We start from the raw sequence: 62,173 nt of genomic DNA on the forward strand, positions 1-62,173 counted from the left end.
ATCACTAAAATTTTGTTTGTACCTAAGATAGTGGTCAATTTTGTTTTAGATCTTGCAGTAACAACTACAAGATTTCCTATTCATTGTATGCATCAAAACACATAAGTATCTGGACATCTTTGTATTTCTCTCTTTGGTTTCCTTAATATATGTTTCAATCTTTACCAAAAAAAAATCACATGTTAGCTATATATAAATATTTACTCACATGTATATATGTATATTATTTGCAAAGCAAAAAAAAAAAAACCTTTTAAAAAAAAATTCAAAATGCTAGATATTCTATTTCTTGACAAAAATATAATGTTTGAAATAAATTAAAATGAAGTATTATTTTCGAATAGGCGTTATGGGGTGCCTAACACCTTCCCCACACGTAACCAAACTTCCGAGTTCAAGATCTTTGGTTCAAGACTTTTTGGTTTGTTTAGTTAATGAACCCTTAAAACTTGATTTATTTAATTAGGCAACCTAAAATGAATTATACCTTTTGGTGCCCAATCACATCTAATACAAAACTAATGGTTGGTGACGATTCCTAAAATAAAAATAAGAAAATGGACTCACATATACACAACCCACTCTAGAGACACAAGCACACAAGAGTCACATTGCCAAAGACTCAATGTGAGACTAAACCTAATGAGGAGAGAAAAAAAAAAAAAAGCCATCCACAGGTCGCACCGCACCATGTATAGGCCTAAGTATACCTCTAAAGCTTTTTTGTCTTTTCTATCCTCCAATGGCATTAATCACCAACTATCATGCCAGGGGCAGCTGCGCATTGAGTTTAGGGTGTTCAAATGAACACCTTAGCTTTCAAAAGAAATATATATATATAACCACCCTAATAGTTATACACATAATTATTTATAAACTAATCTATCTTATTTATAACCACCCTAATAGAAAATATTGAACACCTTAATTTGAGAATCCTAAAGATTTGGGCTCAAAAAATATAATCTTGGCCCCACAAATATCCTTAACCCATTAAACAAAAAATTAAAAGTCCAAATAACAATAACAACAACCAAAATAGCCATAACAACAAGAAGAAAAGAATACCAACAAATGAACAAAAATATAAAACGGCTTTTGAGTGGAATTTTGTATTGCGCTTTTGTATTAGAACCTCATTTTCTCTCTCTTGTATGTGTTTTTTTTCTTCAGAAAAAAAAAAAAAAAAAAAAAAATATTGTCCCACATTACATAATAGGGTGTGTTAAGTATAGTATAATGTCACCATAGCTTTTGAGTAAAGTTTGTAGTGTACATTTGTATTAGAATCTCATTCCCACTCTATTGTGTGTGTTTTTTTGTCTCTAAAAAAGGGTTAAAAAGGAAGGCAAATGTCTTACATTGCTTAAGAGACTAAGTTGTGTATAATATAACTTGTCTCTTTCTCCCTTAAAAGTTGCCATAGTTTTTGAGTGGAATTCATGGTGTGCCTTTGTATTAAAACATTATTCCCTCTCCCTTGTGTGTATTTGTTTCTAAATTAAAAATTAAAAAATTGTGAATTTACTAAATTAATCATTAATCTTAACCATTTACATTTTATAACTTTTACAGAAATATATATATATATATATATATATATATGATTCTATGTAACCTAAAAGATTACTAGTAGGATGGATAAATACATTTTTTTTAATATTAATTAGTTTAAGTGGTGCATTAATTTTTTTAAGTATAATTAAATTTCATTGACGATATATATATATATATATATATATATGATTCTATTTAACCTAAAAGATTACTAGTAGGATGGATAAATACATTTTTTTTAATATTAATTAGTTTAAGTGGTGCATTAATTTTTTTAAGTATAATTAAATTTCATTGATGTTATTTTTATAAGATTTATATGAGAAATAATTTATTTGAAATATGTTATTCTTCCTCAAATTTAGTTGTTTTTGCAAAAGTTGAAATAAAGTCTAATAAAATATACATTTAATGATACACAATAAAAAATTATAAAAAAAAATAATATTTGAAAAATATTTCATTTTTAATGTATCAAAATAATATTTGCATGCTTGAGTGGGCCTGAAACATGCATCTCAATATCAATCACTATATTATGCAGTTTTTAAATTTGTAAACACATTCAGTTTGATCAAAATCATTGCAACACTATTATAGTCTTTTTATTTTTTCTATAATGTAGAACACCCATTTGTTTTGTTGTAAAATGTTTTATGAAAAATATTTTCAGTATTTTCCCATGTTTATTCTTTGTAAAATTGTCGAACTTGAAACTGTTTTCCGTTGACTATAAAATTCATTGTAAAATGTTTTACCTTTAAAAAATTCGTAAAATGTTTTACAAAAACACAATGGCTCTCCATCCATCCGGTGGGGTTGTCAGTTCAATGGCCAGTGTTGGCGGTCTAGTTACCAGAGCCTCCCATATGGTCATCAGAGCCACTCATCCGACATTGCTTTTTACAATGAAACAAATAGAACATAACGATTTCAAATTTTTGCCATAAAAATTATTAAAATATTGGAGGAAACTAAATATAAATCTATTAGCCTTAGATTAGTCACCCTCACCTACACTCCTATGGCCCATTAATCTTATGAGAGAGATCAAAAACCCAAGAAAAGAAAAAAGAAACCACATTCATTCCTCTTTCCTTCAACCCTACCCCTACCCATGGTTTTTAGACCCAAACTGGACCGCCCAGTCACCCTACCTTGCACTCCTGCAACCCATTTAATCTTATGAGAGAGAGCAAAAACCCAAGAAAAGAAAAAAGAAACCACATTCTTTCCTCTTTCCTTCACCCTGCCCCCTACCCATGGTTTTTAGACCCAGACTGGACTGCTTGGTCCTACCGGGTTAACTAGGAATCGGCTTAAAGACAGATTTTTTAGCACCAAGAACTAGACATTTCACTAAAGTTCGTGAACAACTCGAACCATGGGTGAACCGTCTGGTTTCTAGGACCGGACATAGTTCAAACACGGTTCCAAACATACTCAATATTTGAAAAAATAAGTTAAAGTTTCAACGGGTAAGAATAGAAATTGAGAACTAGGTTTCTTATCCAATAAAATGAAAGCATATTACTTTTAACTTAAGTTTAAAAAATTTAGATATATTAAAAAAAATCTAATAGTTTGATTATAAAATATATATAATTTTATATATATATTTAAAATCATAAATATTTTATATGACTAATATACTTAACATTATTATATGTTAAACATCAAAATTATTTTATTATTTAAGTAATATTTTATGAATTTAAAAAAATAATAATTTTATATTTGAAGGATTAAGTGCAATTATACTTTTATTTTTTGTGTTGTATTTTTTTATATATAACTTGTGAAAATGTACTTGAAAATTATTTAATTTCTCTATAATCTTGTTCTTTTTAATGAAAATTACTCATTTTTACAAATTTTTATATTATTTTGTATTTTTTAAATTAATTATGATATTATTACAGTTCAACCTCGATTGGATCTCGGTCTAACCATAAAAACCATAAACCTATTTCTTTTAGGATTCTATAAACGGTTCGGGTCTAAAAACCATACCCCTAAGCCTACTATCCTTACCCAAACTTATACAATGCCTCTGTGGTGGAGACCCACCCACCCAAGACATTCAAGATATGACAAACTCTGGACGATCTCAGAAAATTCATGGTAGTTGACCAAGCTCGCCATCGTTAATACATGGGCATATCTAGACCAAGCTCGCTTGAATGCTACCAACTTGGTAGTGAGGAACATAATGATCTTTTCGAAAGCAGTCGAAACCAGAGCACTTGGGAAACTCTGCAATGACTACAACTTCACCAGGAACATTATGGTTTGGAAGGGTCTATCAAGGGGAAAAAAAACACGTAATATCAGAGACGCTGCTGACGATCAAGGCCTCACAGTTCTTAAAGCATGCCATAAGGTGTTTCAAGATTGTAGTTGGCCATTTTATTTGACTATTTTAGTTTTTTTAATTTGACATTGAAACAACTATGGAACAAAGAACAGAAATATATTCAATTACAATAATTTAGTGTCAATATGCATTGTTAGTTTTTTAGTAGAGTTGTAGTGTGCCTCTATATTAAAACTCATTTCTCTCTCCCTTGTGTGTGTATATTTGTTTCTAATAAAAAAAGATAACCGTCCCACATTGCTTAAGAGAATGTGTTGTGTGTAGTATAATTTGTCCCACCCTCTCTTAAAACTTATCATAACTTTTGAGTGGAGTTACATGCATGGGATTAAACTTGGTTAAGTTTGATTGGTACTTGAATGATTAATTAACAATCAACATAAAGCTTAATTCTCATTATTTTAAATGGTAAATAATTGTGGACAAGTGAACATGGGATAATCCTAAGAGATAATGTAAAATTGTTTTTTATTTAGTAAAATATTTGCTTGTCCCCATAGTTTTAAAAATTAATTCTAATTAGGGTGAACGTAATCAATAAAAATTAAGATTGTACAAAGGTTATTATGACTGGAATTACACTCCAACACGTTAGACTTGGTGCAGTGTAACATTGTGAACCGCTAAGATTAAGGTGGCGTTTGAGACGGGAAATCTACGTTATTCCCAACATTTAGATTTCTGAAAATGTGATACCTAGCAATCTAAATGCTTAAAAATGTAACTAATTCTTTGTTTGGTTTGATTTGGAATCTAATAAAAATTTTGAGAATATTTTATGCTTATATTTGGATTATTTTCTAAAATCTTATCATAATTATTTATTTTTCCTAAAGTATCATTTGATTCATAAATGCAACCTATTATATATATATATATATATATATATATATATATATATATATATATATATATATCTTCCTTCAAATAAATTATGAGAAACCAAAAAAAACTATAAGTCAAGGAAAATTCAATAGAACTTTAGTAAAACATTTTTAAAATGACATATATAATAAAAAAAATATTTATTTAAATTGTCAATTTTTAATAATATGTTTTATTTTATTTTATTTCTATTGGTTAAAAGGTAGGGAGAATGGGTAAAATTGTCAATTTATAAAAATGTAACTTTATATAAGCATACGAATGTGGATATCCACCTTTTTAAAAGTTAATCCACATTCCGAATAAGGGCATTGAATGAGAATCTAGATACTTTGATATCTGATTTTCATATGTGATTTGCAACCAAATATAAGAATTTTTTTTATAAGAAAAAATTCATTGCTATTGTGAAATTGTTTTACATTGATCAAGACATCTCTTGAAGACATAATTTGAGCATTAATATTTAAGAGATATAATTTTAAAGTAAAAATGCTTTGAAGCTACAATTTTTAGGAAGGCATTTACCAAATACTTTAACAATTTACCAACTCTATTTTAAATAAAAATATTGTGCAGAACTTCCCAACCTATGACAATCTATTTTTGTGAGCACAAAATAAATTTGATTCGGTGCTACAATTTTTCCAACTCTTCATTTGGAACAACGAAACCAAGTGCAAAGTAAATCTGAATAAGTAATTTTTAAAAAAAAATTATATCGTAATTCTTCTACAAATTTAACTAAGTAGGCGAAAGGTTGGCATGGCAGACAAGTTCTTGGCTCTTTGCATTGATAGCCCAAACTTCTCACTCATGTCCAAGTCATTAGGCAACATGCCACTAGGGAGTGCCCAATGAAAGCATTGCAATAATTGAGCTAGCACAGATTTAACGGTTGTAAGGCCTAAATGCATTCGAGGTCACCCTCTGTGACGAGACCCAAATGGGATAAGCTGGAAGTCACATCCTTTGAGGTCTATATTACTATTTATGAACCTTTTTGGGTTAAATTCTTCCACATTATTAGACCACACATAAGGATTTTGTCCAATAGTCCAAAATTTTATTATTATTCGTGATTTCTTGGAGACATAATATCCATGTGGGACAAGTAATGGTCCAAGAGGATGCAGTCTTAAGCTTTCCTTCACCACCATATTCAATTATGGTAATTTTAACAAATCTGTCTCCTTCACCATTCTATTCATTCCAACTACACGTTCTAGCTCTTCTGTACATGTTTCATCACTCATGGATACCTCAAGAGTTGAGAAAAGGTCCATGCAACCGCAGCAGCTATAGTATCATACGCACCTGAAATCATGTCTATTATGATAGCCTTGATATTTCACCAAACACATAAAAATCACGTTTTAGATAAAATAAACATGTTTTTTGGACCCAAAACGCTAAACCAAATGGTTATTATATATGTGATTCGAAAAGATTTGTTCACGTACGTGACGCATTCTATTATGCTTTGCTTTTTTAACTTTTGTGTGTGTGTGTGTGTATATATATATATATATATATATTGCAACCTGTGGATGATTATATCCTGTCGAGCATTAATATTTTGTAGTACTAAAAAATCATATTGCTATTTTTAACACCACAAAATGCCAAAATGTGGCTACATTGGTGGAGGCAAAGCCATATTTTTTGGCTTCACAATTATAATGCATGGCCAAAAGTAGCTGTGTACTATAGCTCATATGTAAAAAAATAATAATAATAATAATAAATAAAATTATTATATTATTGTGTTCACACTACTTTTTTATGAATTTTTTACAAATAGCTAAAAATATAAATCTATTGATGTTGGGTGTATTGTAAAATGAGTGTAAAATAGATAAAGTAGTTTTTTGTAAAGTCACATTACTAAATTTATGATTCCACCAATGTGGATGCAGCCATTACATAGGCCAGGTTGATAGCTTAGTGTTCTAGAAAGGATGCAGCCACATCTTTTAAAACAATAATAAAAGATGTAGAAATATAAAGAACAATGCTAGAACATAACAATTTACAAAAATTTTGCACAATTCATCACTTGGTGAGTTGCAAGTGATGGAAGTGTAGACTCACTTAAACGGTTAAACCTACTAGTTTTCCTCCGTCGCTCACTACTTATCATGTTAAATTGTAGCAAAAGTTTTGCAAATAATTGTGATCCTAGCATTTTTTAAATATAAAATACACAAAAAAACATCATGTTTATCTTATGCTATGAAAGCCTCAGAAATCAGAATATACATTTTTCTTTTTCTTTGTTTCTCTCAAGAATTATCACTTGCTCTACAATAATATTAATACTATACACTCTGTCACAAAGTGTAGATGATGAAGAAAAAATTGTGAGTTTACGTAATAGTAACAGACAACTAAGCACAACTTGCAACATAAAACACTTATGACAAAGTATGTGGAAAGCATATGGTACTAGTAGTATTGTTTACTCCATTAATATGTCTGCCATTCAAGTTAAAACTTCTGGATGGACCCAAATTTATGGAACCAGTTATTGGCATATATATATATATATATATATATATATATATATATATATATATGCGCTGTCAATTTCAAATAATGTAGTCTTGTGGAAGTGGGATAGGGTGGTAGAAGATAAGATTAGTTGATTACCTATCATAGTGTAAGGTTTTAATATAAGAAAAAAAAAGTAAAAGAATTGTTGAGAAAGGGACCAAAACAATAAAATACTAGAAAGAAGAAAACGGGAACTGTATTTATTTATTTATTTTGGAGGTGAAACAGAAGCTGTATTGGCCATGTGTTTTTCAAGGCGGCCATGTCCCTATGCAAGATTTTATGGAGAATTAAAATCTTAGATTTCATTAAGGATTCATTTGGATGGAGGAGAAGTAGAGTAGAGTTGGCTAAAAATAGATTAATTTTAGGTCAAATCTATTCTACTCTACTCTAATCTCTATCTTTTTCCTTCAATCCAAATGGACCATAAACATGTCTTGTTTTTCATATACCACAATCATAAATCTTAAATAGAAAATAATAATAATATATATATATATATATATATCACCAAAGGTAAGTAGAGTGGGTTCAAGTTGTGGGGGCTAACCTATCTAATATTTCTAAATAAGTTAAAAAAGAAAAATAATAATAATAGACAGGTTTTATCCCAAAAGAAAAAAAGACCAATTGGTCACTCCAACTAATCATAAAGATGTAAGACTCTGATAAAACCCCCGACAAGGTCAGGGCCTCCTCAATAAGCACCTTCAAGTCGAATCTAGTATCTTTACTTTGCCCAAATATCATTCTACATGTGGTTTCCTCAATAAGTTCGCAAACTTTCCCACTATGGTCCACAACCTCTTGCGCTGCCGCGGCTTTGTTAAGTGACTGGACCAATGATCATAACTCCTCTTTCTTCATAGGTGCAAATGACTATTTTTAAAGCACTAAGAAGTTGCAACGTACATAGTTTCCTAATGTTGCGCCAATATGGACCATACTCAGTGAAAGTCATGCCCTTGGTACCATAAGACATGTACTCAGAGGCTTGGAGTTTAGTTCGGCTAGCAAAAATGGTGTCATGGGTCTTTAAAATAGCTCAGTAGCTTGAGGAGATGAGACCACAATAGTTGGTACATGACCAAGCCGCAATGACATGATAGGCCCTTTTTTTTTTTTGCTAAGTTTTGGAGGGCACGGTGTGGGAGACACCTAGCATGTGAAGGTTACCTATAATTGGTAAGGCACGAGGACCAGGTGGCAGTTCAGGCGCATTTTTGGATCATGTTAAAAAGTGTTCTTAGGGCAATTATTAATAAACCATGTTAAGAAAGTTTTAACACAATTTTTATGGGAAATATAAAAATATGACAGAAAAATTAATTTATTTATTATTTTCCCATAAAATATTTCTAAAAAAAGTTCCTAAATCAATTCTCTTGGGCATTCATTAACAATTCTCTTAATTTATAAACTCTTGTGAGAGTGGAAAATGACTAATTTGTCTTTTCATTAAAAATAAATAAATACTCCATTCATCTTAATTTATTTGTCCTGTTTCAAAAATCCAACTTTTTAAAGGAATATCATTTATTGTTTTGTCTATTATATAAAAAGATATAAATTTCCAAAACTACCTTTAAATAATTTTATCAAAAAATTCAAATACTAAAACTCTGAAATGATTTTGGAAATAAAGTAGGGCACAATAAGAACATTAGTAAATTAATGAGTTTTAATTTTAGAAACAAGACAATATTTTGGGACATCCCAAAATGGAATAAAGGACAAACAAATTGGGACAGAGGGAGTAGTAGAATCAGAACTCTAGGGTAGCAATATAAACTCGCGTATAATTGTAGGGCAAAAAATTCAACAAAAATGCCAGCAAATTGTCATCTCACTCGAGCTCGCTAGTCGGCAATCACCTGATTTGAAATCATAGCTTACACAAAAACCAAATCACTTCTCTCACTCCTAAGATAAAATTTAAAAAGCAAATGATCACATTACATATACCTAAAATTTTTATTGAAAATAAAAATAGTAATTGATTTTTCACAAATTTTTATATTTTCCATAAAAGTGATATCAAATTTTTAAAAAAAATAGTCCATTAAAAAGTGTCCTAAAGGTACCCTTCAACCAAACTCTATTCTAAAATATGAAAGTCAGGTTTGTACTTCTAGGCAGGCCCAACCATTAGTCGAGTTAGGCAATTGCCTAAGGTCCAAGCTCCCAATCCCCAAATTTTAAACAATAAATATATATTAATTAAAATCAAAATTTTAACTATTAAAAATTATATTTTTAATAAAATAAAAATATATAAATAAACGCTATTGCTAGAAATACTATAAATTTTGACATGTCACAAATCACAAAAAAAAATTAATATTGACACTCATCTATATATACAATAAAACCGAAGTATTTGACTTTTTATTAACTTTATGAAAGCTTGCCACATAAGTTTTGAGGCTTTCACAATTTTTTACGTCATTATTTTATTTGTTTATTTATTTTATTTTTTAACTAAATTTGATTTAAAAACCCAAAGATCATACATGCATAGTTGTCAATATTGTATGATACGTAATACGTATCGTATCGTGTACAACAAATTTTGTATCGTAAGGGTGTATCATCTCATGAATCGTCCAATGCATAAGTGCATATTGTATAAATTATATCATATCGTTGAATAGTACAATATATAGACATGTGAGTTTAAAATTTGTTTCTCTATTAAAATTTGTCATTTTATTTGATTTAAACAAGTTCTTAGACTTTTTCTAACACAAAATAATTGGGATATATACTTAATTGAGTCCAATAAAATAACATGCCCAAGAGTATTTATTCCCCCTCTTCTCTTTCTCTTACAAAATTTGGACTATACTCTGACACTTCACTTTCATATTTGCAAATTTATTTTCTATGCTATGAATAATGTAATAAATGAAAATATAATTATTTTTATTTTGTTATTATTGCTAGAAGTCTAAGAAGCTAGAATGCTAAGAAAAAATATTAGAATTAAAAAATTAAAAAAAAACAAAAAAAAAACAAAGAAAGCGATAGTCAATGTTGAGGACTATGAAGAAAATGTCAATGAAAAAACAACTTTGCAAGATGATGAACATGATGATAACAATGACTTAAATGGAGTTAATTAGGCAAGATAATGAAAAAAAATTCTTATTTTGACTTGTATATCATGTATTATCACTTCTAAGTTTAGTCAATTTAAATGTGTATGTTATAAACATATGATTATGTGATTTATTTAGATAGCTTTGTTAAATATTATTACATAAAAGGAATGTCCAGTAATTACTATATTGGACATTAGTTGAACATATTTTGAATTTATAATGAATATACCTTTTTCATATGTATATTTATAATTTTTTATAATTTTATTAGGTGTTTGTGTATCTCACGGTACATGATACAATACGATACACAATACATAAAATTAAAAAATCAAGTTACGTTATGACAACTATGCTTGTGAGTTCTAATTAGCTCAACTGATAAAATTTCTTATGGTTGAATAAATTAAGATTTAAGATTCAATTCTTGCTTACACCAAAAACCGAATGATGTTTTAGTCTGATAATAAAAAGTTATTATCAGGAATAGACGTCATAAGTTGAAACTCTCTAAAAATATAAAATTATATAATTAAAAAAAAATATTATGCTTGCATGAACCACACTACCAGCGGCTCCACTCGTAAGATGAAAGTCATTGAATTATCGTGAATTTTCCTATGAAGAAGCACTATCGCTCAAAGATTTGTCTCTTAATACTAATAGCTCTCTTCACCCTTTTGGAGCAATGATATTGTGACAAGAATCAAGAAGGTTATGACACATAAAAGGCAAAGTTTTCCAGAATTTCAGATGGCTTAGCTAGGTTTTACAGTTTTCCATCTATTAAACCTACCACTCGACCTGTTTTAATGAGGTGTCCTTCACACAAACCCACTACAGACCCATATCTTAAAAGATCGGATCTATTATTGATTGAGCTAGTTTAGACCAGTCTAATTTTGTCAGGTTCAAGTAGGCTTGGACAATCCTAGTTGCAACTTTTGAGATATGTGGTGGAGAGAGGGATAATGTAAGTTATGAAACCCAGGGAGTAGAAAAGAGTAGGACACCTAGACGCAAGGATCATTAGTACGTATTTTGTTATTAAAAAAAAAATGGCATTATTGGAATTGGATACCACGAAACAGCTTTTTTTTTTTTTTTTTAATGAGCACCACGAAACAGCTTGATAAAGTTACTCTTATTTAAGTTACATATTATATTAATATATTACCCTTGTTAGAGCAAGCAATTTTAACATCAAAATACTAAAAAGCAAACTAATATTGTGGTGGTATATCTAAACTTTTTTGCAAATAGTGAGCAGTGAATAGCTATCTTTAGAGCAATCACATCAGTTCGGCTAAATTTTTTCGTCTATTTTACACTAACAACCTACTTTTTCTATTTTACAATACCACATTTACAAAACACCCACATCAGAATATCTATTATACATTTTAACTTATTTAAATAATATTTTTTTATTATCTTATTAATAAATATCTCTTCATTAATATATATTTTTTCCATCCCACAAGTCCCAACCGTGGCTCTCTCTCCCAATTGTCCTCTACTTCTACTTCTCTTGTTCTCCCTAAACTCTCTTCCTCACTCAAATCTCAAACCTAGATCAGTGGCAGTCAGCAACAACCTCGCGGTGGCAGATCAGCAGCAACCTGGTGGCGGCAGATCGGTAGCAACCTGGAGGAGCAAATCGGCGGCAGATCAGTGGCAGATCAGGGCAGATCAAATGGGTTTTTTGGTGGGTTTTTCATGTGGGTTTTTGTTCGATTTTTCATATAGGTTTTTCGTTGGGTTGGATTTAGTTTTAATTGATTTCAGTTTGGGTTTGGGATGAGTTTTTCTTCAGGTTTGGGTTGATTATGGTTGGCGGTGATGGGTTGCGGTGGTGCTGTTTAGCAATGTTGAGTTGTGGTGATGTGGGTGGTGGGTCTGTGTAGGTTGCACTGGTCCTGAGTTGTGGTGATTGAGTTGAAGAGAGAGAGAGTCAGGGGAAGAGAGAAATAGTATTAAAATAATATATAGAAGATTTACGGTAATTGTGCATATATGCACAGTTACTGTAGCTCTTGTGTATATATGCACAATTTTACACCAACTGATGTGGGTGTTTTTTTGATCAAATTGTGTAAAATCACTTACTTTTTGTATTTTACAAGATTATACAACCATTGATATCATTGCTCAAGCTCATTGTAGCTCCGAGGAAAAAAAACTATTGTTTATTTGGTGGTTGTGGCTAGTAAAGAAAAAAAAATGAAAAAAGATAAAGAAAGCTAACTCCAATGAATGCCACCAACAAGAAAGCTAAGTTTGCCGCCCTAGCCTTTCTAACCATTGGTTCCAGGATGACAACCAAAGACTAAAGCCCGATCCAAGCAAGATCATTGAGACGTCTACGCGTGGGGCCATTGCTGACGCCCCTTGCATTCCAAACAATTGCAATTGTGGAAATTTTGGAAATAGAGTGGAGTGGGGCTTAGCCCCAAGTTTGGATTGTGCCCTAGTAGTCGCGCTCTTACCCAGGTGCTGCCATTTGTTTGCCTTGTTCGGAGGCTCCGGTTTCAAATCTTTCTCAAAGATAGATAATTGTGGGTCCTGAGAGGAGCTATTGGATTCTTCATCATGATCATTGGAATGAAGAGGCTTTGAGGACCTTCCTTCTAAGGAGAAAGCGCGAACTTGTCTTTGTATGGCAACCACTAAAAAAAGATAGTGAACCTTCGGTTTATTGGATTCCGGGCCGGATGGATCCAGTGCATAATCCGTAGGGGGTCTTGATTATCAACAAAATTTCTGCCAACTAGTTTCTCTTCCTGCTGTCCCCGTGAGGCAAAGCTACCGCCGGTATTAGGGGCTTCGTTAACCGAAGGCTATTTCCAATAGCGAAATACTCTGGTTGTTGAAGAACAGGAGCTTGGGGATTGTTATCTAGTTCAAGCTCTTCGCCCCGAGGACCATCTTCAATGGTTTGCATGTAAGCAGCAGCAACATCTGAATCACAAGGGCTAACTTCAGTGGTAGAAGCCCTGACTTACTTAAAAGCTTCTGGATTGGTTGGGTCATTAGCATGAAAAAAAACCGGAGCATTATTTGCAGCTTCAGCCACACCAGCATTCACCTCAGTAGGTGCATTTTGAACAGTAGCCGCATTATCAGCAGCAGGCATTGTTTCAGTGGTAGGCGCTACCCGTATTGGTAGCATTGGTTCTTGGAACATAGGCCATTCTCGTTGTGCTGACTACTCAAAGAGACTCTTTAGGAGTCAAATTATCCGCTTCGGCTTGCCTCTGGAAGCTCTATTTTGATACCTTAGCGGACTACTTGTTTGAAGCTTTCAATATCTTGTTCTCAATGACCGGATCTCGCACTTCCTTCCCCACCCACCTACCCTCTTTACCAAGTAAATTTCCCTCAAATTCAATGAGACAAGTCCCTTCTTCGCTATGCGAGACTGGCAACAAACAAGGGTTGTTGCCTTTTAGTAGTCAGGAAATGAGACCTCGTCAACTACTTAGTTTTCTGGACAAAGAGAAAGCACAACAACCTTGATCTGCGGCTTTGAACCGATTGGAGGGAGTTCTAACGATCGTAGCGTAGGCCGAGCATTCTTCTCGATCCAATACAATTTTTGGATGCACTCTCGCCTTAAGTGGCTGAAACCTCTATGTGGAAAAGTTTCTTATTTCAAAATGAATGGCATTCTAGAAGCTCTCACTAAAACAAGGACTTCCTATACTATACTAACAGTAGAGTCAGTGGACATAGGGCATGTCCCCCTCCTGACGTTCCCCTAGCGGGTGAACTACCAATAGTGATTGAAGCTCCTTATACCAGTAAGAATAAAGAGAATATTTAATTGAAGTGGTAAAAAAATAGAACCATTGATGTTAAGTATATTGTAAAGTGTGATGTTAAAATAGATAAATAGTCTTTTGAGTTGCTAAAAACTAATGCAAATGCTCTTATATTCTTAATAAAAATTTTGTTAATTTATTATTATTATTATTATCATTTAACAGTCCGGATTTGAAAACCATATACAATAACAATAAGGCAAAAACTCATTTTGGCCTCTACATTTTGAAGTCACGGTCAATTTAGTCCCTACATTTTAGTAGCAATAAATTTGGTCCCTGTTATTTTTAAGTTGCAATCAATTTGGTCCCTACCATTTACTTACTAACGAAAAATGCCTACGTGGTAAATGGTTTGTATTGTTGGCGTACACATGGCTAAAATAATAATAATATAAAATGAATATTTAAATATTTAAAAAATCAACTAAGCAATTTTTTTTTTTTAAATCCATGTTAGATAAAAAAAAAAAAAAAAAATCCTTACCAGAATGGGAAATGGTAAGTTCTCTACTTATGGTTCCAATCATGGCATTCAAGTCTTGAGAAGTGATGGTTATGGGGACTTGGATCTAATTGAGAAGATTCACCAAGTTAATTCTAGCGGTGTTTGTATGAAGCTATGAGTTGTTAAGACATATGTGAATCATGTTAAGAACATATGTCATTTAGAATTAGCTAATCCTATGACAAAACACACTTTACTTATAATTGGGTAAATTTAGGATGTGTTTAATACTTCAATAAACAAGAGTTCAAGCCTAAGTATTGAAACCATGCAAATCTGTCTAAGAATCAAGTGAAGAAGTGTTGTATTTTAAAGCTCGACAGATAGCATCTATCAAGGTTTAAAAGGGATCTTCAGCCCGATGCTCGACAGCTGCTTAATAGATAACCTGTCTATCGAGAATTATGAAAATCAATTTTTCAAATCTGATTTCACCCATATCCATGTGTATGTGTTTAGGTTTTCTTTTCTCACAACTCTAGACATATATAAGGATTATTTTAAGGGCCGTCTCAGGGGCTACAACTAGATGAAACTTGATGCAAAGGTTTTGTTCAAGAAAATTGTGATCGAAGACAGAATTTGCCCTAGTTCATCTTTCTTTTGAAGAAACTGTTGCGTTTGTATGCCGTAGGGTTTGGTAACCAAGGAACTTCGTGATCTTCATCGTCTTAATGAACTGAAGAACTTTGTAGCTAACATCCTTCTCAAGTTAGTGTGTTAGTCACGTACTTGGATTCATGTAGAGGAGTAAGCCACATACTGGGATCCGCCCATCGATTGGTTAGTCACGTATGGAGAGCCTTGCATTGAAAATAAGAGATTGTCACTACAGAACAAGTCCAATTATATATTGGGGTAAGACTTCAACTGTAGGTTGGTATAAGGTACTGAGATTCCTTTACTTGTAACCGCTTGTTGTGATATTAGTGGATTTTTGGGAGTGGTGACCTTAAAATCACCCGGTGGGGTTTTTGCCTTGGAGGTTTTTCCCATTCGTAAACAAATCACCGTATCAACTTTATTTTCTACTGCATTTAACTTAGTTGGTGATTTGTTTGTGCCACCATGCTTATTGCATGTTAATTGAATTAATTAATTAACTTGGCTAATTAATTGGTTAATTTATCACAAGGGGTCAATACATTCCTGGCCTATCATGAGTAAATCCCATAAAGATATGTTTGCTTGTGTCTTCTGCAATTGTTTAAGAACCTCATCCTCTTCATTGGATGTTTGTTGGGCTACTTTTTTAAGGGCTTCTACCAAGTTATCTATTTCTAAATGTGGAGGTCTGAAGTGTCTCCCCCCCTCCCCCCTTATGATGTGGGTAATTTTTATGAGTCTCTTGGTTCAGCATCTTAGGGTTTGAAGTGTATCCCCTCATATGTGGGTGTTAGGTCATCTAAGTAGGATTTGAAGTGTATTCCCTTGATATGTGGGTGTTAAGTCATCTGAGTGTGGTTTGAAGTATCTCTCCCCATAAGTGGGTGTTAGATGATTTGGGATTTCAAAATGATGTAGGGTAGGTTTTTTTTTTTTTTTTTTGGATTGGAACATGTGATATCTATACTACTATTTAAGGGGCTACCTCTATTTGGACTAGATTTTTTTTTTTTGTTCCAAAATACTCATACACCCCTAGGTTTAAGTAGAGAAAAAACTAAAGGATAGTCCGGTAAAAATACATGTTTAACTTGCACTAAAACATTGCCTACAAAATAGGAACACTCTTCCACTAACTCACTTCTTCAAAGTAATTAGACGTTTATTGTTTTTTTTTTAAATAGAAAAATAAGTTAAACAACCCACATTTGCTACTATTTTTTTCCTTTGAAAAAAAACCCATGTTTATCCAAAAAAAATAAAAAACAAAATATCAACAAAAAAAAAACTACTAGTAGTTATTAAAATAAAATAAAATAAAGTCTTAACAATTAAAAAAAAATTATTATGATAAATGAAAATTATTAACTTAACCAAAAAAAAAAAATCCTCAATATAAAATCCACTCGGTCAGATTTATTCCTTAAAACTTTGTTTTAAGTCATTTGATTTTGAGTGTTGTGTAGTTACTTCAGTTTTCTCCGAAAGAATCCCGTATTTTTTTTCTCTACGACCAAAAATAGAAAGAATAAAAAAATTTGAAAAGCAAAGACACCCAATAGCCATAGAGCCATAGCCATGGAAGACCTAGTCAAGGAACAGACCCAGACTCCACTTCCTGGTATTCAACAACAACACCCTCTCTCTTTCTCTGTATTTTTTTTTTTTTTTTTGGGTATTGAAGTTGTGGTGTTGTATGTTTGTTTGAGGAGACATTGCAGGATCGGGGAAACCGAAGCTTCAACATTACCCATTGCGTTCAGGGACTAAACTCAAGGAAGAAAAGCCACTAGCCCCTGAATTATCAAACCCTTCTTCTACTTCTGTATCTAAGCCACTGTACAATTTACATACTGTTACTCTCATTCTTCATTTTTTGATGTTGTTTGGTATTGGATTTTTTTTTTATATGACTTAGAATATATATAGTATTCATTTTCTATACTTCACTGGGGGAAAAAAAGAAGAAGGATAGATTAGATATGCCTACAAACATTGGAATGAATTCAATACTAATAATAAAAATGAATAGATATGGAATTATAACAATTTTAACGGAGTAATATTATATTATTTAAGCATATTTATATTTTAGGTATTCATGTTAAGGTTATATATAGTGGATTATTTAATTAAAAAAAAAGTTATAGTGGACTAGCCTCTAAGCGCTTGTTTAGAGGCTCTTCTATTTTTGAGTAAAAGTTAATAATTTGTATTCATTATAATTTGGAATTGCTACATTTTCTAATCATAAAATACCTAAGGGTGTGATGAAAAAAAATACCTAGGGGTGTGATTAGTGTTATGCATTTGTGGATGAAATATTTTTTTCATTGCACTCCTATGTTTTTTATGATTAGAAAATGTAGCAATTCCAAATTATAATGAATACAAATTATTAATCTTACCCAAAAATAGAAGAGCCTCTAAGCACGCGCGTAAACACGTGCTTAGAGGTCGTTTTTTATTATTGTTATTGAAAAAGAGGTTAGTTTTGGTTATTTAGAAGGGATGAGTGACTGAAGAAGAATGGAAAGTCCAAACAAATCTTGTTTGTGTGCGTGACATGGGAGGTTTTTTTTTTTTTTTTTTAGAAATAAGTTTGTATTTTTCTTAACTCTTAAGACTCTATCTGGTAGTTTTTTAAAAAAACAATTTATTAAATTATGTTTTTAATCTCATTTTTTTAAATTTTTTAGGAATAAAGACTATCTAATTAGATTAGATATTTTTAATCATTTCTAAAATAATAAATAATTTTCTAAATCCTCTTAATTTATATAATTTTTGTCACAACTCATCATATGGTGAATTGTGAGTATTAGAAGTGGGAATTCACAAACCCAAAACTTTTTTCACATTTTACAACTCACATGTAGCTAGTTGTGAAAGGCAAAAATTATGAAAATTTTTGTGATCATTTCATTGCTCTAACTAGATTGAGATCCGATGCAATAGTTAGGGCTATTACACCATAAAATACTTCTTACATCATTTTTACTTATCCAAAATTTTTAACTTTTTTTAAACTCTCAACTTTTTTACCTTTTTAACTTTCTTAATCCAATGATTAGTATCAAAAGTTAACTTTTTAACTTTTAATTTAAACCATTGAAAATGTATTATATAGTTTACCTATTGCACCATATCTCAATCAGCTATAACTGACAGTTGTACTTTCTCGAAAAGAAACTCATAGTTGAAAGCTTTTACACGGCGGCAAATCTCTCTCTCTCTCTCTCTCTCTCTCTCTCTCTCTCTCTCTCTCTCTCTCTCTCTCAATAAATTCTCACATGTATTGCCACTTTCTGTAACATGTGGAAAACGAGTGTATTCTTTAGAATTATTAAGGGGATGTTTGCTAAGGGATTTTAAACAACGTTTTTCAGTGTTTAAACAACAATACACGAATTTTCACATACTTTTTTACCCACATGTATTTCTAAAAAATACAAACAACGTTACTAGAATAACATTACCAAACGCCCTCTAATTCATTCAGTACATATTCCTTAAGGCAACATGTCATCCTATGCACAAAGTATAGGACACAAGTCTTTTCATAGGCCGATTTTTTTTTTTTTTATAACTTTTATTTATCACTATTTTTGTGAAGAGTTCGTATAGCTTAGTTGTTCTTTGCAACTGCACTACTCATAAATTGTGGGCTTCTATCTTTAATATCAGATTTTTGTTTCACGTGAGGGTAGTTGGTGGTTGGCATTATTAATTACTAGCTTGATACTCTTTTATTTTTTTAAAATAAAATTTAATAATTTATATTTAATATAATTTGAGATTATTATATTTTTTAATCACAAAAAAAATTAAGGATTTGATGAAAAAATTATTTCACCTGCAAATGCATAATACTCATCACAACTTTAAATTTTTTTATGATTGAAAAGTGTAATAATTTCAAATTATAATGGATGTAAATTATTAAATTTTAACCAAAATAAAATAGTCCCTCACGTACATGCTTAGAGGCCACTCTCTTTTAATTTAGAGAGCAGTTCTAATTTTTTTAAAATTCTTTAACAAAATTAATGAAATCAAAACTTATGACATAGTTAGTTCTAACTTCTTCTTTTTTAATTCTTTAACAAAATTAATAAAATCAAAACTTAGGATATAAATAAGCACCATTCTATGCCAATGGTGAATTTTTGTTTAATATTATAAGAGTATTTAGAAAGAAGGAAAAAAAAAATACAAAACAAAACAAACAGACTTTCACCAATTCGGCATTTCACTTTTACTATCCACATCTCATGTTTCCTTATTTTTAAAAAGTTCAATTGAATTACATTTGGATATTCTTTAAAAAAAGAAAAACAATAACATTAGGATATAGTTATATTTGAATCTGTAAAGTTGTGATTTACAACTGTTTTATGTTGGCTTTAATTTCGTGCCAAATTTGATTGTAATTTTGTTCATTCTTTTATACCCTGTACTTTATGTAGGATTTTATTGTAAGGGTTGTGTGATAGAGAGAGAGGGTGTGAAGACTCAAGCATGTGAAGACAGAAGTTTTCTCTCGGGTAGCTCGCGACTGAGCATCCTGCAAAATGATACATGTGCCCTACACATGACTGGAATGAGAAGAGTCATGACAGATGGTGACAGCTGGTTTTTGCGAGTGTCTCGCGAGTAAGGCCTTCCCGCGAGATACTCGCAAAACAGTCTATTCTGCTATTTTGTCCTATCTGCTCCACTACATTCTCAATCACACTATATATACCATCATTACCCACATATTGAGTAAAGAGCTTTTCAAAAGTGAAAACCCTAACCTCAAACCTTGAGAGTGTGAGATTGTCATACCCACAACTCTACACACTATCCATTGTGGTTTTCCTTTACTCTTACCTCTCCATTTCTAAATTTGATAGGCCAAAAACGAATTGAACCCTTGTGATGGATTAATTGATTAATTAGCCAAGTTTATTAATTAATCAAATTATCATGCAAACGCGTGGTAGCACAAACAAATCACCAATTAAACTAAGTATGCAGCGGAAATTAAATGACACGGTAATTTGTTTACGAATGGAGAAAACCTACACAGCAAAAACCCCACCAAGTGAATTTAAGGTCACCACTCCCGAAACTCCATTATTATCACAACAAGCAGTTACAAGTAAAGGAATCCGAAGTACCTTACCAACCTACAGTTGAACCCTTACCCCAATACCCAATTAGACTTGTTTTGTAGTGACAATTTTTCCATTCGATGCACGGCTCCCAAGTACGTGACTAACCAATTGCGCGGATCCCAGTACGCGACTTCAATCACCAACTAGAGAAGATTTGTTGGCTGCAAAGTTCTTCAATTCATCCACACGATGAAGATCAAGAAGATGCTTGGTTACAAAACCCTACAGTGCAAAGACACAACAACTTCTTCACAAAAGAGATGAACTAGGGTAAGAACTTCGTCTCAAGTTACAATTTGCATGAACAAGGATTTCTCAATGCTTGTACAACTTGCCACACTTCGACGGCCCTTAAAATAATCCTTTTATATGTCTAGGGTTAGGAGAAAAGAAGGCCCAAAGACACATCCACGAATTAGAATTAAAACAGAACTTAGAATCTGTTTTTCTTAAATCTCGACAGCTACAGGTGTTGAGGTGCTGTCGAGCAGCTATCGAGCCTCGGGACTAGAACAGCTTCTTAAAGCTCGATAGATGCAGTTGTCGAGCCAGTTGTCGAGCTTTAATGAAGAGCACTTCTCAACTTGTTTCTTGGACAGACTTGCATAGCTTTAACACTTGATCTTGAAACCTTGTTTCTTGAAGCATTAACTTCATCCTAAATCTACCCAATTACAAGTAAAGTACGTTTTGACAAAGGATTAGCCAATTACATAAATAATGAATGACATATGTTCTAAACAGGTGAAACACATATGTCCTAACAATCTCCCCCTTTGGCAATCCGTGACAAAACCACAACCACCAAATGAACATATGAGAGAAGTCATAAATCACTCAACTCATACTCACTTGTTGAATACAATAAAATCTATCCTAACACAAACTCTTGAAAAACTTTGCAAGAAGAGAGTTTATGACAAGTAAACTTTGACAAACTGTATTTCTGAAACACTTTAGGCAAACCTCGTCAAGGCATCTTAGTGTGAAACAGAAATAATAGATTGCATACAAATAAGGAAACATGTGTATAAAGAAAGAAAAGAAACAACACGTGTAGAGATAGGTGAAAGAAACATACAACATCATATATATCACTTGAAAAGCATCATGTATGTAAAAATGGTTACAAAACCAAAAGATACACAACACACATGTATATCAATATCAATGTGTATCAAACTAACTCTCCCCCTAAGTTAGTTACAACAAAAAAACTTTCTTCCCTTTAACATGAAGTTCTCCCCCTAAGTCTATTACTCTCCCTGAGGAATGACATTTAATTCTCAAATTTCTATCCCTTTTTGACACGATTGTCAAAGGGCATAAAAAGCCAAAAGACTTGATCGGAGATAGACAGAAAATAGATAGAGAGGGAACGAGGAGAACAAGGAATCATAGACCTGCAAGAAAAAGAAAAACAAGATGCTATGGACACAAAGGAAAAAAAATGCAAAACAAAGAAAAATGAAATGCATGCAAGGAATCTCGATCGATCGAGAGGTGTCGAGAAGCTATCGAGCATACCTCGATGGATCGAACATCTATCGAGAAGTTATCGAGGAGACATAAGATATCTCGATCGATCCACCTAGCTATCGAGAGGTGCCGAGATTGCGATAAGATGCAACTGATGAGCTCGACAGATAAGCCAGGTGTCGAGAGGTGTCGAGAAGGTGTAGAGATGGCTTAAAAATAGTTTTTCAAGAAAGGAAAAACACAGATATGAATGCAATTAAACATGCAACTTAGCCAAAGATCCAACCAACATTTTAACCTCTCAAAGCATCTCTCAAACAACAAAGAATTAAGCATTTGAGATCCCAAAAACACACACACACACACACACACACACACACACACACACACACACACACACACAACAAGTCTAACCAATTTTATATTTCAAAAATAAGTTAAGACAGTTTAGTGAGCATACATCAACGCATGTAAACCTTGTGATGGCCAAATCACATTGTACCTGCACATGTATCAAGAGTAGCAAAGAATATTGCGTGTTGGGTGTGAAAACATCGCAAGATTGCATAAGTGTCTCTATGTTATAACGATTTGAGATATAAGAAAATCATTTTAACTCACACACAATCATAACTGTTTGATGGGGACTATCACCTTTGAGGTACGTCTTATAACTCCCACATCTCCTAGAAAACACGCTTGCAATCATATTTAAAGCATTTTTGTTCTTTTTGCTTTTATTTTCTTTGCATATTTTCTATTTATTAAGCAAAGCATACATGGGTATACGAAGGAGAGAAAAGAAATACCCAATTATGTTAAGCTTTTGACATTGCACTTTTGCTATGCCGAAGCATACAGATGTCACTGACATTGCACTTTTGCTATGCCGGAGCATACAGATGTCATATTATGATTGGCGAGTAACAGTGGTGAGATGGTTATTTATGCCTTTCTCTTAGGATTTTTTGGTCCTACCCGTAAAAAAGAGTGATACAAGTGTTAAGTTCAAGAGATCACTTAACCTTACTCATCACAAATAAAGAGCTACAAAGCTCACTTGCTTAGTTGTGCATAAGAATGCTCATCTAAGCTACAAGAGATACAAAGTTTAGAAAACTCTGATTCAAATGCCATTTTAAGGTTCACAAGAACCGATGTACACAAAACACACATTGTTTTTGTATTTTTCTGATTTTTCAATTTTTTTTTTTTTTTAAAAACAAAACTGAAAACACACAAACAAAAACATGTTAAACAAGATAAAACAATGCATAAAACTAGACTGACTCAGAAACAAAAAGCAAAACACACAAGTAATGCAAAACAAAAACAAGAAGGGGAGAGAGAGAAAAAGTGAATAAATCACTTGGAACCCTTTTCCTTCCACACCTTGGGAGAACCTTTCCTCTTAGCGAACCCTTGAACCGGTGATGAAGGGGAAGGATTGAAACCGTTCAAGTTCGAAAGGAACATTAGAGCCTTGAGAAGATCTCCAAGAGGAGCAAGAGAAGTTTGAAGCTGATTCTGGTTCCCAGATGGTATCATGCTATTGCTTTGTTAAGTGGCTAACCACTTATAGCAATTTGGTCAAGTATGACCGGCAATACCACAATGATGAAAGAGATGCTGCTTCTTCTATTTGGGCTTTTAAGAGTTATCCTTCTTAGTCCTAGGGTTTTTAGTGTCCTTCTCAAGCTTAGGGGGTGCTCCTAAGATAGATTTACCCTTGTCTAGGTTCTCAATAGCTAATTCAGTTTTAACATCATTGTTTTCAATTTTAATATTATTAGCAGAAGGAACAAAAACAGTAGTACTAGCAAAAGCAATATTAGAAGAAGAGAATTTATACTCCAATCCTGTTCGATCAGAAGCAGATTTCTGAATGCTGAGCATCTCATCCAGCTTCGCACTTGATGCCCTCTCCAATTGAGCTCTGACTTGAAACAGCTTCGCTTCAAGTTTCTTGATCTTCTCAGCCAAGAAATTGTTCTTAAATCTCAGTGCCCCAATAGTTTGATTAGCTTCATCAAACTTCGTGAAAAGTTCCTCACAATTAAGTTCCACATCACTGAGCTTCTTGGTGGCTAGCCTATAGAGCTTCTCATGCTTCTCAGAAAGCTTGTACAGTTTCTCATAGGCTGTATGGATATCATCTTGATCATCCATCTTTTCAAACTTAAATTCTACCAATTTCGCTTCTTCATCCACATCTTCAACAATCCCTTCAGTAGGATTGACAATGGCAGTGAAGGCATTCAAAATTCCGTCATCTTCATTGTCGAAATCATCCTCAAGCTCAGTGTCACTCAAAGTAGTAGCTTATGCCTTGCTCTTCCCAATACTCTTGAGATATGTGGGACACTCCTGCTTCATGTGACCGAAACCTTGACATCCGAAGCACTTGGGTCCTGCTGAAACAATGTACTGACCGCCATCCCTTGCATCCTTCTTCCCTTTATCTTGGCTCTTGAACTGAGAAGAACTAGATTGCCTACGATCCTTGTCGAAGCCTTTTCTATTGGCATTTTTCATGAATTTCTTGAATTGCCTGGTGATGGAGGACTTCATCTTAGAGTCTTCATCGTCTGATGACTCGTCTGTCTCACTGCTCTTGGCCTTTAGTGCCAAGCTTTTGCCTTTTCCTGACTTGCCAATTCTTGTCAATCCTAGCTCATAGGTTTGTAGATTACTAACCAGCTCAGTCAGAGGAATCTTGTCAATATCTTTTGATTCCTCTATCGCCGTGATCTTGGCATGGAATCTCTCAGGTAGAGATCTGAGCACTTTCCTCACAATCTTCGGTTCAGGAATGGTTTCCCCAAGATTGAAGGCTGATTTCACTATATCCTTGAGCTTGGCATAGAACTCATCAAATGACTCATCCTCCTCCATCTTAATTTCTTCGAAGCTTGTAGTAAGCCTTTGTAGCTTTGAATCTTTGACAGCCTTTGTTCCCTCATAGGTTGTCTGGAGTATGGTCCATGCTTCCTTAGCAGTTTCAGTGGAGGATATCTTTTTGAACTCCTCATTAGTGACCGCACTGAATAAGGCATTCAATGCTCTGCTGTTGAAGTTTTCCACCTTAATCTTAGCTTCATCCCAATCGGTCAGCGCTTCTTTAGGCTTGGTCCAACCTATCTCTACAGCATGCCACACCTTCTCATCTAGAGACTGCAAGAAAGCTCTCATGCGTACTTTTCAGTATGCATAGTTAGTACCATCAAACAATGGAGGTATAATAAGAGACTAGCCTCTAGCCATGACAAACAGGGGTCAATGGATCACACACAAAGATTAAACCCTAATCAGAGTGTGCCGACTCTGATACCACTTGATAGGCCAAAAATGAATTCACCCCTTGTGATGGATTAATTGATTAATTAGCCAAGTTTATTAATTAATAAAATTATCATGCAAACGCGTGGTAGCACAAACAAATCACCAATTAAACTAAGTATGCAGCAGAAATTAAATGACACGGTGATTTGTTTATGAATGGGGAAAACCTACACAGCAAAAACTCCACCGGGTGAATTTAAGGTCACCACTCCCGAAACTCCATTATTATCACAACAAGCGGTTATAAGTAAAGGAATCCCAAGTACCTTACCAACCTACAGCTAAACCCTTACCCCAATACCCAATTGGACTTGTTCTGTAGTGACAATTTCTCCGTTCGATGCACGGCTCCCAAGTACGTGACTAACCAATTGCGTAGATCCCAGTACGCGACTTCAATCACCAACTAGAGAAGATTTATTGGCTGCAAAGTTCTTCAATTCATCCACACAATGAAGATCAAGAAGATGCTTCGTTACAAAACTCTACAGTGCAAAGACATAGCAACTTCTTCACAAAAGAGATGAACTAGGGCAAGAATTTCGTCTTAAGTTAAAATTTGCATGAACAAGGATTTCTCAATGCTTGTACAACTTGCCACACTTCAACGGCCCTTAAAATAATCCTTTTATATGTCTAGGGTTAGGAGAAAAGAAGGCCCAAAGACACATCCACGAATTAGAATTAAAACAGAACTTGTAATCTTTTTTCTTAAATCTCGACAGCTACAGGTGTCGAGGTGCTGTCGAGCCTCGGGGTTAGAACAGCTTCTTAAAGCTCGATAGATGCAACTGTCGAGCTAGCTGTCGAGCTTTAATGAAGAGCACTTCTCAACTTGTTTCTTGGACAGACTTGCATGGCTTTAACACTTGATCTTGAAACCTTGTTTCTTGAAGCATTAACTTCATCCTAAATCTACCCAATTACAAGTAAAGTGTGTTTTGACAAAGGATTAGCCAATTACATAAATAATGAATGACATATGTTCTAAACAAGTGAAACACATATGTCCTAGCAAAATCCTTGAGAGGTTGATAGCCCAAAAACTTACCACACCCATACTGAGTGCCTAGTGTGTTTTGGTGCTACTGGGAAGCATTGGAAGAAGCCAAGCTTTGGCAGATGCAATCGGGTGCATTACGGGATCTAGAAAGCTAGACAAGACACGGTTCCGAGAAACCTTGTTGGAGTAGGAGCTTGGAGGGCTTAGGTGCATTGGGTAGACTAGGCTTGAAGGGTCTTTTGCTATTCGTGTATCCCAACTTATTGTCTAATGGATTGATTTACCGCTTGGAGGGCAGCGGAGAGGTTTTTCGCCGAGTTCATCAGTTTCCTCTTCGATAACATATCGGCGTGTTATCTTGTGTTTGCATCTCTCTTTCCTACTCTTTTAGCTTTCATTATACTGTTGTGATTTATTGAATATGGCTTAGAGTAGCGGTTTTGTTTGTTTACTCGCATTTACTTTATTCCGCACTTAGTTTAAGTTAGAGTAAAATTAACCGAGCCGTAATTTTTATTTTGGGGTCTAAACAGTTCTTGTGTTTTTAACACAATTCCGAGCTTTCAATTGGTATTAGAGTGGGTGCACTTGTATGGGATTCCATTAGACATATAAGGTCATTTCTTTGCTCTATAGATGAGTCTTTTGGAAAGTTCATATGAGGTCATTTCTTTGCTCTATAGATGAGTCTGTATGGGATTTCATTGAGAATGGGTATGTTAGACCCACAACAACCAAGTCCGAATAGGACAAGACAGCTCTTGCGTTGGCAAATGCCAATAGCAAAGCAATTAACGCAATTTTTTGTGGTGTGTCTACTGATGAATTTCACAGGATATCACATGTGAAGACCGTTAAGGAAGCTTGGATGATTCTTGAGACTACCTACGAAGGTACCAAGAAGGTCAAGGACACAAAACTTCAAATGCTTACCACTCGATTTGAAGAGCTCAAGATGAGTGATGATGAGTCATTTGATTCATTCTATGGGAAGCTCAACGAAATCGTGATTGCCAAGCTCAATCTCGGTGAAAAGATTGAGGATGCTAAGGTGGTGAGAAAGATCTTAAGGTCCTTACTGGAGATTTATCGTGTGAAGGTTACTGCTATAGAAGAAATCAAAGATTTGGATGAGATTAAGATTCAAGAGCTAATTGGATCTCTCCAAACATATGAACTCAGACTGCCTTCTCATAAGCCAAGCAAATTGCTTGCACTCAAAACCATCAATGAGAGGATGGACGACTCTTCCGAAGAAGATGATGTAAAGAAAGAAGTTGCATTCCTTGTAAAGAACTTCCGAAAATTTTTGAAGATGAAGAACAGTGGAAAGTCCTTTGGCAAAGGAAAGTTCTCATCATCCAACAATGGTACAAAGGAGTTCATGAAGAAAGATGGGAAGGGCTCTCAATCTCCCCAAGTAGTTGTGTGTTTTGAATGCAACAACCATGGTCACATTAAGAAAGAATGTCCCAACTACTTGAGAGGGAAAGGTAAGGTGTTTGCCACTACTCTTAATGACTCTGAAAGCTCAAATTCAACATAGAAGAAGAATGCGACAGTGAGGGAAATTATAGGGATTTCATGACAATTACTTCCGTTGAATCTAAGGATGATTTGAGCAATTTGGTAAATGAACTTGGTGAGCATTCAGAAGGTGAGGAAGTTGAAGAATCGGAAGACGAAGATATATGCCAAACTAAAGGAGAGAGCAATCTTCAAGAAGCATATGACTCTTTGCTAGAAGATTGTGGAAAATTTTCCAAGGTTGCAAACCATGCTGTGAGAAAGATGAAGAAAATTGAAGAGGAGCATAAGTGTACTCTTGTGCAACTCAAGGAAGCAAAATGTGAAGTAGAAGGACTCAAGGGAGAGCTAGTTGAAGCTTACTCTAAGATCAAGTTTCTAGAGTTCAAGATAATCCAAGTCAATGTCAAGGTTGAGCGTATCTCCACCAAGAAACTTGACAGTGTGTTGTTGTCACAAAAATCTTCACATGACAAGACCGATTTAGGCTATACCGGAGAAGGAAGCTCCAGCAGTGAACTAAAGAAGGAAGTAAGGTTCGTATCAACTAAGAGTGTTGAGAAACTTAAAGAAGTGGTGACTGAGACTGAGACCCCTACTGCTGAGAAAAGAACCATTGGTGTAAGACCAAAAGGTAAAGGGAAGTCATTACCCAAAAATCAGAAGGGGCCTCAAGTGAAGCATGTGTGTCATCATTGTGGCGTTTAAGGGCACACAAGACCCAATTGTTTCAAGCTTCATGCACTCAAGAAAGCTGATTTCATGCGTGGCCAAGAAAGCACAAAGAAGAAACCAAAGGGAGAAATTGAAGGACATCTCATTGGAGACATCATGGAAATGCTGAAGAACATCTCTCTATGCCTTGTTAGCTTCACTTCGAGGTTGGAAAGTTATGTTGGTCGTGCATCTCCATCCAAGGCTCTCACCCAAAACACTCGAAAAGTGTAGGCGAAAAAGGGTACCCGTGCTTGATTTATTTCCTATGTCCATGATTCAATTCTTCCATGTTTAGGTTCATAGGTTCATGCATCATATCAAGCAAAATCTTCTTGTGTCATTGCTTCCGATTCATAGCATGTTTCTTCTGCTAGCTGTTTTTGTTTTTGTCTTTGTTGATCTTACTTTTCGTGTTATTTTTTAAATGTGTTGAAAAATTCAAAAACTCATAAAAATTGAAAAATTTTCAAAAAGTTTGATCGCTTGTGTTGTGTATATCACATATGAGTTTGGCCTAGTACTTTCGTACTAATGGCGTAGTGCATTTACGAGCTTAGCTTGTTTTGTATGCACATCGTTCTTTGTGGGACAAATCTCGAAATCTATGTGTGATTGTTGTAAATCGATCTTCAAGCTTGTCATGAATGATTTGTCAATAGTCTTGTTGGTCTTGATACATGCATAGACTTGTGCCTCTATCTTTTCCCACGTTTTTATGTTTTTGCTTAAAGAGCTCATCAAATGTCAAATCTCAAAAAGAGATATTGAGCTGCAAAAGCCGTCGCACATACTAGTATTTGACTAGGAAAAAGGGAAAGCGACTTGTATTAAAATGTATGGTTCCTCAAAAAGCCAAAGGCTTATTCACAAAGTTTAAACATCAAAAGTTCAAGCATCGATCTCAAAATGAGAAGTACTTTGTTCAAAATGATCATATGTTATGTTTTCTAATGGAGCCAAATGAAAAGCTTCAAAGTTTTGTAATCATTCATGTGGGAGATCATATATGTTCATTTCTATAATTGAGATAGTCCACTTGACTTAGTACTAGTTGTGTATGACTTGATTGAATTGATCATTGAAGCTTCACTCTAGACTAAGGACTTTTCCACATTTGATACTCACATATAACACACAAGACTTTGTTCAATGAATGTTTATTTCATTTGTGTGATTGTACATGATCAAATGTGATGCGTATACTCAATTGCTTGTCGATCAAAACCAAAAATATTTTTGAGCATTTTTATATGTTTTTGAAAGTGTTTTTATGCTTTCGTGCTTTAAGTTTGTGTTTCTAAATGCATTTTTGTGTTTTCTTCAAAAAATTGGTTCAAAAGCGTTTTCACGAGTATCTCACGACTTAGAGCTACCTGCGAAAAATGCTTAAGGGATATTAAAAAGTCACATTTTCATCTAGAGAGTCTAGCTACTGCCTCGCGAGTATTTCGTGACTAAACTCTACTCGCGAAATGTTTTTAGGCAAAAACTAGAAACTTTCAAGTTTACACAGAAACTTTCGCGAGTGTCCCGCGACTGTGTCGCTACTAAGAGCTTCTCGCAAAAGCCTCTATATGTCTTGCGACTAATCTCGCGACTCTCTAACCCACAAAAAACGCGTGTTTTCAGTTTTTATGCAGCAGATGTGACATTTTTTCAAACTACTTCATTTCCCTCACTTTGCCTCTCGAACCCCTCTCAACCCAAAACTCTCTTTCACTCAAACCCCATCACTTTCAAGCAAAAAATCTCTGCAAAATCACTTCAAGGTATGTTTATCTAAACATTGTTTTCACTTTTGTCTTAGATTTCTGCAGTTTTTAACTTAGGGTTTTAAAAATTGGGGATTTTTGAAAAATGGGTTAGGATTCTAATTTTTATGAAAATTTCTTCAAAATTTTGATTGGGCTGAGTCCCATTTGCTGTGTTTATGTTTGTGTTGGCCCCTTATGGCATTTTAAGCATGTATTTAGGCAAATTTCTTTGTGTTCATGCATTGTTCATTCATGTAGAATTGTGTTGCATGCTATGTGTTCAACAAAATGTCCAAGTGACATTTTTATGTTGGTTTAGGCTCAAATGAGTTCCAATGTTTGGGATTACCCTTGATTAACCATGCTTGACATGTTTTGATTATTGGGTGTGTGTTTTACACACTTTACCCATTGTGTGCCTCACAATGCCATGTCATGCATCACCGAGGCACACACTATGCATCAGCACATGCACACACATGCACAGTCATGTTTTTTTTTTTTTTTGCATTGCGTTTATGTTTACATGTTTCATTACATATAACATGTTGTTTTGAGTTTATTATACTCTATTTTAAGAAGTTTTTAGTTTTGTTTTGGACTAACTTGAATCTAATCAAGTTTTGTGGTCTGTTTTGTGTTTCTGTTTCTCTTTTTGTGCTTGATGTCTATTGTGCAAATGTCTCCTACCAAACATGCTGCTAAAAACCATCCTCCAAGCATGCTCGCATAGATTCTAACAACTTCAAATCTATTAAGGCAGACATGAAGTACAATGACTTCTACAAAGACGCAACTATCATCATGGAAAGGGTTGTATAGTTAGAGACTCTTGCGGACACTTTCATACCTGAAGTGTTCAAGGACAGGACATGGACAAAACTGCTGAATCCAAGTGGAGTAGTGTACTCAGAGATTATCAGAGAGTTTTTCTCCAATGCTAGTGTTGAAGGGGATCATATCAACTGCTGGGTATGTCACAAGGAATTTGTCATCACTAGGGACAACATTTAGAGTTTTTAGAAGTTCGACCTCCATCTCAACCAATCACGATGCAATATGATGAAAGATTGGGCTCTATTGAGGAGATGATAAGGATACTTGGTGGTACTTCTAAGAAAACCTCCATAAACATGATCGAATTCACTCCAAAGATGAGAACCCTTGATCATGTGATGATCAACAACTTATACCCAGTCACCAACTTGACAACACTATCCAAGCCAAGGACCATCTTCCTATTCGATCTCTTCACTCATAAAGAGATTGATATATGTGGACACATCCTCCTTCTTTTGAAGAAGAGCATTGTGAAGCAAAACTCCAGAACAGTTCTTCCATTTCCCTAAATTATAATGGGTCTAATTGCAAAAACAAGGCTCAAACTTCCAAGTGGTCTCACTGTGGTTTAGAGGGATTATCCTATTGGTGGTCACACAGTGACTCAAAGCACAGCTCACATCAAAGGATTAAAGACCGGCACATCTCAAATTCCAAGGGTTGTTGTTTAAGATGAAGGTGGTAACACAGACGATGAGATTAATTGCTTCACTTCTGCCCCAGAACCTTCAACACAACCATCTTCTTCAGCACCCACATGAGGATCCGATCGTCTTGATCACCTTCTTACCACAGTTGATTAGATATATGGCATGCTTGAGTCTCATGTGCAACATGCCACGGAACAATTTACTTATCTCCAAGGTCAAATCACTGCCCTATCATCACAGATCGAGGATATGTTGACGGCTCATGGATCCGACTCTAAATCCGATCAGTTCTAGCTCCTTTGGCCATTCTAGTCAAAAATGGGGAGAAAATTTTGAGGGGGAGTAGCACATTTTGAGGGGGAGATACATAGAGACTTAGACTTTTGGTTATTTTTTTTATGGTTTAGTAGTTTATTTGCTTATGCCATAGTCTAGAACTCTTTTCTCTTACATTGCTTTCTTTTAAAGCTTTAAGTACTTTGATTTAAATTCAGTTTATATTCAGTACTTTGTGTTTATATCTTTGCTTTGTAGCATAGTTTTTGTACTTATAGTTTATCTTGAGTACTACACTCTTGTGCCCTTGTTGGATCATGTATCCTTAATGCAAATACTTTAGTATTTTGCATTGGTTGAGTGTTTTGGACATGCAATTAATTCTTGCTTTGCACCTAATTGCATTGTGTGTCTGAATGATCGTTTACTAGTTAAATGATCATTGTAGTCATTCCGTGATGACTGTTCTTATATGATCAAGTTATGCTTCATAGCTTATATCTTGTTTATCTTGATCGCATTATACTTGCTCATATACGTACCTTGTATTCAACTTGTCATAAGCTTAATGAAAGTTTTGTTTGTGTGCGAGTGTTTCAAGATATGGGTGTATTCGTGCAAGTGCTTCACAGCTTCTAGATTAAGTGTGAGTGAGTTTTGACACTATTCCCAAACTCACGTTAAGTCTAAAATCTGTTATAGGGTGTTTTGTCTTGGAATAGCCAAAGGGGGAGATTGTAAAGTTGTGATTTACAACTGTTTTGTGTTGGCTTTAATTCCGTGCCAAATTTGATTGTAATTTTGTTCAATCTGTTATACCCTGTACTTTATGTGAGATTTTATTGTAAGGGTTGTGTGATAGAAAGAGAGTGTGAAGACTCAAGCATGTGAAGACAGAAGTTTTCTCGCGGGTAGCTCGCGACTAAGCATCCCGCGAAATGATGCATGTGCCCTGCACATGACTGGAATGTGAAGAGTCATGACAAATGGTGACAGCTGGTTTTCGCGAGTGTCTCGCGAGTAAGGCCTTCCCACGAGATACCCGCGAAACAGTCTGTTTTGTTGTTTTGTTCTATCTGCTCCACTACATTCTCAATCACACTATATATACCATCATTACCCAAATATTGAGTAGAGACCTTTTCAGAAGAGAAAACCCTAGTCTCAACCCTTGAGAGTGTGAGATTGTCATACCCACAACTCTACACACCATCCATTGTGGTTTTCCTCTACTCTTACCTCTCCATTTCTAAATTATTGAGAGGTTGATAGCTGAAACACTTACCACACCCATACTGAGTGTCCAGTGTGTTTTGGTGCTGCTGGGAAGCATCGGAAAAAGCCAAACTTTGGCGGATGCAATCGGGCACATTGCGGGATCCAGAAAGCTAGACAAGACACGATTCCGAGAATTTATAAATAATTGGGAGAATTGTTTGACCTCCTATAATTTTACAAATAATTGAGTTAGCAAATTCTTCCGATTCAGCCTCTTCTATGACTAAATCACATACTATGCATCTCATAGACTATATAATAATGTCCAAATATTCATGTTACCATTATTTTAGATAATATTAAAACAACTTTATTTATTATAACATTAAGTTATACATAATGTCATACATAGCATCATACAATAGGATTTAAGGGCACACAATTTTAATAAAAATAATGTTCGCTATGTGTTTTGTATGAGATACAAAACCAGTTTTTCCAATACGTCAACGACCTCTTTTCCCTTATGGCTGGAAGAGGTTTGACCTTTAGTCGGTGTCGTGGTATATCAGTTGGTCGGGGGAGACGATTTGTGATGATTGGAAAGGAAGACACAAAGAATAAAAGAGAAGAGAGAAAGGTGTTTGTGCCTGAAATCTGAAAAGACTCAGTCTTAAATACCTGCGCCATGGGGAAGGGTGCGAAGGGATGCGATGGGTCAGTCAGCGGACAAGGGAAGAAGTTAATGAAGCGGAGGTTGAGTTTCAGAATAACTGCTAAACTGGGAAATTCGACGAGACAACACTGTTCACGGTAGGAAAAGAAAAAAAATATATATATATATGAGTTGGGGTCCACTTTTCGAAAAAGCCCGCGAAGGAAAAAAAGAAGAAGAAGAAAACATAAGAGATAGGAAAGTCTTTATTCACATATGAACTGCAGAAGCATTTCACATGCTTAGGGGGCTAAATGTAGATGCTCATTTTTTTTAGAAGCCCAGCAGGAAGAAAAGCCCAAAGACGTGGGTAGAAGAGAGAAGGATAGAAAATGCCATTAAGCCTAAGTGGTAGGAATAATAGATCATGGGTCCATAAAGCAAGTAAATGGACCCTGAAGAAGTAAATGGGCCTAAGAGGGCTTGAAAGAAAGAAATAACAAACCCATAGGCTGTATGGATGTAGAAAAAGTGAGAATGGGTCACTGTTGTCACAGCAAGCCCAAAACAATGTAAGTAAAGAAAGTAAAGGGCAATGGAAGATCCATGAGCCCCAAGAATGAAGTAAGAAGCACTTGGGCCAAGGAAACCCAAGGAGTTAGTAAAAGCCCATGAGAAGCATAGAATTGAAAAGGGTCAAGGATGCCCCAAGAAAGTAAATGGGCCAAGGATGCCCAAAGGAAAGTAGGTGGGACGAGGGAGCCTGCAAGTAGTAAAGGGCCCAATAAGTTTATTGGGCCATCAGAGAAGAAATGGATAGTAAAGCCCAAAGAGGCCCAGCGGCCCAGTGGCCCTAGGTCAAGCAAACCTCACGGCAGGCATAACAGAATGGTGTGGCAGGAAACAAATAACAAGGGCTGGGAATAAAAGTATGGAGCAGCCCACAATCGGGCAAGACTCAGCCCATAAAAGAAGCAAGCCATAAATGAGAAGTCAGGGGAAGCAGTCAACGCCATAAGAAGCCAAAGATGAGCGGCAGACTAGACAAGTTGACCCTCAGACTGCGGCAGACACATGAGCAGTGGGCAGAATTTAAACGAGCATGGAGGCAAGGCACACGCGAGTCCCAAACACCACCAGCCTGTACCCAGCCAATATAGGAAATGGTGAGGTCATGGGTCAGAGGTAAGGGGGTATGGTCTGGCGGTGGGGAGGGGGGAAAAACCCATTTTCGTGTTTCCTGCTCAAGCTCTTTTGGACGCAATGTCCTGTTGGGATGACATACCACCCAAAAGAGGCAAAACTGAGTTGGAACCACTAGGTGCATGCCATGAGGGACGGAGAGAAGGAGAGTACTTACACCATGGTAGGTAAAAGTGCCACGGCAAGCAAGCAAACAAAAAAGCCTCCTTTGTCTGGTAAGGTGGAGTGGCGCGGCCAGTGGTAAGTAGCGCTGGCTGGGTGACTGACCAATCAGTGATGGTCGGCAAGGACACCCACACTAGACAAAAATGGTTAAGAGCTAAAATCGTAAAAGCCAAGCACGGCTGACACTATATAAAGGGCCTTTGTTGTGCACGGTGGGGGGGCGACCTCTAAGGGATAACGACCAGAACTAAAAGATAGCAAGAGTAAAAAGAAAACCAAAGAAAAAAAGAAAGAAAGAATTAAGAGAGAATAGAAAGGAAGGAAGGAGGGAAACAAAGATAGAACAAAGAGAATAAAGCACTAGGCATGCACCGAATGGGTCAATCTCCCTCTCCCTCTCCAACCCATGCTCTCTAGTAACGGAAAAAGACCTCTTTAAACACAAGTCATTCAGACCCGCCCCTTCAAAGCAGTTAATTTCTCCTCTAGAGAGGTTAATCACATTGAAGAGGTGATTCCCCTTCTTAACTTAGGCTTGGCAACATAACTTAATGCGGCAGACTGACATTCATTTCCTTTAAGCTTGTTGTTATTCATTCAATACCTATTATATTGTTGTTGTTTTCATAAAATGGGCATTCCTTATCAAAGCCCATTACTTACTTCTGTCTGAATCATAAAGGAATTTATTATTATTATCTTTATTATATCTGTCTGCCATAGTTAACGTAACAATTCTGCCTGCCATGGGCATGTCATCAAAGCCTGATCAACAGGGACATTGTTTGCGCACAAGCCGGACCAAGGAGTTTTGCTCTTAGACCGGTCCCAACTCCTCGATCAAGAAATCTTTGGGCCTAGTGTAGCGGCAAGCGGCCCAGCCCAACATTTCCAAAAAGGCCCACACAATATGCAAACCATTTTTTAATTCAAAATTTAGAATTATGCATAAGAAAATTCTTCAATAACAACTGATTGCTTACAATGATAATAGTTGTCCATCTATAGCGAAGCAATCATCTCCCAACAACCTTTTACCACTATAACTCTGCAATTAATGTGAAAAAATTATTGGAACAACAAGTAATGAGCTAAATAGCAAAAAAAAAAAGTTTCAAATTCACGTACTTAACAAGAAACAAATAGAATATATCAACAAGGGTGGCTAGCAACAAGTCAATGAATTCAATAGATCTCAATGTAAAAATTATGGCGAAACAAAGAGAAAATGTGGTAATTGAATATATGAAAATGATTACTCAAACCATATACGAATATCTCGTAATATGAAAATGTCACAAATACATGTATATTAAAGATGTCATGTCCTATGTATTCAATAGCACTAGAAGGGTCACATCCATGTATTGCTCCCATGGGTAGGGTCACTAAAAAGTAAATAATTATTAGGGACCACAGTTGTAACATCTACCTCCACAACACCAATTACGTAATATAGATCATAGCCCAAGTATTTCTGTTATGGCACGGTAACTAAAATTATTTTATGGAAATAATTCAGTTAATGTTATATAGAAACTTGATCAAACGAGTTTCATTGCAATTTGCTCAAGAGGTATAAGAATCTAATGCCTAAAAACCCATGTTTTGTTTTATCTTCTCACTTCGATTAAAATCTGACCAAATTGGGAAGAACAACCTTTAATTGAAACCCCTAATTAAATATTTGAGAAATTAGTTTAATGGATTTTTTTTTTTTTTTTGAGAAACTGTCAACCTATATAATGGATTGAAATTTGAAAGTTGGAATACAAAGTCCCTTATTTTAATTAAAAAAATAAACCAACCGGGAAAATAATTTTACAAAAAATTTAAAATGGGCCACTATAGGTCCTTTTTAAATTTTTTTTTTTTTTTGGCTGGACTATTTTTTTTTTTAAATAGGTCATTTTTTAATTTTAATTTCTTTATGTTGGCTTTTTTTTAATGGATCTATCGTGGCATTCATAAATGGCACTATAGGTCCTATTTTAATTTTAATTTATTTTTTGGTTGGGCTTTTTTTTTTTTTAAGAATCTATAGTGGTGTTCAAAAATGCCATTATAGGCCCATGTAAGACCTAGGACCAACAAGAGCCTATAGTGGTGTCCTTTTTTAATTTTTAATTTTTTTTTTCAAATGGCTTTTTTTTTAATAGATCTATAGTGATGTTCATGAACACCACTACAAGCCCATGCAAACCTAGGACCTATAGTGGCATTCTATAGGCCATTGTAAGACCTAGGATCTATAATGGCATTCATGAATGCTATAGGTCCTATTTTAAATTCAATTTTTTTATTGGGCTTTTTTTTTTAAGTATCAATGGTGTCGTTCATAAACGCCACTATAGGTCATGGGCCTTACAAGAGCCTATAGTGACGTTCATGAATGCTACTAAAGGTCCATTAAAAAAAGCCAAATGAAAAAAATAAATAAATAAAAAAGGACCTATAGTGGCATTCATGAACGCCATTATAAGCCCATGCAACCTATAGTGGCGTTCATGAACCCCACTATAGGTCCCTTTTTAATTTTTAATTTTTATTTGGGATGGGTTTTTTTTTTTTTTTTAAAGACCCATAAATGCCACTATAGGCCCTTGTATGACCCAAGACTTATAGTGGCATTTATAAATACCGTAAACAGCACTATAGGTCCTAAAAAAAATGGGGTCGGGCTTTTTTTTTTCCCTAGATCTATAGTGGCATTTATAAAATGCTGCTATAGGCCCTTGTAAGATTTAGGATCTATAGTAGGATTTTTAAAACGCTACTATAGGCCCTTGCAAACATTACTATAGACCCAGTGTTTTAAAATGCCACTATAGAGCCCTCAAAGCATGGCTATAGATAAGCCTATAGCAGCATTTTTTATGAACGCCACTATAAATAGCTTTTTCTGTAATGCAAATAAGAACCAATAAGAATTTGTCATATCAATAGTTTGTAAAAATATTGTGAAATAGTTTGTGGCTAGAGCATTTTGCACCAATTTAAACCATACATTACTCGGTGAAAGCCATGCCCTTGGTACCATATGACGTGTACTCAGAGGCTTGGGTTTAGGTCTGCTTGCAAAAGTGGTGTCACATGCGCCTTTAAAAATAGTTCAGCAACTTGAGATGAGACCACAATAGTTGTCACATGGCCAAGCCGTAATGACATGATGGGTCCATATTTTTTGGCTAAGCTATGGAGGGCACGGTGTGGGAGAGTACCAGGAATGTGAAGGTTAGCAATGATCAGTAAGGTTCGAGGACCTGGTGGGAGTTTACACTCATTTTTGGAGTCCTTTGGCCGTGATAGGATATGTATGAATGTCCATAAGGATCCAAGGACTAGTAGGAGAATGGATAATTTTAGTGAAGACATGTTAGAAATTGAGTTGGGAAGAGGAAGGGAGAGATGTTGGGACTATAGGGAAGGGGCAAGATATATTTGGCGATTATATGCTCTTTGAGAGTCTGGAAAATCCACACCATGACACAACTTTTAGGGCACGAAATTTTTTACATGACGTTGCATGAAAGCAGTCATAAAAAAAATGATGTTTGCTTCTCCATACAGCTTTTTTGATGAGCAACATGGGAAAGGGATGTGCTCTTCGATTTTGCTTCTCCATACAGCTTCTGCCTCTTCTCTAAATATTTATATTTCAAATTCTAAGATAACACGTATCTAGGAATGTATTTCTAACAGAAACACCAGCCATTTGGGAAATATCCTTTGACGAGAAAATATGTCACTAGGAGCGTTTAGACCAAATAATTTTCTATTCAACTTAGAAGCCAGACTAATGGCCCATTTAGATTGAGAGGGAGTGGAAGAAAGTAGAGTAGAGTTTGCTAAAAATAGATTAATTTTTGTTCAAATCTACTCTACTTTACTCATCCAATCCAAACAAACCTTAATAGTTTGGTTGTGTAGAAAAGAGGAATAATGAAAAATGGAAGAGGAAAAATGGAGACTTCTCTCTTGTTTATGATGGAAAAGTGGAATGCTAGAAGAGTCAAAAAAGCTTAAGGCTATTGACTGTTGTACCATTACTACTTAACTAGTCCCACATGAATCCATGGATGGAGGACATTGAGATCAAAGTAGCCTTAAGCTTTCCTTCACCACCATTTAATACTACTACTTTTTTATTTATTTTTTTGTTTATTAGGTTACTTATATGTTGACTAGGGTTGGCAATTTTTACCCAAACCCATTAACCCACTTATAACCCACTTAATTTGGGTAAATCTTAATCCAACCCAATTAAATATTTGGGTTAAATGGATAAAACCTACATAGGTAATATGTACTACTATTTAAAGGGCTTCTCCAGTTTTGACCGGATTTTTTTTTTTTTTGTTCCAAAATACTCCTACAACCTATGATTAAGTAGGGGCAAAACTTGGTAAAAATACTTTTTTAACTCTCACGTAAAACACTATCTACAAAATAGGACCACACTCTCAGTACACTCACGTTGGTTTCAAACTCAAATTGTTTCTTCCTCAATTCTCCAATTCTTTGAATTATGTGTTAATCTTCTTTTCACCAATATCATCATTTTTTCTATTTGCTCTACTCAAATTTGCTCTTGCTTTGCAGTATGTGTATGTCAATGTATCTTTTCTATTTTGGTTTTCTAACTCATGAACAAGTTCTTATATTCTAGAAACACATCAAATATTTGTGTAAAATACCCCTTCTATTTCAACCTCATCTTTAATTTCTTTCACATATTTCATCAATGAACGTGCACTGGGTAATTTCTTTCACATATTTCTTCATTTTTGGGTAAGATTTGGTTTTTATTATGGACTTTAGATTAGAATGGTTTAATTTTGGGTGTTTGGGTGTATACACGCTACTGTAAAAAGAGGACTCTAGATGATAATGGTGTTTTTAAAAAAATTTATAAATCTGTATTTGAAACATTTTTCTTTCTTTATTTTTTTTTTTTTCAGTATGTTCTTTTTTTACCCGTTATTTTCAAGTTCTTTGAGCACTTTTTCCCCAATTTTTCACACACATTTCTATTTTCAAGTTCTTTTACCCATTTTTTCTCCAATTTGTCACACACACTGTATTTATTTTTACTAGCCCAATTTGAGACCAATCTGTCTAGAATATCATCTTCTTCATTTTTTGTCAATGTTGCATGCCATATATTTGATGAAATTTCTCATAGTCATGCAATATTAAATGTCTCTTATATAAAATTTAAATAGATGAAACTTCATAATGATTTTTAAAATAGAAGAATCTTGAAAAAAATTATTTTATGAAAAGACATTAACAATAGTGAGAGTATTATAAACCTCCTTATAGGTTTATGTGATTTAAAGTTTTTGTACATTTCAGATCAAGGTGGACAAGGACTAGAGAATAATTCCTCAATTCTTATGATTATTAATTAATATTCTTTTACCTATCTTCTATTTGGTTGCCAAGAAAAGTTAGGAGAACAGGAAATCTGCAGGTTAGTTTCAGTTTCAATGTTCTTATGTTTTGGGGGAAAAGTGAATTAGTTTTGCTGAGGAAAAAAAAAATTGAATGATTTGCATAGTATGGATGAGAAAATTTTTCATGGGTGAGGGAATTTCTAGTTGAATTGCTAAAAATGAATTTTATAATGGATTAAATGGGCGGGTTGTAGATTAAATGAGTTGGATAGATAATAGGTATTAAAAAAATTTTGGGAAAATTACACTTTACTACCCTAAACTATACCCTAGATTACACTTTGCATCCGAAACTATTCGATTGCACGTTTTGCACCCTCAAAGTTAGTTTTACTGTTAAGTTAGGTGGAAATTTATAACACATGACTTGCATGTGATTTTTAGTTAGGTGGCACATAGTTTAAAGACGAAAACACCCTATTTCCAATCAATTAAAGACAAAAGCTCTCTCACGTACCAGCATCTTCTCCTTCCCAATTCAAATTCTATCTAACCTTAAATCCCCAATAGTTCTCACGCGTGCCCAGCAGCAGCTCTTCCCCTCTCTCTCCGCCAACAGCTCTTCTCTTATTTTGAAATTCTTCAATTGCTCCTCTAAAACATGATGGTCATCATCTTGACATATTTTTGTTTGTTTTGAATACAGATAATTATAATAAAATCTGAGAGATAATTAATGCAAACACATACAACCAACTTCTGGAAAAAAAAAATAAAATAAAATAAATAAAAATAAAAATAAAAAACACCAGTCCGAGCCTACCATATGAGATATATGTATGGCTTTCTTTAGTGATGGGTCAAAGCATACGTATAACACAGTAAAAATCTATAATATATTAAAATAAAAATTTGAATGGATTCAATCTTGACATACTTCTTTAAAAGTTCATATTAGTCTTGTTTACCTTATATTATTCCCCAAACTATATTTGGACTTAATGTTTTAGATAGTTTTTTTTTTTTCAAACTTGACGTAGTTTTCCATTTTTTGCACTTAGCATTATTTTACTTAGTGGAGCAACTGAACAATGAGAGAAAGGAGAGGAGTTGACGCATGAGAGCTATTGGGAATTTAGATAGATATTGATTTGGGGAGGAGGAGATGCTACGCACATGAGAGAGATATTTTGTTTTTAATTGATTGGAAAGATGGTGTTTTTGTCTTTAAACTATGTGTCACTTAAGCAAAAATCATGTACAAGTCATGTGTTACAAATTTCCATCTAACTTAACAATAAAACTAACTTTGGGGTGCAAAGTGGAACAAAGGTCATAATTTAGGGTGCAAAGCGTGCAATCGAATAGTTTAGAGTGCAAAGTATAATCTAGGGTATAGTTTAAGGTGAGAAAGTGTAATTTTTTCATATTTTTTTTAAATGGGTCATAAATAAATAAAGTAGGTAATTATATACCTGACTCATTTATGACTTAACCCAAATCCTGACTAATTGCCAAACTACACTATGGATGTCCTCTTTTACTCTCCTGTAACAAATAGTTTTCTACGTTACTCTCAAAAACAAAACAAAAAATACAAACAGACAAACAACTTTTTATGTCTTATCAAAAATAAATTAAATAAATTTTTTATCAAAAAAAAAAAAGCTTTTATGTATTACGGGTCGTTTCTTTTTTTCTTTTTCTTTTTTTTTTCCTCACTTTAGCATTTATTGCTTGGGATTAGATGGTGATCAATCCCAAACAATTACAAAATATAGTACATCTGGTCACTGTGTGTAATAAAATTAACTTCTCTAAATGTATAAGTTACAAACCATCAGAGAATGAAGTAAGAATATATCTACCTCTTGCAAGGCTGCAACCCAGATGCTCAATGGACCAATTTAGAAGTGTAAGAGCAGTTCTGCAAGACAACAACTTATACACATAAATTTTTTAAAAGATAAATTACTAGGTAACGAAATTATATAACAAATGAATAGCATGTATTGATTTTTTTTTTTTTGTAAGAAAGTAGATACAATTTTTTTTTTTACAATATAAGAATACAATAAACTCATTTGATTTGTTTCTACAGTGTTTTACTATTCAAGAGGCCATGAAAATTTGATCTTGAATAATGCCATGATGTCTCCAAGTTAGATGTATGATCGGATGTGTTTGATTTGACATCGAAGGCTGTTGGCTTGATCTTGAACTAAATCAAAAGGAAATTGAAAGACAAATTACTACACAACTACCTTCAAAGCATCTCCTTGACATAACATAAAATCATATCCCATTTTTGCTGCTTTTGATATGGCTAGGTACAACACAAGCTTATACACTCGAAGGGTATTGGTCTTCATTCATATGCGCTCATGCAAAAACAACTTATTTCTTGTGGTTTCTTCCAACAGTTGCTATACTTGCAATTTTTTCTCACTTAGGGTGAGCTTTACTTCTCACATAGTGTAAGCTCTACTTCCTTCTCTTTTTCTTCCTCAAACGTGGGAAGCCTAAGAGTGTGTCCACTAGAAGTTTAGTCTGTCTAGATACTAAAAAGACAAATTCAGGTCTTTACCATAGAATTTGAGGTTCTCAAACGTATACAAAACATGAAGCTCACAATGGATGAAGATAAGGCTATAAAAATCTAATCAATGAAGAGAGACGAAATTTTAGAGGAGTTTTCCCTAAGCCTTGTAGGGTGATTTCTCACACCGAAACAAATCAACCTACGAGCTGCAAAAAATTTGCTGCAATCCATGTGGCAGCTTGGTGACGATATGAAGATAATTGAAGTGGGTGAGGGGCTATTACAGTTCAAATTCTCGATGGAGAGCCAACTGATGTGGGTTTGGAACAATGGACCCTGGTGTTTCGACAACCATCTCTTGGCTTTGCGAAGATGCAAAAAAGGGATGTCCGTCAGGTCAGTAACATTTTTGAAGCAACCTTTTTGGATTCAAGTGTGGGGTCTACTGTTTGATATCATTAACGAAGAAGTAGGGAGTGACATTGGTAGGAGCATAGGCAAGCTAGTGGAAGCAGATTGTATAGCGTTCAACTCAGACTAATCCCGTTTCCTGCGGATCCGAGTGGAGGTCCTACTTGATAAACCACTCCGGCGGGGAGGCCCGGTGATTAGCCCGAAAGGTGAGATGACACGAGTGGCATTCAGATATGAACATTTGGTGGGGAGGTGTTTCAACTGCGGATGGATCGACCATGAGCTATAAGAGTGCCAGTCACCGATTAACACCGAGGATGGAGGCCAACCTTATGGGGAATGGCCCAGAGCATGAACGAGGGGGAGACAAGTTGAAACCAATGGGGGACGGTACCATGCCAACTGAAACCAACGACCAAAACCTCAAAATACCACAACACCATCTTTGCCTAAACCCGATACGCATATGGAGCCCGATTTTTCACCGAAACAGGGAAACTTTACTACAATTCCAGATTCTCCGCAAACCCAATCACGTCCAATAATGGCCCAATCACGTCCCAGGAACTCCCATAATACTCCAACCATGTCATCACAGCTGGCCACACTTCATGCACCCATTTCACACCTATTGAATTCAAATACAATAAAAACCAAATTCCATAACGCCATAACAACACAGTCACAGCTGGACAGCCCGAATTAGGCAACCTTGGACCAACAACAATTGAAGCACCCATTAACTGCCACCAAAAATCATGCCAATAACCTATTCCCAGTCCCAATCAGCTACGGCGCAAACCAAAATAAACCTCAAACCCTAGACTCACCACCCTCATGTGACCCCTCATGTGACCAACTTATAAAGCCAAATACAAAATCCATGCGGAAAAAAAATCACACCCCTCCCAACCAAAAGACAAACTGAGTCTTCACAGTCTAGCCTAGTGAAAGCGAGCACGAAAAAACAACATGACAGCAACCATGGGATTGATGAAGCCAAGCGATGCAAGTTCAAGGAAAGCAAACTTCAAACTGAATTATCAACAGTGGAGGCTGATGCTCAGCCTCGCCGATCACAATAATCGTCCCAAGTTGGAACTGCCGAAGGCTTGGGAACTGCCAAGTAGTTGAAGTTCTCACCGAATTGGTGAGGCAGAAAGCTCCCATAATTTTGTTTCTCATGGAAACAAAGTTGTCTATTTGTGAGATGGAACCTATGAATACTGAGTTGGGCTACCCCTCCATGCTACCTGTATCAAGTGAAGGAAGAAAAGGAGGTTTGGCTTTGATATGGGCTACCGAGGTGGTTGCCGACACACAAACCTATTCTCTGAACCACATAGATGCCAATATATGTACACAAAACTCACCTTCATGGAGGTTAACTGGGGTTTGTGGACGTCCAGAGGAGGAGCGAAAGGTTGAAACTTGGAGGCTTATACGACACCTCAATGCACGTGGGACATTACCATGGTTATGCCTAGGAAACTTTAACGAGATTTTGTCCTCCGATGAGAAAAAGGGTGGCAATCCTAAACAAGTAACAGCTATGTTAGCATTTCAGCACACTCTTCTTCAATGTGGGCTAGTTGATCTTGGTTTTAGGGGCTATCGGTTCACTTGGAGGAATGGTCAGCATAGGGCAACGTTTGTGGAGGAGAGATTGGATAGGTTTGTTGCCACACTGGAGTGGAAAAATATGTTTCCTAAGGCCATAGCACCACCTTGCCGTGTCTTATTCCGATCATGACCCAATATTGTTGGACTTGGTTCCAGAAACCTACCGTCAATGCCACTTTGCCAAATCCAATGTTTTGAGGAGAAGTGGGTGACACATCCTGATTGCGAAAACATAATTCGGGAATCATAGAGTCAAGCTCAACCATGTGGCAGTCCAATGTATTGCCTCTTTGAAAAAATAAAAAAGTGCCAGGTGGATCTTATAGCATGGAGTAGGCGAACCTTTGGAAATACTAGAACCATGTTGGATGCCAAGCAGGAAGAGTTGGCTGACTTGATACGTGGAGGTTTTGGGCAAAATATGGAAAGAATAAATGGGGTAAAGAAGGAGATAAGAGAACTACTACATCATGAGGATGTTTTTTGGCGACAAAGATCAAGGTCTATTTGGCTACAAGCGAGGGATAAAAACACAAAATTTTTCCACCAAAGAGCAAGCCAAAGACGAAGGAAGAACAATATAGAAAGGCTGCATGATAATGATGGGGAATGGCAAATAGGAGGGGATGAAGTGGCCAACATTGCAGAGGGGTACTATAAAAACTTGTTAACTTCCTTAAACAGGTTGGAGATGGAAAAGGTGATAGAATTAGTGGACCATGTGGTGATAGAGGAAATGGCACAATCATTAGTTCAGCCTTACATCGAAGAAGAAATAAGGGCCGCCCTCTTCCAAATGCACCCATCCAAAGCACCGAGACCTGATGGTATGTCGCCTTTCTTCTTTCAAAAATTCAGGCATATTGTAGGGCATGGTGTCACTAGTGCTGTCTTATCCTTTTTACGCTCAACAATATATTTACGAAAAATGAATTTTACACATATTGTACTCATCCCAAAAAAAAAAAAATGACCCAAAATGTATTATGGATTTCCGCCCCATCAACTTGGGTAATATTGTATCTAGGATCGTTTCTAAGGTCCTCGCAAACAGGATAAAATGTATTTTACCCAATGTAATATCTTACTCTCAAAGTGCTTTTGTGCCTGATAGAAGTATAATAGATAATACCACAGTTGCCTTTGAAATGTTGCACCGTATGAGGAACAGGAGAAAAGGAAGAACAAGTCACATGGCAGTGAAACTCAACATCAGTAAGGCATATGATAGAGTAGAGAGGGTGTTTCTCCGAAGGATTATGCTCAAAATTGGTCTCTCGAATCAATGGGTTCATCTAGCCATGGAAACAGTGTGCACCACCTCCTACTCCATTCTTATCAATGGTGAACCTACTGGCTTCATCACCCCATCCCGAGGCATTAAGCAAGGAGACCCCTTTTGTCCCTATCTATTCCTACTATGTGCGAAGGGCCTCTCCTCCCTTATCAGAAAAGCCATAGAAAATCATCATTTAAAGGGCATGGTATCCTGCAATGGAGGGGTCAAGATTTCACACCTTTTACTTGTGGATGACAGCTTACTATTTTGTAAGGCAACAACAAGGGAATGCAAAAACCTGCTGGATATTCTAACATTGTATGAGGGTGCCTCTGGACAAGCTATCAATAGGCAGAAAACAACACTCTTTTTCAGCCCTAATACCAACCAAGGAGTGAAGCTCGCAATTCAGAATATGTTGGGCGCACAAATTATGACAAATTGTGAAAGATACCTTGGATTACCAATGGTGGGGGCCAAATCAAAGGTGAGCACCTTTAGGGAGATACAAGAGTGGGTAACAAAAAGGGTGATGGGATGGAAAGAGAAGCACATCGCAAAGGCCGAAAGAGAGGTGTTGATCAAAACTGTAGCACAAGCAATTCCAATTTACTCCATGAGCATGTTCAAGTTCCCAAAAAAAATTGTGATAACATCAATTCGGCCCTAGCAAAGTATTGGTGGGGGCAGACTCGAAATGAAAGAAAGATCCATTGGATCAATTGGGGAAAACTACGCAAACCTAAAGACAAAGGGGGAATGGGATTTAGGGATATTCATGCCTTTAACTTAGCCATGCTAGCTAAGCAAGCATGGAGGCTGATCCAAGGTGGGCCTTCCCTCTTTTTTAGGGTGTACAAGGCCCGCTATTTCCCTAATAGCTCATTTATGGAAGCTAGGGAATTGATCAGGGCAGGCACAACATGGAAAGTGGGTGATGGGCAGAGCAAAGGAGTTACGGATCATAGGTGGTTAACCCACCCACCTCAGTTCAAACCTAATGCAAATACAAACATGAAAGTGGCTGACCTTATTGACCACCGCACTAGACAATGGAATAGACCATTACTCCACACCACATTCCTACAATCCACCACAGAGGATATCCAAAGTATCAAGATTGGTGAGGAGGGTGATCGAGACAAGCTTCGCTGGAAGGAGAATAAGAAGGGGTGTTTCTTCGTGAGGATAGCTTACAGAGTAGCACTCCAACTCAAACAACAAGAGAATGTTGAACAATCCACTGCTAGAGAAGAAGACAAATTCTAGAACAAGATGTGGAAACTCCCTATAACCCCTAAGGTTCGAAATTTCATATGGCGAGCGTGTTCCGATATACTCCCAGCATCTGCAAATCTATGACAACGGAGAGTACCAGTGGACTCTACCTACACTATCTGCCAACATCATGATGAAACAGTGGCCCATGTTCTATGGGAATGTCCATTAGCTAGAAACGTGTGGGCTATTGCATAAGGAAAGTTACAGAAATGTAACTCCGAAGCTCCGAACTTCTACACTCTTGCACGACAATTGGAGGAAAAGCTACCGAAAAAGGACCTGGAGGCAGGGGTGGAGCTAGGGGGGGTTGAGGAGGGGCACTTGCCCCCCCTGGCCCCACCCCAAAAATCTGTTAATATTTACATACTAGCTAGTCTAGACGCATTTTAGGTAAAAATATAAAACTGTTATTAATGATGAAAAGCTATAAAATCATATACACAACAGGAGCAGCTGCTTTCGTGGGAGGATTGAGAGCATAGCCTACTTATACGTACGTAATAGAAATTTTTGTAAGTTGTACTTTATGTCTATCTAACAACTAAAAACCTTTCCATTTCATAATTAGAATTATAACATTTTTTATAATTACAATTTCAAAATGATTTTTTATGTAAATAAACCCCTAATAGATAAATATAATTTAATGAATATGTAATTTTCTTTTGAATTTTCTTGCATTCAAATATTGCTTAGCATACACATGAATGAATTGTCATTTGGGTTTCTCAAAAAAAAAAAAAAAAAAAAGAATGAATTGTCATTTTGCAAATTAATCTCAAACACTATATCAATATGTATATGTTTACTTGCATGTGCGTAAATGTGATGTCAAATGTAATTTTTGCCCCCTCTCAAGTTAGATCCTAGCTCCGCCACTGCCTGGAGGTATGGGCGACAGTGTCGTGGTCCATTTGGAATGCAAGAAATCGGTTCCACTTTGAAGAAAAGCAAAGCATGCCCAGCGATATCCTGCATGGAGCGATGACCCTGCTGCAGGAGTACCAAGAACTCTGCAAAACGTCCACTAGCACCTGAGAGTGCGCCAAAGCCCATTAGGGTTATAGTTTTTCACCACTTATATTGTGAGCTTTATTTTTTACGTGTGACACTGTTTTATGCTCAACACTAGAACATACTCTGGCTGGCTACACTAAGCCGAGGTGGCACTAAGCATGTCTATTTGTTTGAGCACACCTGTAAACTTTTATCATGCAATATAGATTTCTACCTTTCTCTCAAAAAAAAAAACAGTTGCTATTCATGCTTTACTCTCTTTGACGAACAATATCAAAATTAACATTGGTATTTGAAAGGGAGGGGTGGATCTCATAGACAGCTTCTCATACAATGCCCACTTGCAAATTCCCACAGTGAACTATTATCACTGTATAACTTTTTAACTTGGGAAATTAAGCGCAAAGAATCTAATACTTCTTTTTGTTCTTGTTTCAAAATTTTGTTTATGGTCATCTCAATCTAGTCATCTCAGCTTGAATTGATTATAAGCTTTACCCACTCAAATTTGGTATTCTCAGCTTATGGTCTGAATTGATTATAAGCTTTACCCACTCAAATATGGAAGAGATGCTCATTTCCCCACATGATTCTTCTTATTGGACAATCTATAAACAAATGCTCCGAAGTCTTCTCCCAAGCATTACATAAGATGCATTTTGTTTCCTATATGTGAATCCTTTTACAAAGAACTGACCTAGTAGGGATGCATTGATTTTTTTGTCATCCCTAAATATTTTTTGGATAAATATCATCCCCGCAAACTTTTATTAAAATATTAGACTACTTTAAGTTGTTGATATGATAGTAAAACAACTATGGAACAAAGAACATAAATATATGATTTCGTGTGTAATTTAAAGATACTTATTTTGACAGTTTTCTTATAGTATTCCATCACAATAATTTTGGGTCAATCAGCGTTGTATAGAACTCTTTTAGCCATATTACATAAATTATATAAAGTTAGAGATGCTACTTTGGCAACTGTTAAAATTTCATTTTTGAACAATTTAATTTCTAGAATAAAATAGCCATTTTGCATTTTTGAAATTTCCAAAATTTATGTAAAGTTAAAATCAAATCATAATAGGTCTAGAATTTAAGGGCATAATAGTTTTTTCCTGAATTAAAATTAAGGGTTTGATCAAGGATGGTACTACAATAAGCATGCATGGGACTAAACTTGGTTAAGTTTGATTGGTACTTGAATGGTTAATTAAAAATCAACATGAAGCTTAATTTGATTCTCAAAAAAAAAAAAACAAACATAAAGCTTAATTCTCATTGTTTTAAATGGTAAATGATTGTGGACAAGGAAACAAGGGATGATCCTAAGAGATAGTGTCGAATTTCTTTATTTAGAGAACTATTTATCCATCATTCCAACAATAGATAATCATCTCCATAGTTTTAAAAATTAATTCTAATTAGGGTGAACCTAATCAATAAATAAATAAAATTGTACAAAGGTCATTATGACTGAAATTACACTCCAACATGTTGGGCTTTGTGTGGTGTAAGTGTAACATTGCTAACCGCTAAAACTAATAAGAGCATTGTGACTTGTGAGTGTTTTTCTTTTTCTTTTTCTTTTTTCTTTTTTCGACACGATTTCAGCCGTAATGTTGAAACTGTGTTACGTTCATGAAGACATCTCTTGAAGACATAATTTCAGAATCAATATTGAAGATATGATTTCGAAGAAGGAATGTTTTGAAGCTACAATTTTTAGGAAAGCACACGTTACCAAATATTTTAACAATTTACCAACTCTATTTATAAAAATAAAAGATTGTGCAAAAGTTTCCAAACTATAATATTCTATTTTTGTGAGCACAAAATAAATTTAAATCCAAAATTAGGCAAGTTAAGATATTGTTCAAGGTAGCTTGAGTTTATTTGGTGCCACAATTTTTTCATCTCTTCATATGGAACAACGAAACCAAGTGCACAACAATTCTGAATAAGTAAAACCTTCTTAAAGATTATATCATAGTTCTCTTATAAATTTAACCAAGTAGGCGATAAGTTGGCATGGCAGACAAGTGCTTGGCTCTTCGCATTGATAGCCCAAACTTCTCACTCATGTCCAAGTCATTAGGCAACATGCCACTTGGGAGCACCCACTGAAAGCAATGTAGCAATTGAGCTAGAACATACTTAACGGTTGTAAGGCCTAGATGCATTCCAGGGCACCCTCTGCGACCAGACCCAAATGGAATAAGCTGGAAGTCATGTCCTTTGAGGTCTATATTACTATTTATGAACCTTTCAGGGTAAAATTCTTCCACATTATCAGACCACACACAAGGATCTCGTCCAATAGCCCAAAAATTTATTATTATTCGTGATTTTTTGGGGACATAATATCCACTGACCTCAATGTCCTCCATGGATTCATGTGGGACTAGTAATGGTCCAACAGGATGAAGTCTTAAGCTTTCCTTCACCACCATATCCAAGTATGGTAATTTTGCCAAATCAGTCTCCTCCACCATCCGATTCATTCCAACTACACGTTCTAGCTCCTCCTGTACATGCTTCATCACTCGTGGATACCTCAAGAGTTCAGAAAAGGTCCACTCAATTGCAGCAGCTGAAGTGTCATATGCACCCGAAATCATGTCTAGTATGATAGCCTTGATATTTGTTCGATCAATAATGTATTCTTGCTTATCATGAGGATTCATGGGTTGCTTCATCAAAGAAAGCAGCGTGTCTATAAAGTCTGTTTCACGATCTTGTTGACCACTACTAGGAATTTTTTCATGCTCCTCAATGATATTCTCCAAGACTATGTCCAAAGCCTTGCTACATTTCTTCATGCTTCGTGTTAATCCCTGATAGAAATAAATAGCTTGAAAATCACAATGCTAACGATACCATTTCTCAAATTTTACTAAAAATATACCTATCAAATTGATGTGGTAACTATACATTCATGTAAATGGTGCTACATCAGTTACTCAATACTAGACGTAACCGAATTGTCACCTCAATTCCTTAATTGAATTTTTGTATTGGAATTTTTTAAAAATGAAGAATTATTCAATACAAAGGGAAACCAACATGCAGTGCCGGCTCAATGGATAAGCCAAATAGGCAACCGCCTAAGGCTTCCAATGAAAAAAGACCCCTAAATTTTTATCAATAGAGATATTCCTGTAACAATAAAAGTATTAATTATGTTCTAAATATTCACCAATAAATAAAAAGTTGTTTTTTTGTCCAAAAAAGACCAATTAAAGAAAAACATTTTCATTAGATGGGTCAATCATTTAATCTCTCACACATAAATGTTAAAAGAACTCATTTATCTTGCACTAGTAAATAAATTTATACTCAAATTCTATTTAGAAATATCAAATATATAACTTTATTAAAATTTTCAATCATAATTTTTTAGTATTTGGTTACTTTATTCAATAAATAGTGTTTATTTTAGTTGTATAGTCATTGAATAATGCGATGGGTTCATTTTAATTTGTAATATTTTTTTCTAAAAAAATAGATTTTAAATGGAAAAAAAAAAAAAACCAAAAGTTAAATAAGTATTTTATTAATATTCAAAGTATAAGAATAGACCTCACTTAAAGTTGTCATCTTAGGCCCCACAATACTTTGAGCTAGCCCTGCCAGCATGAGCATGAACATGAAAATGGTAAAGCATATCCATGTAATTCATGCAAAATGCAATCCTAGTCATTAAGCTCTGTTATATCTTTTTTTGATAATTCAAAAATTAGGGAGAAGATTTAAGTTTTTTATTTCTTCGTTAGAAGTATGAAGCATCAAAGTGACTTTTGAAATTGTGCGTTTTGAAAAAATTGTGATTTTATTAAGTGCGGTATAAAATTAGACTTTTTAAACAGTAGAACATTCAGTAAAAGTTATTAAAAATGCATTTATCAAAATTGCAGTTTGAGGTATAAATTACCAAAAAAGGCAAACTATATATTAGGCAATTCTTTCATAATTATGGTTTCACCTTCTTATTAATAATAATATTAATATTACTATTAATATTAATATTATAATTTGTCTTAGTTATTATTTTTATTAGTGTCTTAATTATTTATAATATTAATTAATTATTTAATTTTTCATCATGACAGAGTACAAAATGATAATGCAAAAAAAAAAATTAAAGATCAAATGTATACCAATAAACAAGTTTATATTATACCACATTATATTAAAAAATAAATGGCAACTACTAATAAAACAACCATCATGGAGTCTATCTCTATTATTGTTTTGAATTTAATTTTTCTTAGTAATGATAAAGCTATATTCTCTGTTTTTTTATTAATTAATGCAACCAAGTCTGTGAATTCAATTGGGAAATCTAATGTACAGTATATAAGTTTTACCTAAAATCTAATAAAATCAACTTGGAAAAAAAAAAGTACTCTTTAAAAAAATTAAACCCACATACTCACTAAGTACAAAAGTATTATTAACCCACAAACCTTATCAACAATAAACCCACTCCACCAATAGGTAGTGACACCTCACCCACCCATATTTTCTCCAACCAATTAGGTTCCATGCTTCTAAATTTTTTATTAAAAAAATTAATTAGGTTTCATCCTTTATCACTCATAAATTTACTATACAAAATTTAACTTTGTACATTATCACATGGATGATTATATCCACGTGTTCTAGAAAGAACACATATAAAAGTAGAAATACAACCACGTTTTAAAAGAACACGTACGTTGATGATCATAGCAAAGTGTTCTCAAATAAATAAAAAAAGTATATTATCACGTGGATGATTATATCCACGTGTGCTAGAAAGAACACGTATAAAAGTAGAAATACAACCACGTTTTAAAAGAACACATGGATGATCACAGTGTAGTGTTCTAGAAAGAATACAACCATGTTTTAAAATAATAATAAAAGTAGAAATATAAAGAACAATGCAAAGCTTACAACTATCTGCATCATTTTTGTCATAACTAGTCACTTAGCGAGTCGTGAGTGATAGAAATATAGACTAATATGAAATTATTATTTTTTTTTCATCACTCACAACTTGTCACATAACAAATTGTGGCAAAAAATTGTACATATAGTTGTGATCTAGCATTTTTCAAATATAAAATATGCAAAAAAGTCATGTTGATCTTATGATACGGTAGCTTGAAATTAGAATAATCATTTCATTTCTTTTTTTTTTTCTTTTTTTTCTCTAAGTATTATCATTTACTCCACAATAATGTCAGTATTATAAATTTTGTCACAACTGTCCTATATGATAAATGAGTAACGGAAAAAAAAATATTGTAAATCTATGTTATAATAACTAACTACTAAGCATATCATGTCAATAGAACAATTGTGACAAAGCATGTGTGAAGTGTGTGGTTTTGTTTACTCCATAAATATGTGTGGCATTGAAGTCCAAATTTGTGGATGGACCCAAATTTATTGGACCAGTTATGGGCATATATGCTCTGTAAATAGTCCTTGATATCACTTTTATAAAATATATATATATATATATATAAAACACTGTCAAAAAAGAATCAGTTGCATTAATCTTTTTCCATAAAAAATTCTAAACTTATTTGCTAAACACATCCTTTTAAATTTTCCTGCAAAATAAATATATAAATAATAGACCAATCGGATTTTGGATTTGGCTATATATGGAAGAGGACAAAGATTAAGAGCTAGCAAATCAAGCCAAAGTTCAAAATACTCCTCCAAATACCATGAAGGTCACTTCAGCTAATCATAAAGATTTAATAAGACTCGGATAAATTTGAATCGATAGAAACTTACATACCTGTAGATCAAGTGCCCCAAGGTAAGGCACATAATCAGCTAGATTGAAAGCCCCCACCAAGCTCAAGGCCTCCTCAATAAGCGTTTTCAAGTCGAATCTACCATCACTACTGCGCCCAAATATCATTCTACATGTAGTTTCCTCATTAAGCTCGCACACTTTCCCACTAAGGTCCACGACCTCGTGTGCCGCCGCGGCTTTTTTCAGTGACTGCACCAGCGATCCTACTTCCGCCTTCCTCATAGGTGCAAATGAATCTATTTTTGAAACACCAAGAAGTTGCAACGTACATAGTTTCCTAATGTTGCGCCAATATGAACCATACTCGGTGAAGGCCATGCCCTTGGTACCATAAGACAAGTAGTCAGAGACTTGGAGTTTAGGTCGGCTAGCAAAGATAGTGTCATGGGTCTTTAAAAATAGCTCAGCAGCTTGGGGAGACGAGACCACAATAGTTGGTACATGGCCAAGCCGTAATGACATGATGGGTCCATATTTTTTGGCTAAGCTATGGAGGGCACGGTGTGGGAGACTACCTAGCATGTGAAGGTTACCGATGATTGGTAAGGAACGAGGGCCCGGTGGGAGTTTAGGCTCTTTTTTGGGGTCCTTTGGCCAAGATAGGATGTGCATGAATATCCAGATGGATAGTAGAAGGAAAATAGCTAATGTCAAAGGAGACATTTTGGGAATTGAGTTGAGGAAAAGTATGGGACTGAAGAGGTGTTTGGAATTGGGGGATTATAATTTATGAACTCTTGTGAAAGTGGGAACTGAAAAATGGCTAATGTACGTTTCATTATAAATAAATACTAGTAAATTAGACTCCGGAGATAGGAACAATAATTGTGTGGCCAAATTCAACCAAAAAATCCCATCACATTGAATGTGTTTGCATCCACGTTTTAATGCTGCATTTTAAGTTGGCTGCGTTTTCAATTTTTTTTTTTTTTTTTTTTTTTTCCTCCAGTGCGTGAACAGTAACGAGTACTGTTCATGCACATGGAGTTATGCGGAGACCATAGTAATATTTATGTACTATTCACATACTGTTCATGAGACCTACAAGAACTTTTTCAGAAAAAATATATATATATATTAAAAATAGGTCCCATAATACTATTCACACATTTAAAAATTATTTTATTACAGTATTTTTAATTTTTAACAATAAATTCTATCTAAACAGACTCATTATCAGCCCAATTTCGCCAGTCCACAGTCACCTGCCCTTTTTGCAAGGCAGTCACCACTTTTTTGCAAGTCGGTCACCTGCCCTTCAAATCTTAGAATTGAAGCCTCAAATATTTGACTATTCTAAAAAAAGAAAATACCAACATAATTTTTAATTTATTTTTTACACGCCCATAACAACATGCAAATTACTGTTGTGACTTGTGACCAAAAAAAACACAAAAAAAGGTACCGAAAAAACCCAAAAAAAACTCCATTGGCCCATTGCTCAGCCCATGCCTTTCTGGATACTAACAAAACCCCATTTTTCCTTGTAATAAATTCTAAATCAAAGAAAAAGAAAAAAGAAAAAAAAAAAAAAAAAAAAAAAAAGAAGAACAAAACAAATCCGTGTCAATGATTAGTATGTGTATACCCCATAGGCCATAGCGCGGCCAGTTGCCCCTCGGTGAGTCTAATATGTCATCTTCTGCTCGGTTCCGCTCTTGCTCCAATCCTTGTTGGCGGCAACCACTAGTATCTCTCTTTCTTTTTCTCTCGCGCTCTGGGTATCTCATTGTTGTACCTCTCTCTCTCTCTCTCTCTCTCTCTATATATATATATATATATATATATATAAATCGAAACCTCTGAAACTTTCACAATTTCCACATCAGTACAATATTTAAATAAAATTATTATTTTATTTAAATAAAATTATTTTTGTTTAGCTCAAACTTAACGAGGAGTGAAACTATATCTCTCTAATGAGTCTAACTTAAACTCAAACTCATCATTATTATTATTTTTTAAATAAAATTATTTTTATTTAATCAAAACTTAACAAGAAGTAAAACTCTATCTCTCTAACAAGTCCAACTTAAACTCAAACTCAAACTCAAACATTGATAATCTATATAAAAACAAAAATTATGATAGAACTAAAAAAAAGGCTAATGTTGAAAAAAAAAAAAAAAAAAAAAAACTCAAGTTGATAATTGTTGGTTTGGTTTTTGGGTTGAAATTTCTACTAATTTTTTTTTACTGTACAAGGTAGATAAAGCATCTCTATTTTTTTTGGAGAAAATCAAACCCTCTAAAAACTCTCACAATTTTCCACGTCAGCACAATATTTAAATAAAATTATTATTTTATTTAAATAGAATTATTTTTTTAGTTCAAACTTAACCAGAAGTGAACTCTATCTTTCTAACAAGTCCAATTTAAACTCAAACTCATCATTATTATTATTATTAAATAAAATTATTTTCATTTAATCAAAACTTAACAAGAAGTAAAACTCTATGTCTCTAACAAGTCCAACTTAAAATCAAACTCAAACATTGATAATCTCTATAAAAACAAAAATTATGATAGGACTCAAAAAAAAAAGGAGGCTAATGTTGAGGGGGAAAAAAAACCCATGTTAATAATCGTGGGTTTGGTTTTTGGGTTGAAATTTCTACAAATTTTTTTTTTTTATTGTACATGGCAATATAGCATCTCCATTTTTTTAGAGAAAAATTAAAGATATAACCTATGTCTTCCAATTTAGGGAACGATAAATTTTTATTTGATATATAATATATAAAAATATGTTGAATTTGGTTTGGTTCTAAAGTAGAATTTGGGAATTCTATAAATTTTGAAGTTTTAAGTCTTGGGGTTTTTAGTATTTGCGTCTCAGTAGGTTGATCTTAATTCTTCACCTTAAATGTTTTTTATTTAGGTTCATGTGATTTTTTGTTTTCTTATTAAGGGCTATAATTTTTGGTTGATTAATTATTTGTTTGGATTCATTTCAATTAATTATTTGTTTAAATTCAACATAAAAGATAATGGAATTAGGTATTATAATTTTAATATTATTCCTTGTTTTGAATTGTCTATATTGTTATTACTACAGGAAAGTCATATTGCTACTCAAATTTGAAACTTAGAGGGCGTTTGGATCCAAGTCTGGCGTCCACGTCCACGTTTTTGGTTTTTTTTTTTATTTTTTTTTTAACCCAGCCGCATAGATGGACTTTTCAGTGATGAACAGTGCACAAATGCACTGTTCACGGGTCCCACAAATTTTACTTTTCAGCAATTTTTTCATTAAAAATGGGTCCCACAGTACTATTCACACATTTAAAAATTATTTTGCTACAGTGTTTTCAGTTTTCAGTTTTCAGTTTCAGCAAAATAAGTTCTATCCAAACAGACCCTTAGTGTGTCTTCCTCATATCATAGTCTTTGTTTATATATTTGCAGTTTATATTAATTTTGAGTGTGTGTGTGTGTATAACTATTGAGAGTTTTGCTTTATTAATTTAAAAACTGTAAATTATTTTGTCGGTTTCGGTAACTATGCACTTGCAACTTAATAACGTTCAATGTTAGACAACACTTCTAAACTATGGAAAAGTATGGACGTTACAATTTGTTTTAAATACTAACTAGCAAAATGTCTATTTACTCATTGTTGGATTTTTTTTTTTCAGAGTCGATAGCTTTTACGTGCATCACACGGGTTAGCGATTAGTTTTTAATAATAGCAAGTCACAAAACTCACAGCCTTGACCCCAAAATGAGTCACAATCTCCACCAAAGCCAAAAACCCCCCAAAATCAACTACCACCTCCAAACCCATTAGAGATGGAGAGATAGAGAAATAGGAGACAAAAGAGAGAAAAGAGAGAGAGGTGAGCAGACGAACCAGAGAGTGAAAGAAAAAAAGAGAAAAAAGGGAAAAGTAAGTGAGAAAAATATTATTTTATTTGATATTAGAATAAAAAATAATATTTTTTTTCACTTGTGAGTTACAGTGGACTGGGAATGCTAGTATTCAAATTTGCTTTTTGGCAACTATTTTATTTTATCTTAAAAGCTACTGTATCAATTATTCTATACTATTTTATATCACACTCGACATCCCAATATTTATTTATCTCATCTATTCATTAAAATATTAATTTCATCAACTCTTTCTCTCTCTTCCTCTTCATAAAAATAATTAAAAATACCCACCCACCACCATAAAATACGATATAAACCTTTTACAAGTTGTTACCGTGTCATCATAAAAATAAGTTTTGAGGCTCTGATAGTAAATATTACTAATGTATGGTATTTATAAAACCCAATGTGAATGCTGTGGGGGGTAAGAGTTATTAAATAAACAAATGGGCTTTAGGCTCGATCAATTGGTACCAGTTTGTTTTTGTCATTGGGCCCCTAAGCCCACGAGTCAACCTATACTACAGAAAGTCCGAGGGGTTGTCCGAGGATGAATGTCTCCTCAGACAGGTCTGCCGAAGACCTTGGGATTTGCCAAGAAGGTTAAGGGCAGAATCCTAAAAAAACTGATGGGTAAGAGGGTGATTCAAGCACCCTCTAAGATGCAAGGATATGAGATAAATATTTAAGAAAAAAGCTGCTACCTCCACATTAAAGACCCTGTATCTAGCTTCCTAACCGCATTAATGGGAAAATGACCCCTGAACAGTAGAATTCAGCTTTCTGGCTATGGTTCGAAGACTTTAAGAAGGTGGCGGATGGGACAAGTATCTAATGGGAAGATTTGTATGACACGTGGAGGAGCCAGTATAGAAGAAGCATATAAGGAGGCAAGAAAATGAGAGAGAGAGATCGACATTTTTTCTGCTAAACAAAAATAGGAACTAAGGATTGTAAACTTTGACCTGGAAATATAATATTTATACAAACCATCCTCGGCTTACGTCCGAGGAGATCTATTTGTTATATTCATTCATCATTTGTACGAATTGTAACATTCCAACCTGTTAGTCGAACTTCCAACATCCCGAACCTAGATTTTAAACCCATACTCTACAAATTTTATTGTATAAGGCTCATTGGGCCTGAGCCCAACATTCGTTTTTGGGTCCGGGTACGATTGTGCACTTACAAATGCTTTAAAGCTACTTAACTACAATGTGCAGTCAAAAATCGAGTTGCTTTTTAGTGCTGTACAGCACTTTCAAAGTGAATAGATATTTATGTATTAGATGTTATCTTTAATTATATATAAAACTAGTTGCTAATCCGTGCTATGCACGAAAACTTACTTAGTTGTGAGATTGACTAAAATAATTTTATAAAATCTTAAATTGATTAAGAAACTACACTATAGCATGATTTAATCTAAAATAACTTCAATTTGTGTTACAGTGGACTGGGGATACTAACATTCAAATTCGCTTTTTGGTAACTATTTTATTTTATTATTTTAAAAGCTACTCTATCAATTATTCCATACTATTTTATATCACACTCGACATCCCAACTTTTATTTATCTAATCTATTCATTAAAATGTTAATTTCATCAACTCTTTCTCTCTCTTCCTCTTCATAAAAATAATTAAAAATGCTCACCCACCACCATAAAATACAATATAAACCTTTTACAAGTTGTTACAGTGTCATCATAAAATAGGTTTTGAGGCTCTGATGCTAAATATTACTAACATATGGTATTTATAAGACCCAATGTGAATGCTTTAAAGCTACTTAACTACAATGTGCAGTCAAAAATCAAGTTTCTTTTCAGTGCTGTACAACACTTTCAAAGTGAATAGATATTTATGAATTTGATGTTATCTTTAATTATATATATAACTAGTTGCTAATCCGTGCTATGCACGAAAACTTACTTAGTTGTGAGATGGACTAAAATAATTTTATAAAATCTTAAATTGATTAAGAAACTACACCATAGCATGATTTAATCTTAAATAACTTCAATTTGTGTTACAGTGGACTGGGGATACTAACATTCAAATTCGCTTTTTCGTAACTATTTTATTTTATTATTTTAAAAGCTACTCTAGCAATTATTCCATACTATTTTATATCACACTCGACATCCCAACTTTTATTTATCTAATCTATTCATTAAAATATTAATTTCATCAACTCTTTCTCTCTCTTCCTCTTCATAAAAATAATTAAAAATGCTCACCCACCACCATAAAATACAATATAAACCTTTTACAAGTTGTTACAGTATCATCATAAAAATAATTTTTGAGACTCTGATGCTAAATATTACTAACATATGGTATTTATAAGACCCAATGTGAATGCTTTAAAGCTACTTAACTACAATGTGCAGTCAAAAATCAAGTTGCTTTTTAGTGCTGTACAACACTTCCAAAGTGAATAGATATTTATGTATTTGATGTTAGCTTTAATTATATATAGAGAGCAACTGCATCAGCTCATGCAAACTTTCCGTCTATTTTGCACACAAAAAAACTACATTTTCTATTTTACACATCCATTTTTTACAAAACATCTACATCTGTCTATCTAGTCTACACATCTATTCAATAAAATATTCATTCTTTTTACAATTTTTTATTATTTCCTCACTCATTACCCCTCTCTCTCACATACCCAACACTACCAAAAAATACAAAAATATTAAATGCACGAGCTAATATATGCATAATTTTTAGCACTTGTATATTTATGCACAATTTTACACTCACTGATGTGGATTTTTTTTTTTTTTTAACTCAAAATGTGTAAAATGGACTACTTTTGTATTTTGAAAGATTTTGCATGAGCTGATGCAATTGCTCTAACTAATTACTAATCCGTGCTATGCATGAAAATCTACCTATTTGTGAGGTAGACTAAAATAATTTTATAAAATCTTAAATTAATTAAGAAACTGTATCATTGCATGATTTGATCTTGAATGACTTCAATTTGTGTTACAATTTGATGAAGAAGTCATTGCTTGAATATGCAATGACTTACAAAAAATTTGTCAAACAGTTTTAGATATTGCAAAAAAATAAATCAAAAATTCAGATATTAAAAAATATATATGACTAAACAATATTAAAGAATCAAAAAATATATATGACCAAAAAATATTAAAGAATCAAATGATTTACCGCTTAGAAATTATTGCAACGAAACAAAATATATATGACTAAACAATAGAGAATTATAAAAGAAAGATGGGTTACAATTAAAAGAAGAATCCATGGCTATAACTATTGAAAGGAATCAAAAGATTCAGAGCTTACAAATTATAGATAATATATGACTACACAAATTCAGATGTTAAAACTTACAAAATGTCAAAAAAGATATATAATTAAAGAATAAGTCATTGAAAAAATTCAAAAAATATATGACTATTCAAAAGAGAAATATAAGAAAAAGAAAAAAGTCCACGAACCCATAAAGTAATCAGTTTTAAATTT

At 34.4% G+C, this 62,173-nt stretch overlaps 2 protein-coding genes and 2 pseudogenes across 2 annotated transcripts; 1 reads left to right on the plus strand and 3 right to left on the minus strand.

Annotated features, from left to right (window-relative positions):
• Positions 1-5,559: 5,559 nt before the first annotated feature.
• LOC142632699 (cytochrome P450 CYP736A12-like) lies at positions 5,560-6,167 on the minus strand (annotated as a pseudogene).
• A 1,416-nt stretch (positions 6,168-7,583) lies between these two features.
• Positions 7,584-38,795, minus strand: LOC142632700 (cytochrome P450 CYP736A12-like; annotated as a pseudogene).
• Positions 38,796-44,976: 6,181 nt separating this feature from the next.
• On the plus strand, positions 44,977-45,519 carry LOC142632701 (uncharacterized). The gene has a single exon (XM_075807061.1). It carries the CDS (start codon positions 44,977-44,979, stop codon positions 45,517-45,519), a length of 543 nt encoding a protein of 180 aa, XP_075663176.1.
• A 5,247-nt stretch (positions 45,520-50,766) lies between these two features.
• On the minus strand, positions 50,767-55,561 carry LOC142633136 (cytochrome P450 CYP736A12-like). The gene is made up of 2 exons (XM_075807403.1): positions 54,773-55,561; positions 50,767-51,809 (listed from the first exon to the last, which is right to left on the minus strand). Exons 1-2 carry the CDS (start codon positions 55,454-55,456, stop codon positions 50,979-50,981), a joined length of 1,515 nt encoding a protein of 504 aa, XP_075663518.1. The 5' UTR covers positions 55,457-55,561; the 3' UTR covers positions 50,767-50,978.
• Positions 55,562-62,173: the final 6,612 nt, after the last annotated feature.

Source organism: Castanea sativa, chromosome 4 (genome assembly GCF_040712315.1).
Source record: "Castanea sativa cultivar Marrone di Chiusa Pesio chromosome 4, ASM4071231v1".
Classification (NCBI taxonomy): Eukaryota; Viridiplantae; Streptophyta; class Magnoliopsida; order Fagales; family Fagaceae; genus Castanea; species Castanea sativa.

Excerpts from the sequence above, each read along its gene's own strand:
- LOC142632701 (XM_075807061.1), top strand. The coding sequence starts at position 44,977 with ATGGAACCTATGAATACTGAGTTGGGCTACCCCTCCATGCTACCTGTA.
- LOC142633136 (XM_075807403.1), bottom strand. The coding sequence starts at position 55,456 with ATGTCTCCTTTGACATTAGCTATTTTCCTTCTACTATCCATCTGGATA. Across the intron at positions 51,810-54,772 it reads TTGGGGCACTTGATCTACAG|GGATTAACACGAAGCATGAA; the intron begins GTATGTAAGTTT and ends TATTTCTATCAG.